The sequence below is a fragment of the Cebidichthys violaceus genome, unplaced genomic scaffold, assembly GCF_023349555.1.
Source record: "Cebidichthys violaceus isolate CVI_PGR_0920_01 unplaced genomic scaffold, fCebVio1.0.p SCAF_2, whole genome shotgun sequence".
In the NCBI taxonomy this organism is placed as follows: Eukaryota; Metazoa; Chordata; class Actinopteri; order Perciformes; family Stichaeidae; genus Cebidichthys; species Cebidichthys violaceus.
The window spans coordinates 4,583,173-4,644,120 of record NW_027176372.1 but is presented as its reverse complement, the minus strand read 5'-3'; the positions used below and the strand labels follow the sequence as shown (position 1 = coordinate 4,644,120).

General features: G+C 42.7%; 8 protein-coding genes and 1 pseudogene across 10 annotated transcripts in view; 5 read left to right on the top strand and 4 right to left on the bottom strand.

The window, feature by feature from the left end:
- Window positions 1–755: 755 nt before the first annotated feature.
- LOC137875150 (uncharacterized) lies at window positions 756–10,976 on the top strand. 3 transcript variants are annotated; one of them, XM_068714147.1, is made up of 8 exons: window positions 756–1,016; window positions 4,247–4,355; window positions 6,912–7,118; window positions 7,895–8,060; window positions 8,216–8,686; window positions 8,881–8,948; window positions 9,437–9,480; window positions 10,730–10,976. In XM_068714147.1, the coding sequence occupies exons 3-8, from the start codon at window positions 6,915–6,917 to the stop codon at window positions 10,779–10,781; spliced, it is 1,005 nt and encodes a 334-aa protein (XP_068570248.1). In that variant the 5' UTR covers window positions 756–1,016; window positions 4,247–4,355; window positions 6,912–6,914; the 3' UTR covers window positions 10,782–10,976. The 3 variants fall into 3 exon arrangements, with proteins under 3 accessions (XP_068570248.1, XP_068570246.1, XP_068570247.1); XM_068714145.1 differs by having other exon boundaries at window positions 4,217–4,355; XM_068714146.1 differs by lacking the exon at window positions 756–1,016 and adding an exon at window positions 1,030–1,091 and having other exon boundaries at window positions 4,217–4,355.
- A 2,300-nt stretch (window positions 10,977–13,276) lies between these two features.
- Window positions 13,277–18,354, top strand: LOC137875806 (histidine--tRNA ligase, cytoplasmic-like; annotated as a pseudogene).
- Window positions 18,355–18,362: 8 nt separating this feature from the next.
- Window positions 18,363–19,237, top strand: LOC137875837 (MICOS complex subunit Mic60-like). The gene has a single exon (XM_068715344.1). The coding sequence runs from the start codon at window positions 18,378–18,380 to the stop codon at window positions 18,903–18,905; it is 528 nt and encodes a 175-aa protein (XP_068571445.1). The 5' UTR covers window positions 18,363–18,377; the 3' UTR covers window positions 18,906–19,237.
- A 2,799-nt stretch (window positions 19,238–22,036) lies between these two features.
- LOC137875805 (histidine--tRNA ligase, cytoplasmic-like) lies at window positions 22,037–23,141 on the top strand. Its single transcript, XM_068715313.1, has 4 exons — window positions 22,037–22,172; window positions 22,497–22,595; window positions 22,746–22,839; window positions 23,092–23,141. Exons 1-4 carry the CDS (start codon window positions 22,095–22,097, stop codon window positions 23,139–23,141), a joined length of 321 nt encoding a protein of 106 aa, XP_068571414.1. The 5' UTR covers window positions 22,037–22,094.
- Window positions 23,142–23,721: 580 nt separating this feature from the next.
- On the bottom strand, window positions 23,722–32,760 carry rnf103 (ring finger protein 103). Its single transcript, XM_068714144.1, has 7 exons — window positions 32,045–32,760; window positions 30,616–30,764; window positions 28,729–28,844; window positions 28,147–28,569; window positions 27,831–27,963; window positions 27,584–27,670; window positions 23,722–26,115 (listed from the first exon to the last, which is right to left on the bottom strand). The coding sequence occupies exons 1-7, from the start codon at window positions 32,268–32,270 to the stop codon at window positions 25,183–25,185; spliced, it is 2,067 nt and encodes a 688-aa protein (XP_068570245.1). The 5' UTR covers window positions 32,271–32,760; the 3' UTR covers window positions 23,722–25,182.
- A 2,174-nt stretch (window positions 32,761–34,934) lies between these two features.
- abhd18 (abhydrolase domain containing 18) lies at window positions 34,935–44,591 on the bottom strand. Its single transcript, XM_068714143.1, has 14 exons — window positions 44,497–44,591; window positions 42,690–42,798; window positions 42,395–42,479; window positions 42,191–42,291; window positions 41,427–41,502; window positions 40,930–41,014; window positions 40,381–40,408; window positions 39,076–39,214; window positions 38,858–38,947; window positions 37,811–37,912; window positions 37,144–37,379; window positions 36,789–36,925; window positions 35,949–36,111; window positions 34,935–35,132 (listed from the first exon to the last, which is right to left on the bottom strand). Exons 2-14 carry the CDS (start codon window positions 42,779–42,781, stop codon window positions 35,075–35,077), a joined length of 1,392 nt encoding a protein of 463 aa, XP_068570244.1. The 5' UTR covers window positions 42,782–42,798; window positions 44,497–44,591; the 3' UTR covers window positions 34,935–35,074.
- A 1,176-nt stretch (window positions 44,592–45,767) lies between these two features.
- Window positions 45,768–48,872, bottom strand: igbp1 (immunoglobulin (CD79A) binding protein 1). Its single transcript, XM_068714140.1, has 3 exons — window positions 48,390–48,872; window positions 46,918–47,250; window positions 45,768–46,375 (listed from the first exon to the last, which is right to left on the bottom strand). Exons 1-3 carry the CDS (start codon window positions 48,849–48,851, stop codon window positions 46,103–46,105), a joined length of 1,068 nt encoding a protein of 355 aa, XP_068570241.1. The 5' UTR covers window positions 48,852–48,872; the 3' UTR covers window positions 45,768–46,102.
- A 251-nt stretch (window positions 48,873–49,123) lies between these two features.
- LOC137875147 (magnesium transporter protein 1-like) lies at window positions 49,124–56,617 on the bottom strand. Its single transcript, XM_068714141.1, has 10 exons — window positions 56,485–56,617; window positions 54,631–54,800; window positions 54,435–54,552; window positions 53,861–54,001; window positions 53,576–53,716; window positions 52,912–53,001; window positions 52,673–52,736; window positions 52,351–52,425; window positions 51,740–51,830; window positions 49,124–51,642 (listed from the first exon to the last, which is right to left on the bottom strand). The coding sequence occupies exons 1-10, from the start codon at window positions 56,563–56,565 to the stop codon at window positions 51,627–51,629; spliced, it is 987 nt and encodes a 328-aa protein (XP_068570242.1). The 5' UTR covers window positions 56,566–56,617; the 3' UTR covers window positions 49,124–51,626.
- Window positions 56,618–59,179: 2,562 nt separating this feature from the next.
- fbxo38 (F-box protein 38) overlaps window positions 59,180–60,948 on the top strand; it is an 18,409-nt gene continuing 16,640 nt past the window's right edge. The window contains 2 exon segments of the mRNA XM_068714137.1: window positions 59,180–59,288; window positions 60,734–60,948. The exon segment at window positions 60,734–60,948 is cut by the window's right edge and continues 10 nt beyond it. Coding sequence (XP_068570238.1) covers window positions 60,825–60,948 — 124 coding nt within the window. The 5' untranslated portion in view covers window positions 59,180–59,288; window positions 60,734–60,824.

The window sequence follows — 60,948 nt, the reverse complement described above, 5'->3', positions numbered from 1 at the left end:
TCCGGTTTACACTTTGGTCTCAACCTACAAATACAAGTTTACAAATAAACAAGAGAAATATAAAAAAAAACATAAAACAAGGACAACAAAAAAAGTAGAACAGATGTAAGTATAAACATTGAATGTTTGACAATGATACAAATAATATATATATATATATATATATATATATATATATATATATATATATACACCGTATATATACCGTGTATACACCGTATATATACCGTATATATATATATATATACGGTATATATACGGTGTATATATGAACATAAACCTATACAACGATAGGTATGATAACAGTCTTCACTTTTCAAGTGAAGACAAACGGTATCCACCTTTGGTTCCACTGCTTCAAAGCTGAGATCAAATGAGTCAAATCTTTTCTTAATTGCTGCAGTACATTTGTTCATTTCATTTATTTGATTAAAGTAATTAATTATGTAATAAATTAATGATTAATTGAATAATTAAATCAAAGTGATTAATTCATTAATTGATTATTTAATACATTTTAAGAATATAAAAACAAACGAGCAGATTTTTTTTTTTATAAATTCAGATTTTGTTTCTGGCCACAGCATTCTGAAATATTATCTTAACTTTCATCACCGACTTTAAACAGTTAGGAACAGGATCCAGGATAATCTGTGGAATATACCTCTGAGGGTGTCCTCGCATTTACCACAGCGTTTACCTCGGTCAGTCCTCCTAGCTTCTGATTGGTTAGTTCTGTCACATGTCGCGTAGAAACAGGGAAGTGTTGTTGTTGTGAACTTGTGAAGCAGTCTAGTCGCTGGTATCCGCGTCCATCCAGCTCTTGTTTACCAATAGGAGTGACCCAACCGCCACAGAAATAGCCCTCCCGGTACTTTGGATGGCAGCGTGCTGTTATGTTGGGGATTTGGTGACTTTTAGTCCCTGTAACTGTGGATATCGCCATTTTTGTGCACCCCGACTGTTGTTGTCCGTTTGAGAGCAGCTGATGAACTGAACGCTCCCAGTAGTTGGAGGTATGAAGGATTTCTGCAGCTTTCCCCCTTATTCATGATTTTTGTGACATTTGAACCAGACTGCAGTCTGAGGAGGTCAGTGGGCTTTCACAGCAGCTCGTGCTACCTGCAGTGTTTAACAGTAGAGAGCTACAGTGTCCAGCCAGCTGTGTCCAAGTAATCACGTCAGCCAGCTGGGGGAGGGGGGGGGCAGCATGCAGGAATTATTTGGGGGGGGGGGACCAGCATGCAGGAATTACTTTGCACCAAATGATGGTGTTAATGTTTTTTGTTATGAAAAGGAAAACACTAAATCCAGGTGCCTATTCAAATTCTAACAAAAATAATGGCGAAGTTTAAATATGAATTGAATAAAGTAGTAACTTAATTGTCATAATATTTCAAGAAAATAATCTCCCTGCCCTGTAGTCTGCTTTATGTTATTGCTCTGCTGATACCACTGGATGTCCCTACCTCACTGTAAAATGTAACGGAGGAACTTTTTTTGGGAATATTGCTGAATCTATGTAAAAGGGGCTTTTGACTGATCCAAAGTCAGCGTCCCTTCCAGACAGCCAAAAGAAGCCTTTTCACCTCACTTTGATGTGGGATGAAAATATTTCCTCCATAGGTAGTTTGTGGGCCTAATATTGCCGGGATAAGTGGCAAAAAAAGAAGAGTGCTAGTGGTGCAACGGATCATAACACTCACAGATGGGATCAGCACAAAGGAAAAAAAGGGAGCAAATATCACTTTTAGAGTTTTCTTTTGCCGCTGATTCTAATTACCGATCATTGATGATCCATCTTGTTTTATTATAGCAGCTGGTCTACAAGGCTCCAGACTATTTATTTTTGTATTGGTGGATAAAGATCATCAGTAAAATTGAATTCCACACATTGATGGTTAAGGTAAATTAAATCAACCGAGGTCCGTTACACCACTAGTGCTGGCGTAGCCGGCCGAGAGGTGGGGAGGACCGGTGGCTGAGTGGAGGATATAGTTGAGTTGCTGATAAGCAGGTGGTTAGACGAAGCAGGCAAGACCAAGGAGTGAGGAGAACAAGATTAATCCAAAGTCAAAGAATATACAAAAAAATCTTCAAAATGAACAAAGTAATAATGTTTGATTTTCAGTATGGGTGAAGTCGGAGATGTCCTGAACTCAAATACATAAGTCATGGTCTGGAATCATGTGGAAATAGAGCCATGTTAGGGTCAAATGTGGGACTGGATTGAGCCTACTTTACAGGTTCAGATTCTTAACACAAAATATGAATCAACTAATACACTATGATTAATAATTAATAAGTAGTATACAGCCGAATTGTTTAGTATATATTGTAATTAAGATTAGCGTCACCTTTACCAGCTGCAACATTAAAGTGATGAACACATTAATAGAGATGGGAAATCCAGAAGAGCGTCATTTCTTAGAGTGTTGTGAGAATGCACTGCTGGAGTTACACATCCCCAGTGGTCGTACACAAGTATCACTATCTCACTACCATCTTTGCTAACACCTTGAAGTCTGAGACAAACACACAAGCTGTCATTAAGGAAGGACACCAACGTCAATACTCAAAACTGAATTCATGTGGTGTCGAAAAAAAATCCATCCTCCATCGAGAGTATTCCATGTTCCCCCTTCATTTGCCGGAGACAAAGTCCTGAAACCTGCTCAGCAACTGTGCTCCTGGACATTCATGTCACGTGACCGATGTGACGTTAGCGATGTGCTCCCACGCCTCACCGGAGAACTACAGCCTCTGAGTCTTTCCAAAAGGTCCCAGCTGACACCCTTGAGCACGTTGCTTCGACTTGTGAGGAAGAGCTCGTCACTTGTCTTTGATAGTTATTCGTTCCAGACCAGCGCGCCGCGGCGGCCTCAAGATGTTTGTTTGAACCTTCATCTGTTAAGCATGATATTCCAGATCCAGCCTGAACTAGTGAAACCCTGCTCAGCATCCAGACAACAGGAAGCAGCCGGCATCACCCTCAGACAGATTCAACAGAACACTCATTAGTCAGACAAACAAGACACCAGTTCAGCAGCCTGTGAATGGGATGACGGCCTTAACCAAGTTGCTTTGGCTTACAGCACAAGCCTTCACTCTGCAACAGGTTTCAGCATGGAACAGGGGCGAGGCCCACAACCAGCAGAAGCACAAGTGTGACTAAAGTGTCAAGTGTCCCTATGAATCCGGAGACCTTGTCTACATCAAAACAAAAACTCAGTGCCTCAGATCAGATGTACGACATTCATTTCCTCCTAGATCAGTCCGTAGGTTCTCAGATTGTCCATCACAAGCGTCCTTTGTTGGATGGTGGACATAAGACCCCTGGTTGTGACTCAGCTGTGCCCCCAACCCCCTCGTTTCCCTGCATTGTCAGGAGCTTTGCCCAAAAGGCTGTGCCGTTCACACAAATTCCAGCGTTGTGACAATCTGCAGCAGGGTTGTGCGGCGGTGTGGGAGTGTCACTATTAGGGCGACCTAATTGACCAATTGAATGATGAAATACATAATACATGCATAACGTGTGTGGCAAGAATAGGACAAAGCGTGCATTCCCCCACAGAAGAAGCTGAAAACCTCGCCCACGATCCTCTGAAGCGTGGAAGCATTCTGGACTAGACGCCCAACAATGAGGTTCTCTGTCAGCTCTGCAAAGTAGAAATGGCTGATCACAGCAGCACGACTGCCTTGCAGGTACGCTTGCTGCTGCGGAAGCATCCCGAGCTCTTTGTCAAGACATCAGCGGCAGACAGCAAGCGTGTCCCGTTCGCTTTCCGATCGTCTTCATGTTCATTTCTGAAACGTTATTATGGTGACATAACGTTACACCGCGCGTTACGGTGTTATTCCTCTGCTTCATGTTCAGACCGTTGTTACAATCTGATGATCTGTTATTTCCCTCACCTCACACTGATGCAAAAATACATTTGATTATCTTAACTGCATTCATGGAAAGAGAATGATTAAATGAATGTGTCACAGTGTTCTGATCAGGTATTTAAGAAATAGGGGTTAATATCTTGTGTATGTGTTTTTAAAAGAAGATGATTGAATAGAATATTGAAATATTAATCAGACAAGAATTTGATATATATTTTGGGTAAATTAATGGTCATATAAAATCAGTATTTTTTTAGAATTATAGATAAATTAGGCATTTAATTAATCGACTAATTGATCCGTTGTCCGTTTGTCATTTTGTTAGGTTTTACCCTCCCCCTCATTCATTCCTCAGCAGATAGAAGAAAAGACGAAGCGCTGGAGCTCGAGCGGGAAACACTCCGCCGTATTGTGCAGAGAGGATCCATGTAGTCAGCTGTTCCACCAACTCCTGGGCAGTTGCAGTAAGTGCTAATGTTTAGTTTTTTACCCTTCATAGTTGTTTTTTTTACTTTCGTGTACCAGAGTAGTTTTTGGTCCCACACACACACACACACACACACACACACACACACACACACACAAAACATGTCAAGTTCTTCAGTGTGAGTGAAGGAGACACAAAGCTCACAATTTGTATCTACTGCAAGTCTAAAATAAGCTGTGAAGGAACAACCTTAAAACATTTGGATCTACTAACTAATCAGACACTTGTTGTAATTCATTCCCTTCATGCTGCTCAGAGTCAGCAGCCAGTCTCTCTCCAGCACAGTCCTGGTGTAAGGCCAAGATCCTCCTTGTGGCACTGGCACCGCAGTGGCTACTCTGTGGCACTTCAGCGGCAAGCGTCGGTCAGGTGCCACAACTGTGGCAAGGGAGCGACACTCGTTCGGCACCCGTCAATAAGCTGCCGAGCTGAGCCACATTTCCTGAGAGCACCCATTGTTGTTACGATAGGTCAGCTGCCATAAATCAGTTTTATCATCATAGTAGATTCTAATTAACTGGAGAAAAAACTTGTTTTCTAACACGTAGATCATAAACCCCTGAATATAAACAGCACCCATTGAAATCGGATGGGAAATGTAACTCAGTAACGGTCCGAATGAGTCAATCTATGTAGCTGGCTTATAACGGTATGCCTGTGAGCAACCAGGTTCAACTTTTACTTTATTTAAATACTTCCACCATCAACGTCATGATTTAGACCGTTTGGAAATAAAAATACAATCTTTACTATCTTTATTATTAGGCCTTAATAGTCAAAGATTACCAGCTGCAATAATCAATAACTAATATGTTTTTCACTCTTTTTTGTTTGTTTTTCACTTTTTCGTGACATCCAAGCATCTACAGAATGACCCTGACAAATGGTTATGCCTAAATTTTCGAATCATTAAAAAAAAAAAAAAAAGTAATATTTTCACTCTTCCTCTGCTTATATGTAGGTGTCATTATGTGCCACAAGCTACCAGTGCCAACAGTTGTCACAGGAGTGTCGCCAGTAGTCAGAGCAGTGCCACTAGGCGTCAGAGGATTGTTGCTCCCCTGGTCCGTGTACGTTTTGATCGTCTGTTTTATGGATTATTTGTTTTTTTCTTTTGAAGAGCGACGCAAAGTAAGACAGGTAGTCCGGAAGTAAACAAATGTAAAAATAAAAGTGAAGGCAATAGAATGACCGTATGCAAGTCAACTGTTAGTCTATGGTGCAAGCACACACCAATGTAAAAATAGATAAATATAAATAAATAAACGGGGCCGATGGGAGTATGCTAGCAACAATAGTTGGACTACATGCGATTTAATATTAATTTATCCATTAATTATTATCCAACAATAATCTTCTACTACTTTTCGATTAATCTGTTTATTGTTTGATGCAATACAGTTCGTAATATAGTTTAATCAAAATCCTATCGTTACAACAATGAGTGTTGTCAGGAAATGTGGCTCCACCCGCTCAGCTCGGCAGCTTATTAACGAGCGCCGAACGAACGAGCGCCGAGCGACTGCCGAACGAGCGCCGAACGAGTGCCGAACGAACGAGCGCCGAACGAGCGCCGAACGACTGCAGAACGAGCGCCGAACGAACGAGCGCCGAACGACTGCCACAGTTGTGGCACCTGACTGACGCTTGCCGCTGAAGTGCCACTGAGGTGCCAGTGCCACAAGGAGGATCTCGCTGTCTCTCCAGTCCTGCTTATCACTGAGCTAACGGTAACGGTAACGGTTGCATTGACTTGCATTATGATGCGTTCAATCTCTACTCTGTAGTACTGAGTATTGGGCCAACGTAAATTATAACGCTGTCATGATGTGTACGTCGAGAAATGAATGCATAGACATTTAGGGAGTGACCTGTTTATCTTTCTGACACTAACAGCTGATAATTATATTAGTAAAACTGTTAACGCCAAGATTTTCTTTTAATCAAAGCAAATGTTTTGAATAAAAAAAAAAAAGTAATTCCTAATTTGACTTGTGTGTTTTATAACCAATATGGCAAATGGGTAGTGTGTGACTGTTTACACTGACTTTGGGATGGTTGGAATATTGTTTTGGGGCAGTGGTAAAAACAAGTGAGTAGCCTGGCTGTCAGTACAGTTTCAGTTACAGAAAGAAAAACTTAAAAAAAAAAACTGGAAATCTGAATTGACAAGATTAACATATTGATGTGATGCTTTCATCAGTGACTTTACAACTGTTACAATAATCTGCAGAATCTCCCTCTGACAGTTTCCTCACATTTACCGCCGTCAAAGTCCTCCTAGCTTCTGATTGGTTAGTTTAGTCACATGTGAGTTAGGAACAAGGAAGTGTTGTGAAGCAGTGTGGAGCACCCCGAAAGAAAGTTGTCCTTCTCCATCCTGCTGTTTGTTCAACCACCACACATCAGTAGCAATAAGTTAATAACTACTATAATACTCCTAAGGAGTGAATATTAGAATAAGAATGATATATGTTTTCCTCATATTCCCACCTGTAATGCTTACAACATTTCCGTGTGTTTATATCTGCAGAAGATGACCAAACCCAAAACCAAGGCTTGCCTCCACTGTCATGGCATGAATGCAGCGAACCGCAAAACATGCCAGTCATGTTTTGCCAGCCTGTCTATAAAAGAGAGGATTAAGTTGAAGGAGGAGAGTTTGCGCTCTGGTGACTGGGGGGGGAAAGTGAAGGAGCACCGCAACGCAGGCAGAGTGGTGGATTCAGCCCGTATATCTGTAAGGACGTCAGGTTGCATGCCTGGTTTATCTATTAAGGGTCCGCGGGCCCCCAGCATTATGGGTGGGCCCCAGGGGGCCAGGCCTGCAAAAAAGAGCGTGTTAATGAAACTCCCCCCTTGGGTCTTTGTCTAGTGTGATGTACCCCTGGCCTTTGTCATTGTTCTTTTTGATTACTGAAGTGGGTAAATAACATTGGCTTTCCATCATATTGTCATGTGTGGAGGTGGAGCTAAACCTACTACACATGCATCAGCTATGCTGGTATAGCAGTTCTTGTTGTTGGCATCAGGCCTTGTGCTTTCATCGATAACGTCACATCTGGATGATTGTATGCTGTAAGAGGAATATAACGGACAATTCACAGAGCTCTAGGACGGATCCAGGGGGAATGAATCTGATGATCGGATGTCCAGAAAGACCTCGAGTCGTCATTTTGAAAAACATCTGGACCCTGCAGATCCTTTTTATTTCTCGTCTATGGCGTATGAACAATGTTTTCCTTTCCATCATTTTTCTCATTTTGTCAAATTGAGTTTCGCCAAAGGATTTAATGTTTTGTTAACGTTCCAATTTTGAAAAACCAAATCGCTCATGGCAAAGTAGCGGATGTTGCGATTGCGTTATGCTCCCTGAGGATGTCGGGAACCTTTGCTGGAAGGCTAAGCTAGTTCTTCTTTCCCATATTGTGGGAGAGTGAGCGAACAGCGTGATTAATAAAAAATGACGACATACTTTCTTATTAAGCCAAGTCTTTTAATGTCTATTTTATCTAGGTGAAGAAACTGCATGAGCTGGACTTCAAGCCTCTGCTGTTCATGGGGAGAGAGAGGAGAGGGGGCTGCTCAGCTGAGGTCATCACGGGCATCGGCCCCATACCAGAGGGACCTGTGAGGGAGGTCATTAAAAGAATGACCGCCCTTTACGAGTACTTCCTCAGAAGTGAGAACACAGCGTTGTGTAACTTTGCCTTCACATTTAGTTTACAAAGCCTTTTTTTTGTAACTCCAATAGATTGCTGTTGAAATATGACACACCAAATGAAGTGTCTTTGTGGGGCTGTCGGGTGTAAAGAACATGAACTCTTCGTCTCTCAGATTACAGTGAGCTACTTGCAACGACTACAGCTCCATCTGATGAAGCAGCCTCCGCCCCCCCGGCCTCCTCCCAGGAGGAGACCCTCCCTGTCTTAAACATGGTCCCTGTGGAACTCCCCCCTCCTACTGCTCCCTCTCTCTCCCCTTCTCCTCCTACAACCCTTTCTCTCACTTTACCTCCTCTTCCCACTTTCTGTCTCTCTTCCCCTCCTACGACTCCTTCTCTTTCTTCTCTTCCTACAAACCCCTCTCTACCTTCACCTCCTCTCCCCCCCCACTCTCTCTCTTCACCTCCTGCAACTCCATCCCTCTCCACTCCTACAAACCTCTCTCTCTCCTCACCTCCTCCAGCAACACGCCCCCTCTCTTTCCCATCCCCCTCTACCCCTCCCACCACCTCTCCTCCTGCCGAAGGCCCGATGAGAACGAAAAAGGAATTGCTGGGAAAAAGAAAAAGAAACAAACACACAGGTTGTCTTTTTTTGTTTAATGACACAATCCCCATTATCATCACTCATCTTCTAATTCAAAGTGAACAGAGCTCAAGGCTAGCCCACAAAGCATGGAATTAGACTGAACAGTCACATGCTTATGCATTTTATTTATAACAAATATTTGAAGCAAATCATCTAGTTTATTTATTCTGTTGATGTGCTTATTTTCAGGCTGCAAAAAGCACACCTGGCAGAAGCTGTTCTTTTTTGAGAAGATAATAGAGAGGAGGTCAAACCAGGTAAGATCAGATGCGTTTGATTTATTTTGTTTTAGTGGGACCTTTGAGGTCTGCGTGAAAGAAAGATGTCTGGTAAATGTTTGCTCCGTATTGTGAAGGACAACTTTGATGGTCCATGATTAACTCCTTGCTGGCTTCCTTCAGTCCTTTGGAGATGGTCCTTCAATATGACACCTCCTTTGTGAGCCTGTCGAGTACTGAGAGACCTCAAAGTATGTAGGTTCATCTCATCGACATCGTCAACGTTGGGGTGAACACCAAGACTCCGGTGTCTTCACTTCCTGTCGTTTCGCTAAAGGGCCACCTCAAGTCCTTATTTTTGGCTGTTTAAAGGAAAACACAAAACGGAAGCAAAGAGGGGCAACTGCAATACTGACTGATGGCCTAAATGGACATTTTTCTGTCTTGATTCATCGTGGGGACAAAGTGTGCAGCACTCAGCCCTTTGAATGAACTGTTGTGAATTGTGTCCTTACTTTGCTCTACAGGGAATAGAGGAGGTCAGAGTGCACTGGAAGTCTTGTTCAGCTTGGTGAGAGACTCTACTTTACCTTTACTACTCGGTCCAACCTACAGTATGAGAAATATGATCAACAGCAATCGTCATCCCAAGCGACCTGTGAAAAGCCTTGAGCTCCGTGGTGGAAGAAGTTTAACCAAAGGGTTACTAGCGTTAGCTACACGACTCCTGTCACCGTGACCCTGCACTTCAAGGGAAAGTAGGAAGGTCCATGTTTCCTATTTAGCTGCAGAATGTCATAGATTAATATAGGATAGATTAAACACGCACTGCCTTTGTAGACAGAACCTACTGTGGTGTAGGTTAGAGTCATTTTGCATGCTACGTCATTCACTATAAACAAGAAAGCAGCAAACAATGGAGGAGCTTGGAGCCATAATCCTGTTCTTCATGATGAGAATGGAAGAAACGGAATAATGAAAAAAAATATAAAATGGTGGTTTTAGCTGGCTAGATAACCGTAGTGATGTTTATGGATATGACTACACGTTTGTGATGATGAAGAGCGCTGCTAGCTCCGCCTGTGCTATGAGAACTATATGTGCAGGTACTGTATACACACGGGTCCGACAGTCAGGAGGGACAGTTGTTTCGTGCCAACAACACGATCAAAATGATATTCAAACCATTTATCTCAGCTTTACCATAACGATGTTGAGGTGCCATCGTTTTGATTGCCTAAAATGATTAATCAATTAACAAAATTGTATCCAGAACCTATTGAACCAAATGTGGAGTCATCACCACTGTCACCATGAGATTACTGCTCTATTATGAAATCAGTCATCAGGTAACAGAAGCACAGGAAGAAAATGTGTCTATCCACGCCTTCAATTGGAGGGACTAACTATTCCACTCAAGCACTCAACTCACTATTCAGTCTTTCCAGTGCAGAGGGCGGAGCTAAGTCAAATGATTTTGTAGCAAGCAGACTCATCATTTGAGAATAGTACAACATGCCATGAAAGCCTCTACATTAAAGGATTTATGGTTTCCTCCTGCATGCCAATATGGAAACACTTTGATGAGCTTACTTTCATAAAACATGATGACATCTTGAATGTCAATCACATGACAACAGTAAAGGCAAAGAAAGACTTCAGACAGTATGTGAAAGGGGAAAACCAATCAAATTGCAGAGCATTATAATTCACGTTCTTTTGGCCGTGAGAGATCATCAGCTGGGCCGCGGGATCTTTTAAATGTCATAAATGTTGAAAATGTATTTACTAATCATTGCCATGTGTGCTCTTTTTCACAGTGGCAAAGAATGGGAGGACACCTGGGAGCCTGCTGTTAATTTTTCGGTCTAGCTGTCACTCTAGTTATCGTTTAAAAATTCCCATGTTCAAAGACTTGTTTGTATGTAATTGTAATAGATTTGATTCACTCTTAATGATGTGTTGTAGCTTCATACTCTTTGTGCTCCGTGTCTAACTTTGTCCTTTTTTGTTGTATTTTTATACATTTTGTGATACAATTCATAAATTCATATAATTATTTATTTCTTTATTTGTATGTATGAATTATTTTTGCTTTATCATGTAGATATTCATTTATGTATGATGGGGGGGGGGGGGGGGGGGGGTTCATTAACCTCTCTGGATACTGTAAGATATAAGTATGTTTTTATGTAATGTAAAATGTTATAGAGGACATGTTGAGCTCATTTTCACGTTCATACTTGTATTTGGGTCTAGTCTGTCTGAGTATACCTCCCTCAGATGAGGGTGGTAAGTTCTAGTGAGCCTCCTTGTGACGGGAAAGGGAGCTAAATCTGAATGTTTTGTTTAATCGCATGTTTTGTGATCAGGACCAGTGATTCTCAACTGGTGGGTACCCGTTTTCAGCGGGTCGCGGGCCTGGATTAAAAAGCAGCGGAGTTATTCACACTCCTTAACAGTATTTGGCGTTAATGCCTTGTAATGCTAATACACACCCGCCATTTCACAGTATAGAAGAACAGCCACAAAGTTTGTTTTCATGCTAATTGACCGAAACGCAAGTACGACACTGACTACATGAGACATGGATTTGCTTACATTGAGGACAAAAGAGGACAAAATCCTCAGTGTGTTTTGTGCAGCGAGGTTCTGGCACGTCAAAACTGAAGCAGCGTTTGGAAACAAAACAGCCTTCTCTCAAAGATAAACCTGTTGAGTACTTTCGAAGATGACTTCAAGACCTGAGGACATCACAAAAGTGTCTTACTGACCTGCAGCCATGGACATGGACGTGTTGGACCAATCCACAGCGGATCAACTGAAAACTACCTCTGTCAAATGACACTAAGTAGGTGAATGAAGACATGTCGGATAACATCAAACAGATCACAGCTTCATATAAGGCAAGTGGCCATTTTGCATTACAAATGGACGAACAGACATGACAAACAAATCAGTTTTACTGGTTTAGGTGAAACATGTGGGACGAGGACTGACAGGAACAATGTCTCTGCACTAGAGAGCTCCCTACTACTACGACTGCAGAGGACATGTTCAGCTCAGGTTCAAACTGCACCATCTTTTCATTAAATACATTTGAGAAGTTGAACATTTGGGTCGTGGCTTGTCATTAACCCTCCTGTTATGTTCCGGGTCAAATTGACCCGTTTCAAAGTTTGAAAATCTAGAAAAAATATTTTTCTGTATGAAACTTCATCTGCTTGCCTTAATGAGTGTAATCAACGTTTAAAAAAATGAATAAAAAATATCATGCATTTGCAACTACCCTCTGCAGGTTTCTATAACAGAGATGATGTTCGGGTCAATTTGACCCGGCAGTGAAAATGGAGGCTATAAGGGGTCAGAAGTGTCAAGTTTAGACCATTTCTTTCTTTGAAAACGTGATACAAAGTATTTCTTACTCCCTCCCACCATGTTTCACCCCATTTCTCACACGCACACACACTCTTTCGCACTACCCCACCTGTGCGAGAAATACAGATACTATTTTGACGGGAACCTTTTATAAACTCCACCCACACACGCAGGGGAGGGTTGCTTGGGAGTTCTACCAACATTACACTCTGCAGATGCATACAACACAGCAGCTTACTGTAGGACAACATGAGCAACAGAAACAAAGGGATGACAGCCCTGGAGGCTCTGGAGCACATCCTTGATCACGACAGTGAAATAGAGGAGGATGTGTCTGAAGATGAAGACCATCTTGAGGTCAATTCAGATTATAATGGTACTGATTATGAACCATCAGATGAGGAAATGAGGAAACACAATCACACTCACACACACACCTCGTTCATTGTGCTCATCTCTTGTTCATTTTTGTAAATTTCAGTTTCTTAACATTATAAATGAACATAAATCAAGTTTACTTTCAATACAAATCCTTATGACTCATTTGTCTTGATTTTCAGTGAGCGGGTCAATATGACCCTGAACAGCAGAGGTGTCTCATCTCTATTTATCTACATCACCCCATGAAAAAAAGAAAGTTTCAAAAATTACAAAAAATTTTGAAATAAATACATGTTATGGTAGACTAATGTAATTTATATCTAGGTTTTTCCAAAGTACCATAAAAAAATGTTTGAACATGTATTTTTCATGAAAACGAGTGGGTTATCCTAATTGAACTATGATCTATGGAGGGGTGAATAACTCCATTCCACTAAATACTGATTGAATTGTTAGTAAGGGAGTTGGTGATGAGATACAAACTATATTTATTAGGATTTTTTGGTTTCTGACCACTTTTGGATGATTAAACATGTACCGGGTCAAATTGACCCGCGAACATTATGGCTGTACCTAAAAAACAAACATAACAGGAGGGTTAAGGGGTGATGGTGGGTCCCGCAGCCAGACCAGTTGAGAACCACTGGAGTAGAGGGAAAAGAGCAGCGGGGAGAGCAAACATCCGGAGGTAAAGGTGCTGCAGGATGTAGCGCAGTCTGTTTCCTGCAGGCCACTCCACCCATGTTGGCTAAAAACGTGTTTTTTGAGGTTTTCAGTGTAACTCCTCTCTGCTACTTTGATCTCCTTTGTCAGTGTATTCCTGGACTGGTTGTACAGGATTCTGTACAACAAGCCTGACTGCAAATATTCCTAGTTCAGTTTCTGTGAACAAGTTATTTTATACATACTTCCTAAATAGAAATTTAATATCTCCCTCCTGCATGCAAGCTCCAGACAAACTAGAAATGACTGACCTTTCTTGTAAAAGGAACGATCACAGATCTCAGTAGCTTGATTTTAAACAATCAATTATGGAAACAATTGTTATGATTTTTAAAGGATCATTCAGACACATTCAAATGAAGAGACGTTCAAGCTCTACACACCTGTAGAGCTGAGCGACACATATTACACACATATTATAGATTATTGCCCATTTAGTAAGCAGGCCTGTGCTGGCCTGTCTGACATCAAGCTGCTCTTCAGCTACCTGCAGCTCTTCCAGGTCACAGACAAGGTGAGACATGCTGTTATTCATGCGTCCCATACTATTTCTTGCATAATAATGTCATCATACCATCTACTTTCTTCTCTCTGATCTGGTATCTTTACTCTCTCCTCTTACTTCATCGTCTCAGGTGGTATTTGACCTCAGTCTGGCTCGGGGTCTGGACTACTACACAGGAATCATTTATGAGGCGGTGCTGACTCAGGCGGGTGTGGCCCCGGTGTCCACTGAAGCCCAAAATGGGGCCCCTGCAGAGGGGTCGATACGACGGTCGATACGACGGCCTAGTGGGCATGTTTGACCCCAAGGGTAGGAAAGTGCCGTGCGTGGGCGTCAGCATCGGCATCGAGAGGATCTTCTCCATCATGGAGCAGAAGGCTGAGGTAAATGTGTCCGCTGTGATACGTTGCATAGAAGTCACTAAAGCCTCTTTGAGGAACACCGCAGGGACCGGGGTCAAAAAGAAAAGAGACATTTTGTCCCCCAAAAAGGACCTGGTCAGGAGAGAGTACTTTCTCAAAGTACAAGAATGGACTGAAGGAACCCTTTTAGTTCCTAGGTGTTTTCTTTTTTTTAAGTCACACCTGTTTGGATTGTTCCTCAGGTTGAGGTGTTGTTTGTGTTGATGTCCAGACTGTAACAGTGTTGTGTTGTTCAGGCCTCAGCAGAGAAGGTCCGCACCACAGAGGTTCAGGTCATGGTGGCGTCGGCTCAGAAGAACCTGCTGGAGGAAAGACTCCAACTTGTCACTGAGCTCTGGAATGCTGGCATTAAGGTGTGTGTGTGTGTGTGTGTGTGTGTGTGTGTGTGTGTGTGTGTGTGTGTGTGTGTGTGTGTGTGTGTGTGTGTGTGTCTCAGTCATAGTTTCATTGATTTGGTTTTGATCTGTGAGCCCCACTCTGTTCTAAGATACAATGCTGTCATTTAGAACTGACTAGTAAGACTTTTAATTCTGAAAAGTACCGTCAACTGACTCCTGTGTGTGTGTGTCTGCATGTATCCAGGCAGAGGTGATGTACAAGAAGAACCCCAAACTGCTGAGTCAGCTGCAGCACTGCGAGGAGTCTGGGATCCCCCTGGTGGCCATACTGGGAGAACAGGAGCTGAAGGATGGAGTGGTGAAGCTCCGCGTCGTGGCCTCCAGAGAGGAGGTACGAGTCCTACAGAACACACCGAAAAGTCATTTTAATTGATTTTATTTACATTAAGATGGATGATATGACAGCTTCCCCAAATTAAGTCAAAACATCTCGATCGCCAGTATAGGTCATAACCCCGCCTCCTCTATGTTGGCGTATGGGACATGTCATTTTAGGTAGTTCTTATCACTTGTGTGAGTTAAGAGGTTAAGGTGGCACTTTGGTGGTAGCCCCTGCCATCAGTGTATGAATATGTGTGAATGATGACATGTACTGTGAAAGTACAGTCCATTTACCAAAAATGAAATATGATATGAATAATAAAAATATCAGTAAATTAGAATAACAACAATTGCATTACAGTCATTTAGCAGACGCTTTTATCCAAAGCGACTTACAATTCAGTATCTATCTACACACCGTATAGATTGATACGCTGCTCTCCACTTAGCCACGGTCACCCCAATAGTCAAATACTACTCCTATGACTACTTCTAACAATGATAATACTCATAACATTAGTAAAATAGACCAACAAAATAATAATACTAAAATAATAATAATAACGGTATCAATAATATAATACAAATAACAATACAATGAGAATATAAACATAATAAGAATAAAAAACAACATTATAAATAATAACAATAAAAACAATACGATTATTTGAAATATAATAAGAATAAAAATGGTATCAAAATAATCATAGTGAATATAATCATAATAATAAAAACAATGTCAATAATCTATAAAAAGCTGTCATCAGCTGTCAATCAAAGAAGAAGTCCAAAGCGTTGTTTGTTTTTAAATGCAGGTCCTTCAATCCAACATTAATGTCAGCGACATGGAGCAGGGGGAGTCACAGTCACAGGGAAGACGATGCTCAATCGGGTAGTTCCCACAGGCATCTGGATGGCTGGACAGTTTAGTAAGCAGCCCAGGTGGTTCCATATAAATGATACTACTTGTAAAATGTAATAAAATAATAATAACAACAATCATAAGTAGGAAAAGAAACAATGCTAGGACCACTAAATCATAATTATAAGAAAAATAATTAACATAATATATATATATATATATATATATATATATATATATATATATATATATATATATATATATATATATATATATATATATACACAGTTGCGGTCAAAAGTTTACATACACTTGTAAAGAACATAATGTCATGGCTCTCTTGAGTTTCCAGTTATTTCTACAACTCTGATTTTTCTCTGATAGAGTGATTGGAACAGATACTTCTTTGTCACAAAAAACATTCATGAAGTTTGGTTCTTTCATGACTTTATTATGGGTTAACAGAAAAAGTGATCAAATCTGCTGGGTCAAAAATATACATACAGCAGTGCTAATATTTGGTTACATGTCCCTTGGCCATTTTCACTTCAATTAGGCTCTTTTGGTAGCCATCCACAAGCTTCTGGCAAGCTTCTCGTTGAATCTTTGACCACTCCTCTTGACAGAATTGGTGCAGTTCAGTTAAATTTGATGGCTTTCTGACATGGACTTGTTTCTTCAGCATTGTCCACATGTTCTCAATGGGATTTAAGTCAGGACTTTGGGAAGGCCATTCTAAAACCCTAATTCTAGCCTGATTTAGCCATTCCATTACCACTTTTGATGTGTGTTTGGGGTCATTGTCCTGTTGGAACACCCAACTGCGCCCAAGACCCAACCTTCGGGCTGATGATTTTAGGTTATCTTGAAGAATTTGAAGGTAATCCTCCTTCTTCATTATCCCTTTTACTCTCTGTAAAGCACCAGTTCCATTGGCAGCAAAACAGCCCCACAGCATAATACTACCACCACCGTGCTTGACGGTAGGCATGGTGTTCTTGGGGTTAAAGGCCTCACCTTTTCTCCTCCAAACATATTGCTGGGCATTGTGGCCAAACAGCTCGATTTTTGTTTCGTCTGACCACAGAACTTTCCTCCAGAAGGTCTTATCTTTGTCCATGTGATCAGCAGCAAACTTCAGTCGAGCCTTAAGGTGCCGCTTTTGGAGCAAGGGCTTCCTTCTTGCACGGCAGCCTCTCAGTCCATGGAGATGCAAAACACGCTTGACTGTGGACACTGACACCTGTGTTCCAGCAGCTTCTAATTCTTGGCAGATCTGCTTTTTGGTGGTTCTCGGTTGACTCTTCACCCTCCTGACCAATTTTCTCTCAGCAGCAGGTGATAGCTTGCGTTTTCTTCCTGATCGTGGCAGTGACAAAACAGTGCCATGCACTTTATACTTACAAACAATTGTTTGCACTGTTGCTCTTGGGACCTGCAGCTGCTTTAAAATGGCTCCAAGTGACTTTCCTGACTTGTTCAAGTCAATGATTCGCTTTTTCAGATCCATGCTGAGCTCCTTTGACTTTCCCATTGTAGCGTTTGTGGGCGTTTGTATCCAATGAGCCCTATTTAAATGGCCTCAGAGAAGTCACCAGCTGTAGTCACTCATAATCACTCACAAGAAGTTAAGAGGCCATGCTATGAAGCTCATTTCATTGACACAACTTTCTAAGTCACCAAAATTGCTAATTCATGTTGCTGTATGTATATTTTTGACCCAGCAGATTTTGTCACTTTTTCTGTTAACCCATAATAAAGTCATGAAAGAACCAAACTTCATGAATGTTTTTTGTGACAAAGAAGTATCTGTTCCAATCACTCTATCAGAGAAAAATCAGAGTTGTAGAAATAACGGGGAAACTCAAGAGAGCCATGACATTATGTTCTTTACAAGTGTATGTAAACTTTTGACCACAACTGTATATATATATATATGTATGTATATATATATATATATATATATATATATATATATATATATATATATATATATATATATATGAGAAATAATAGCAAAACAACAATAATAATATAACACTAATTACAACACAGAAACGGTGACGCACGCACGCACACACACGCGTCCTGTGGCTCAGGACTTAGTTTGAACCTTTCGACCCGAGAGGCCAGAACTGTAATCCTTTTCCTCCACACAAGAGGAACTGGATCCACTCAGACCATCCCAGTGGTGGATGGTCTGGTGGTCAGAGTGTGGAGAGAGCCTGTAATCACCACTATGTGTTGTTATTGGCCTGGGTGCAGTTACTTGTTCTAGAAATAAATAATGTGGTTTATTCATGATTTATTTAAAGATATGGACTCATGGCAGACTAGTACAACATCTGGACTCTTCATCACCAGGCTCATGTAAACACCTTCTTGTCTTTTAATTGCAGGTCATGTGGTGGCGGAGGAGGAGGCCCGTAAAGCCCACAGCTCTGGCTCTCTGTAGAGGCGCTCAACTAGTTGTTAAAAATGGCCGACGCTGACTCCCCCACCATGCCTCTAGAGGGCGCTGCTCAGGCTGTGCGAGACAGCTGCCAAGACAATGACTTTGCCTTGGCTCTGGCAACGGCCCTTCCAGAAGAATCGCTGCAGCGCGGCGTGTACAGCGAGGCCTCCCTCCGGGCCCGCTTCAACTCCCTTCGATCGCTGGCTCGCCGGGTCGCCCTCGTCGACGAAACCCACAACTCCTTGTACCAGTATTTCTTGTCCTACCTTCAAGCTGCGCTGCTGTTCGAGGCCAAACAGGAAGCGCCACCCGGCCAGCTGGGCAGCGAGGATTTAGACCCATTCAAGCTTCTGTCGTATGCTAGCTTCTGCTTAGAGCATGGGGATCTGGAGTTGGCAGCTAAACTGGTGAACCAGTTGAGAGGAGAGGCCAGGAGAGTGGTGGAGGACTGGCTGACTGAAGCCAGACTCACACTGGAGACTAGGCAGGTGGTCAGTCTGCTGTCTGCGTATGCAAATGCTGTGGGGTTAGGAACCACCCAGGCTCCGTAGGTTGCCACGCTCATGTAACCTGGCAACCCTTAAAGGAACAATCCACTGAAAGTCTTTTGAGTATCAAAGAGTTTCCACTGGCTGGTGGGAGTGTTTGATGGTCACTAGAGATGGTTAGTGGTGTATTCCTTTAAGGGAACTGAAGTTAACCAAGTGATTCATGTTCAGATGTAACATAAGTAACAGAATTGTTTTAAAGTCACTATGGAGGATATTGTGACTAATTGAATAATTGCACTTATCAATCTAGTCTTGTCAATTCAGATCCACTGGTTTGGTTCAGGTATTTATTCCCCCCCACCCAGGCCTAAGAGCCTAAGAGTCGTTAAAGAATACATCAGGCTGCATTTCTTTTCTTTTTTTGTCAACACTGCACATGTTCCAATAAATCATCAACAACTATGCTGTCTGTTAAATGTTTTGTTTCCTCCTTCACAGCTGTGTTACTGTTCCAAAGACTAAGGGAAAGATGATTGAGTCTCTTGATACAATAACACAGTCACTCATTACAAGCTGCTGTCCAAACATACACATCTTCATTCATGCTTTCATTATTTAGAAGAGTTGCCGTCTGATTCAGTGATCAGCTCAGGCAAAAGCAGAACAAGATATACAAGGTGTATACGTGAAGCGTTAAACTGTTGTAATGTGAGACACTGCAGTGTAATGGACCTGTGAAGTGTCTGTTGATCATAGTGAAACATGGACCTAAAGTTAATTAGATTTCTAATGGACTGAAAAAAACGTGTTTACTTTTGAGGCCATTGACAACCAACACACATCAGAACCTTTGTTTGAGCGGTCACAACAATACAGAAAACCTCATTGTCATTATTACCATCCTCATTTACATACAGCTGCACATGCATTTAACCCTTCCTAAGCATTTAGGAGCAGTGGGCTGCTGTAAAACGTCTAGTCAGCGACTTGGACTTTGAAGAACTCTTGATTTTCTTGACTGTCCCCGGACAAATGGGGCCAAGAGGACGCAGACGTCACGGCCCATAAAGATACTTTGAGTTGGAATGTGAAGCCTCTGCCAAGAAGGAAAAACCAAGAAAGATGAGGAGAGATGTTGGTTGATCAGTAATGTTTCCCACCTTCTCCCTGCGGTCCAGTCCTCTCAGGGTCCAGTCCTCTCAGGGGTCTAGTCCTCTCAGGGGTCTCGTCCTCTCAGGGTCCAGTCCTCTCAGGGGTCTCGTCCTCTCAGGGTCCAGTCCTCTCAGGGGTCTAGTCCTCTCAGGGTCCAGTCCTCTCAGGGGTCTAGTCCTCTCAGGGTCCAGTCCTCTCAGGGTCCAGTCCTCTCAGGGGTCTAGTCCTCTCAGGGTCCAGTCCTCTCAGGGGTCTAGTCCTCTCAGGGCAGAGATGGGTAGTATTTCTATTACTTGTATTTGAAATACGTATTTAAATTACTTTTGAGTATTTTGTAATTTGTATTTGATAGGGCCGACAAAAAATCGAACGCAATTTGTAACAAAATACTTAAGAGTGGAGTAATTTTGTATTTAAAATACTCAAAATACTTTCTCCACGAATCAAAAAACTATGGAAGCTCATTTCCGCAACTGTGAGGAAAAAATTAACATCCTGTAAGTCGTTATAATGAGATACTATCTCAAAATAATGACTTAGCATCTCATAATAATGAGATAGTATCTCCTTATGAGATAGTAAGTCGAAATAATGATAGTATCTCATTATTATGAGATGCTAAGTCAATATTTTGAGATAGTATGTCATTATAATGACTTATAGGATCTTATTTTTTTCCTCACAGTGGCGGAAATGGGCTTCCATAGTTAAACGTGCATGTATACATGCATGTGTATTATCTGTGAAACGCACAGACCTCATGTTGGAAATGTTTCTGTCCAAAACGTTACTGAGGACCAGCTTTATGTCTCCGCTGTTTTAAACTACTGGTCCTTCCACTGCTATTTAAACATTGTCCTCTGCCAAAGTGGCACCACAGAGGATGTCACAGCAGGTGGAGGAATTCTGAGGTCTTGTGTGACATAAATGCTTCTGAATGAAAGTCTGGACGCTGTTTGTCCTCCTATTTGATTGTCTTGTTTGGGTCTGAATTTCCTGCTGTCATGTCAGGGAGTGTCATTGAGAGCTGTGTTTTAACAACACCACATCACCAGTGACTCTCACACACACACACACACACACACACACACACACACACGCACGTGCGGTCTAACCTCTGGGGAGCTGATTGCTGTAAGCGAGAGTGGAAAGCTCAATAGGTCTTTTTCACAGTAGACATTAAGACTGAATACATACAGTAGTAGGCACAGCACAGGTGTTACTAATGACATATAAACCATGGCTCTGTTCTATTCAAGGGTCCCAGTAAAGCAGCTCATTCCTCATTACACTTGTGTAATGTCACAATACAAGAAGCATTAGATGCCTATAATCTTCTCCAAAAAAACTTTGATCTTTCATTTAACAAAAGACGGATGAAGACACACTGTGTGTGTGTGTGTGTGTGTGTGTGTGTGTGTGTGTGTGTGTGTGTGTGTGTGTTGGTCTGGCTTCTTTGATTGACTTGGTCTCATGTGATCTCATGTTCTGTCCTCCACGCTGTGATGATGATGATGATGATGATGATGATGATGGGTCATGCCCTGCCCCCCCCCCTAGTGCTAGGGTTGCTTACCACTTTTCTCCTGTTCTTCCTGCCTGACCCTCGATGACCTCGGCCCGCCTCACCCTTCATCGTCACCATCATCTACCTCGCTTTCCTGGTGAATCCAACCCTCTGGGACATCATTGCTCAACTCACTTCCTGGTTCTACTTCTACTGACTCTTGTGAGTGGCTGGCCCTGTACAATACCACTGGACATTGCTGTACCCATGATGCACTCCTGAACTTTTATCTGTCCAATTCCTGGACTTGTTTTTTATGTATTTTTTTGTCCGTGCGGTGCGCTGAACATGCTGGGCATGTTCTGTGTTCGTGCTGGCTCTGGTCTGATGGGCTTTCGGGCTGCGCCACGGGTCCGATCTCTGCGTTCTTTCCCTGGGATCACTGTGGCTCAGGTAGGCCTCTGGTGCTGTGTGTGTTGGTTCCTGTAATATTATGTAGCCTGTACTTTTAGTTCTTATCTTCTGGTGTGTGTGTGTGTGTGTGTGTGTGTGTGTTTCAGGACTTCGACATAGCAGGGCAGTATGACGCCATGATTCCAGACGCAGAGTGTCTGAAGATTGTCCATGAAATCCTGAGTGGGCTGGACCTCGGAGACTTCCGGATCAAGGTTGGTCGTGTCCGTTCACTGACATTTACAGATGAAACTTGTAGACGGGTCAGCAGGTGTCATCTCTGTGTCATCTTAGCTTGACCAAAACAACATTACTTCAGCGTGTCCAGAACACAGCCACCAGATGTTAAGCCAGATCTCAACAGCGTGATCATATTGCCCCTATTTTAGCGAATAAACTTCTGTTCTGTCTGGCTGAGCTTCCGATTCCTTACGGATCAACCTGTAGCCTCAGATGAGGCCGTTAGCTGTTCCCTGGTCCAGGCTGAAGTTATTATTATTATTATTATTATTATTAATTATCACATCCTCGGTGTCCAGGTCAACGACCGACGTATTCTTGATGGAATGTTCGCTGTGTGTGGTGTTCCAGATGACAAGTTCCGCACCATCTGTTCAACAGTGGATAAACTGGACAAGGTATGTGAACATGCTGAGCAGTTCCACACTCAATGATGAGAAGCCGTTACTCCCATGTAGATTGATCTACTGACATGGAGACCACACTTTGAGACTAAACAGACAAGACCGTGGTGAGTGTGATGAATTCTTTGGTTCTTCCAAACCCAGATGCCCTGGGAGGACGTGAGGAAGGAGATGGTGAACGAGAAGGGCCTGTCAGAGGAGGCGGCCGACCAGATCGGGGAGTACGTCAGTTTACAAGGTGAGACTTTACCCAAAGGCACACAAGATGTGAGACATCGGTGGCATGTTGGTCACTAGTGAGGCATTCCTCCATTCAATCACTTTTTCTTTTTGTCTTTGGTTTGACAGAGGACAGTGTAGAAATAAGGCAAATTCAATTCAAGAGTATTGGACTTCCATTCACCACGTGTACACAAACAGACCTCTGCTAGATGTGTAAATAGGCAACTGTGTGTGTGTGTGTGTGTGTGTGTGTGTGTGTGTGTGGCAGGTGGAATGGACTTAGCAGAGCGCCTCCTCCAGGACAGAATGAGATCTTAGCGTGTGTGAGTGTTAAGGTTCTAAACGTCATGACACACAGAGGACGTGCTCCCCTAGCTTGTCTGCAGGGTGCTGGCAGCAGCAGGACCGGCCCGTCCTGTTCTAATGTCAGCGTGTCTTTTCTATTATACAGCTCTAGGAGGTTTCCTCCCAGAACCTCCACTTCCAAATGTCAGAATATCTGCTCATTGTCTTTGGTAAATTGAGACAACATCGTTTAAACGGTACAGTTATTCAATAAGAGCTTTGTTTCTGTTCTTGAGACGTTTCGGGATGAAACTATGAATTGAGTTCTGCTGTGTGGTGATCCTGCCTGCAGCCCAGCTCCTGGCGTCGACACGGACGTTCATGAAGGAAAAATAAAAAGCATGCGCACTGAGCGGTCTCCTCTTCCACTCCCAGCGTCACCTTCATGACACGCACTGTGTCCACGACCCGTTACCTCACAGAGAACGCAAATATATCAGTCTATTTGCCCCGATTAAAGACGATACGACGGCACCTTTTGTAAATTCAACGACGAAAACCTGCAGCATTGTTTGAGGTCATTCATACATAATGATTAAATAACACCACTGTGTTGTTAAAGGTCCATTCATTTATTTTATTTTATTTTTCGGCAAACTCTCAACACAACAAGTGACATATGATCATCCCATGACGTTGATGTGAATCCACAGGCAGCAGACGCAGAGCGACGGGTCCACCAGCTCCTCTTTAGCTGCTAAATGCTCCGCTATGTTCACGTCTGCTGTTAGCCGTTAGCTGATGGTAGTGTACAAACTGCTGCTGAGTGATTAAGAGCTGAAAGTGAAAAGACTGGGGGAACTGTCTGTCACTACATAACACAGTCATTGACCTACTGCGAATATAAAGTATTGATTAGTGCAGCTTGAACTGGCTTGCTTTAGTGTTGCAGCTGCTGAACACGGCTTGTGGTTCTGTTGATCTGTGATAGAACTTCTTAAACCAAAAGGCTGGCGTGATGAAGGCAAATAATGCCAGCAGTGACTTGACGGCAGCAGGTCAGCGTTTGTATGTGAGCAGCCTATTGCTGCACTATTGTACACCCACACCCACACCCACACACACACCTGCATGACATCAACGTGAACACCCTGTGTGGTGTCAGGGGATTATTGGGCTTTCATATCATACTGGAGATTATAATGTCCAACTTCTGCGAGTTCAGGACAGAATGGTGGCGATCCAGACATGTTGCTGAATACCGCATCCTCACTGTGACCACCGAGCTGTGCTCTGTATCCTCACCCGTTTGGGTTCTAAATGGTACAACTAGGAGGTGTGATAGGGCAGATTTATAAAGGTACACGCTATTGATAGGGGGCGGGGCAGGAAACTTGTTTGAAGCACGTTCTCTGTGGATCATCAAAATAAATACTTGAGTTATGTAAAAATGAAGATCGTGAGGAGTTGATGGTGTCCAACGCCTTCACAAGCAGAAGGACCCGAGTGTGATATTACACACCCGGTTCCATCCATTCATTGTACCGTTGTGCTGACTGACTGATTGTTGTACTTTCTTTCCTGTGTTGACCAATGGGAGCGTTCGATAGAGAAGACTATCCGGTTCTAAACACAACACAAACACAGACAGGATGGAGCCGTTAGTGGACACGTGTATACAGCTGTGTTTGGATGCACTTGATAAGTATTAGATAAATACCAGCCAGAAAATCAAAACACCACGTGGAAGAAATCTCACTGACGGTTTCTGGGTGACAGAAGGCGAAACCAGAAAGATGTTTTTATTGCACTACCAAGTTGTCTGTGACTTCACCAATGGTTACTGTGTGAATCCATGTCCTCCCTACGCAGAAACCAGTTTCACCCGTCTGCAATAATGGCCAGCACATCACCTTCAACAGTAATGGAAGCAAGCTGATTGATGACCTACTGGCTGCGTTTTCCGCTCAACTCCTCCCCGTCCCAACTTCACTCCAATCCAGCTGTGATGACATCAGACGGTCTCCATGGACACTGAGCTCAGTGCCAACCAAAACGGGGGGAGACTTCACCTTCAGGCCTGCGGTGCATCGTCAGCAGGGCTCTGTGCGGCTCTCTGCTGCTTCTTCTTGTAGCTGGGCCAGCGGCACACCGGGCAGCAGTGTCTGCCTCCCGCCAGCCACACCACGATGCAGTGCTGGTGGAAGGCGTGGCCACAGGGCAGAGCCATCAGCAGCTCCTCGCTCACAAAGTTCTCCAGACACACCACACACTCGGAGCACTGCAGCACGCCACAGGGCCACACCGACCAATCGCAGAGGCAGCCGTCCTTCGCTGCCCCGTGGGCGGATGGTGAGCCTCTGTTTCCATGGTGACAGCAGAAGGACGGACAGCCACCGGTCGCGTCCGCGCCGTTGCACACAGACGGCTGTGTGTCGCTGTCCTGGTTGCACAAAGACCTCCTGTGTGCGCTGCTGCTGTGTGGAGGGGAATCCATCGGCTCCCTGCTCTCTGTGTCTGAATGTGAACTATCCGTCTCTTCATCCAGCCTCCCACCCGACTCCTCACCAACGGCTCTGAACCTCCAGGTCGGCAGGGCTTTAATGTAGTCCATGTTTACTAAAGGGCGAAGCCAGAGATCAGGGAAAGCCAAACGCTCTAATAAGAAGTGGGGGTCATCCTCCCAGTCGGAGTGGTCAGACGGGACCTGCTGCAGCGATGCGATCGGGTGGAGCAGGTAGGAAGTGTACCAGTCCCACAGACTGGCCAGCCACTCCAGGTTGGTGGTGCTGTCCTCTTGGCTCCTGATGCCACAGCGACGTTTCTTCTCAAAGTAGTCGACCAGCAGGCCGTGGGCCAGGTAGGTGGACAGGAAGAGAGCTGGGTGGGATGAGTAGAAGGTCCAGTCAGCTCTCACCAGGCTGGCCAATGTGGTGGTGTCAGCATACCGGAGCACCTTCAGACTGTAACCATACAGAGTTTCCAGATAGGGCAGCTGGAGGAGAGCCTAGAGGAGTGATCAATCAGTGATCAGTGATCAGTTATTATCAATTCAACAAGTAAGGGAAGTCTATGGCTATAAACAGTTAATGGCCACTTTATTAGGTCTATCTTTCGATTTCTAAAATGTAGTTATCAAACTCTTGTGACAAAGGCTTGTAATGGATGCAAGACATTTTACAGTTGACCAATAAACCTACTGCTTCCCCTCCCATTGTCTGTCAGAAAATATTGTATGTTCCTAATCTATGTGCACTCGTTTTATTTCAGCTCATTGAGAGGAGTCTTTACTGCCACGCTAGTTTCTCTCCTTTCCTCTTGTGTGCTTACTGGGGGCGGAGCTTTGAGCACACCTTGATAGCAGATGGACACATTCAAACCTCAGCAGTCTACAACTTGTTGCTCTCCCAGTATGAGCTGCTCTGTTTCAGTAAAGTAAATTCAATCGTCGTCTAGAGATGCAGTGACTTCAAAAAAAAAAAAAAAAAAAAAAAAGAGCAGAAGAGCTTTGAGCAAGGAAAAGTCTGCTAGCCGCTAGGCTAACTTACGCAGTGTAAAATACCATAGGCTGAAGCTAGTGGTGACTAGTGTTGCACTGTGATGGATTAACTATAGGATGACACCTTTTCTAAATTACTCATGCAGCAAATAGTATAGCATATGTAACGATACAGAGATATATATATAGATATAGATATATATATATATATATATACATATATACACACACACAGTTAGGTCCATAAATATTTGGACATTGACACAATTTTCATCATTTTGGCTCTGTACACCACCACAATGGATTTGAAATGAAACAATCAAGATGTGCGTTAAGTGCAGACTTTCAGCTTTAATTTGATTTAGATTTTTCAGACTAATGATGGCTTGCTTCACTGATAGTGACAGCTCTTTGGACTTCATATTGAGAGTTGACAGCAACAGATTCCAAACACAAATACCACACTTGAAATGAACTCTAGACCTTTTATCTGCTCCTTGTCAATGAAATAACGAGGGAATAACACACACCTGGCCATGGAACAGCTGAGCAGCCAATTGTCCAATTACTTTTGGTCCCTTAAAAAGGAGGGGCCACATATAAAATGTGTTGTAATTCCTACACCGTTCACCTGATTTGGATGTAAATACCCTCAAATTAAAGCTGAAAGTCTGCACTTAACACACATCTTGATTGTTTCATTTCAAATCCATTGTGGTGGTGTACAGAGCCAAAATGATGAAAATTGTGTCAATGTCCAAATATTTATGGACCTAAGTTAGGTCCATAAATATTTGGACATTGACACAATAAATATATAAATAAATATATATATATAAATATATATATATATATATATATATATATATATATATATATATATAAATATATATATATATATATATATATATATATATATAAAAATAAATAACACAAGAAGAATTAGTGGATGGCGTCCGTTGTGATGATTCCCTACCAGAACAGGAAGCCAGGACACCAGCAGTATGGAGTTGTAGGTTCCAAGTGTTCGGATCAGAACTACAAATCGTTTCACTGTTGCTCCCTGTCCAAGAAAATGAACACATTTCAATGAAACTGGACAATAAATACAGAACCAGCTCTCTCTCAATGTGGCACCTCTTAGTTCAAACCTTTACAGTGGCTGTATGTCACTACTGTACAGCACATGTGACATACATGTGAAAAGATAAACAGGAAGTGACCTGTGTGATGAAGAGGTCCATCCAGGCCAGCAAGTTGATGAGAACCAGACTGAGGACAAACAGATCATTGACCTCCGGCTGGATGGAACGCAGGAAAGTATCCATGGCAGCCAGGGACAAGAACTCCCCGGTACTAAAGACAGGAGAGGAAGGAGGGGAAGAGACAAAGAGAAGAGGAGAGAGGAAAAGAAGACAAGAGAAGCGGAGTGTAGGAGAGGTGGAGACGAGGAGAGGAAGAAGAAACAGATGGATTTAGGACATTTGTATTTGTTTGTAAAAACAATAAACTATTATCCTTCCCATGTTCAATCATCACCTGTTGCCATAGCGATAGATGCCCTCCGGCATCTTGAGAATGTAGGCGGGGCTCTGCGTCACGTCAATCTCTGACAGGATGCCGTGGTCGTCCCAGTGACGTACATCCACGAAGATGAACTCAATCCTGCCGGTGAACTTGACGGACAGCGCTGAGAAGAAGGCGGGTGGCTGGGACAGACGGGCGAACAGAAACATCTTCACCGGGTGGGCCGGGTCAGGGCGCCACTCCTCCACCAGCTGCTCAGACTGACGCAGGGTTTTGATTCGATGAGCCACGTGTGAGGTCATCCAGCGGAAGATGTGCTCCGTTTCAATGCGACGGCCGTTGTATTCTTTTAGCATGACTTTACCCTTCGATGCCGACGTCTGGGGAACGGACATGATGAGGGTGGAGCGCTGCCAGCCACGCTTGATACATGACCTGGTGGACAGCACACAGAGGCAGCATGTCAGCACCACACCAGAGACACGAGGTGTCCAACAGAACAAGGAGACATCTTAGTTCAGAGTCTAAATGAGCATTATTTGTCATGTGTGCGCCCTGATAGAAGTGACAAGTGTCGGTGCATCTGCTTCCCACCTGTAGTCATTAGAGCAGTTGAAGGTTCCAGTTCTGATCCCAAACTGAGACACCTTCTGCACCATCTTCCTCCAGTTGGACTGACTGAGCAGAGCTTCCCGGTCCTGGGCGATGACCTGCAGGCACACACACACACACACACACACACACACACACACACACACACACACACACACACACACACACACACAGGGACACGACGGATCAGACAGCCAATACTGAACAAATCTGTGGAAGTCCTAAACTATTCTTCTGATTTTTTTGTACTTTTAATGACAAAAAGTGGTTCAACATGGCGGTCTGATCCATCTTGTGTTGTCCTCTTGCTTCATCCCATTCAAAATAAACAGACCGAGCCAAGCACGGTTCAATTCACAAATCTGAAACACAGACTTGAGAAATCAAGCAATCATCAAAGGAAACAAACACGAGAGGACAAACATGTGATGTCCGTGGACACAAAGGAAAACATATAACATTGATAGTAAAGTGTTACATTAAAATGTGATAAATCACTGCAATAAACAAAGCAAGAGACGTTTTGCATCATTTTGTAGAGCAGTGAACAGCTCAGACTCAAGTAGAGATCAACTAAAATGAACTGGTGAGTTAAAGTCAAGTGCGAGTGTTGAAAACTTATCTTCATATAAGTGCTGAAAATGAAGATGTATAAGATGACGATGCACCGTACTATTAAAGAACTTTGAAGTATCAAACAGGACCCCAGCCAGGTAATTAATGGTATTAGGTGCAATTCATGCCAAAAGTGATGCAAGTTTGACATGTTGTGCAAACACTTGTGTCATCAGTGCAGCAGTACAGAGGATCTGTCGGGGGAAACTGACCGATGTGAATCTCTTCAAATCGGTTTAGCTTAAAGTGAAGCTAAACTGGAACCCTAACCTGACCAGGACCGGCTGCTCATCTCATGCTGCTTGCTTTAATATGGATGAAGAACTGGAGAAAAGCACATGTGTGGCAGTAGCTCCCATGAATTTTGCTACTTTTTTGTTTTTGTTTTAATTTGCCATTTTGTCGAGTTTATTATTAGAGCACGAATTGCATATGACAGAATTCCTTCATCAACATTGGAAGAGGAAGCGTTGGGATTAAGATGCTGCGGCCCTGGAGACGATCACCGCCCACGGCCGACCAACCAGCCGGACCTGCAGGACCGCGTTTCATATTTGTCTCGTGTAGCAAAATGTCGTCCTTGAATGTAAATAAGATACCAGAACGCCTAAGAAAGAGCATGAAAATAGAGCGCGTTTTAAAAGAATGATGTGGACGTCATCCCACAGCTGGTCCTAAACCACCTCCTCATCTTGGCAGCATCACAGAATATAACTTTGTTCCATTTGCTAAGCTGCAACCAGGTGGGCTGCATTTCCACTGACCTGCTGGTTATATTAAATGTCAATGACTTCAGAGAAATTCCATCTGTGCTGCCCTCCAGAAAAAGGAATACAGCCTGTGACTCACGACATGCACCGATAGAGGATATAATCTGTCATTTGTGTGTAAGCAGTGCAAAAGAAATTGTGACTGGCTGACTTTCTGCCACCATGTCAACCAGACCACCTCCAGATGTGGAGGTGGTCTGGCTCACAGCCTTCCCATTGCAATGCGTTTGGACATTCACACCTGCAGTAGCGTAGTAGTGCACTTCCGTAAAGCTTGGGAACTTACGAGGGACACATTTATTTTAAAAGGTTGATGAAAAACAAGATGAAGGGGCCATGTTGAACGAGACGAACGTTGACGGATTAAGAGTGCGTGATAAGAGACAATGTGATATTCCTGCTGCACGCAGCACAGTCAGTCACGTCCACTTAATCAGGCAGCAGCACCATATTGTTTTAATATAGTGTTATTAAGTGCCTTTACCTGAACCAGCCATATCCCGTCTTTAGTGTCCTCCACCAATTCATAGAAGTGCATCTCTCCACTGAAGTGTGTGGTGCTGACATCTCCCGCCTCCGTCTGCTCCCTCTCCTTCTTGATGGCTGAGTACAGCTCGCCCTGAGTCAACTCTCCTGTGGGGGAACCAGAGAGAACCACCATTTGAAAAGGACTAAGGACTTAACCTCCTGCCTCAAACAACATTCATTTCTTCTTTGATTCCAAGTACGACAAATTCTAGTGGTAGGTAATACTAATACTAATAATACTAATAATAATAATAATGATGATAATAGGTATTTTGACCTCTATATATACAATGTGTTCAACATTTGATTTCATCTCAGGTAAGTTGTCAATTTAGAAATAACATCATCATCATCATCATCATCATCATCATCAGGGACTTGAATTGACCATTTATTTAAGTATTGAATAATATCCATAATGACAGGTATCATTAAGTCCCCTAAGTACAGCAGGTAGAGATGTTAACCAGTTATTGACAACACCCGGTCCACGACCCGGTACCAGTCCATGACCCGGTACCGATCTACGCCAACTAGTCATTCATCCACCTCCACACTGCAGACATATGTGTGTGTGCCGTTTGTCATCACATTCATGCACTAAAAAGGGAAAGTGTCTGTGTTGTGCTCATCTCAAACCTCAGTCATACATCTGGATGGACCAGCAGAATGTATAACACCACTACTAGTCTGGAGCCAATCCTAGTCCAGTATGCAACACACGATGTGATGTGGAAGCTATAGAAGCCCATACATACACTGAACAGGACTTTTCAGTGAAGTAGGAGACATCTAGTGTCCAACACATTTGCATACTCACAGGTTCTGGATATCTCAATGAGGGAATTGTTTCTATGTGTCTTAGAACATGTCAGGAGAGGATATTTTAAAAGTAGACTCAGCCTGGAAACAGACCACAATGTACAGAGCACATAACCCTAGAGACACAAAGAAGACATCGGACAAACAACGCAGACCAATCAGCAGAGAGAGGGATGAAGGTGTTTGGTAAACACTAGAGGCGTGCCTATCAAGTTGTTTTGTCCCTGAACCGATCAAAGTCCTTTATCAATGATATATTGCGTCATTACTTGGTATCAGGTGGAAATGTTCTTTAACTTATGAGAACATATTTCTGCTGTACATCGCAATGTTTTCCAATCATTCTCCCCTCCCCCTTCGCTTACACGCTCCAACACAGCGTATAGAAATAGTCCTCTTCACTAGCATTCTCATGTCTTTGCCGAAATGTATTATTTTAGAGTTTGAAAATCGGATATATCAGCTGATGTATATTTTTCTCTACGTAGACACTCAGCCCCGGCCAATATAACACAAGCACAAGTACCCGTATGGATGATTGTGGCCCTGACTCAGATCGTTACCTGATTTCTCGACTAGCTCGCTGACGTCCTTCTTCTCAGCCAGTCCGGAGTATCCCAGCCCTCGACACTCCAGGATGGTCTTCAACTTCTTATAACTGAGAGTAACTGGATCCACCAGCTGAGTGGCAAACATACCGGTCTCATACCAGACTACCGCCTCAAAAATCCTCGCTAGCATAAACAACACTATGAAGTACAAGAGCAAGAAGAAGAGCTTCAACCACATCTTACAGCTGGACGAGAGCGCTGCTGACACCAAACGATGTATCTGTCATAGAGTGTGTGTGGAAACCGGACAGGCTACATAGGCTTCCAATCACCTTCCAGCGTTAACGTTACCCATTCACGACAGATAACGTTATTAGCTAGCTATAACATTTTTGTCAGACCTGCAGCGTTTGTTCGAGTGTGGCTGTGAAGGTATTCTCTGGCCGTTAGCTTCCGTCACCAGTAATTTACGTTCATGAATCCTTCTAACGGTGACAGCTAGCTAACTAGCTTAGCATCGCAGGTAGGCCTAGCTATCACCCAAAACAAACAGGCCTCGCCAAGCTCCAGTGTATGCTGCACGCGCTGCAGTTTCCCGCTGAACGTCAGTTGCGCGTGAGAAGCCGGACTGCTGCTGTGGCCCAGATATCACAACATTAGAAAATGACAGTAATGACGGATCTGCTTTTTTTGCTCCGATCAGCTGGTGTACACAGAAGAGCTGACGTCATATCCGGCTCCACCTCACACATGTAAACAAGCTACAAAATAAAGGACTTGAAACCAGTTAGATGGAAACCCTGCAAAATACGGTTATGAATCTGGGTATAATACTTATAAGAGCCCATTTCAGAATAATATATGTTAATATTACTGGAATATTTTATTTGTGCTTTTATGTCACTTTAATGTTGCAGCTGGTAAATGGAATGAATGGAAAACAAGGTTATTATTAGGTTTGTTTATGACATCTACGATAGCTTGGAAGAATATGCGGCACAGAATTTGATGAATTTACCGTTTACCAGAGCACAAATAAGACAAGGCTTTACGTAATGTACTGATGCAACTTAAATGGATCCTTCAAGTCAAGTAAGAACATGACGTAAAGCAGGCTATGTAACATAATCTATAATAAACATTCTTATTCATAAGTGACACCAAGGAGTCCTTTGAACAGTTCTGTTTGTGGAAGAACGGCCCTCAGCTTTTATGGAGCTTTCTCCAGCCATGGCCAAAACAGCTGAGGGCCAATTTTTACAGGAAAGTCCGTCGCTTGTGAGATCTTTTGGCTTTCCACGTTGAAAATTTGGCCAGGAAACTACATTCTTAGCAGCACAGTAGGGTCAGTTGAGAGGACTATATGAGGTTCTCTCATCTCCTCTTGGAACCACTGCTTGGACCGTATGTGGACCATTCAGAGCTCCTGTGGTCTGAGCTGGCTGCATCGCTCTAGTTCTTCAGTCTGCCGTTAAATGAGCCGGTTCATAAATGGCACAAAAACAAATTCATCATCATCATCATCATCAGGTGCATCTTCATTTCCAGAACTGCAGTGGTCAAAACACAAACTGCTGCTCTGCACTTTACCTGACCCCAGGTAATGTCATGTTACCAACATAGAGCCAACTTAAACAAAGTTTTTTCATCACTGTTTTTATTCATAGTAACAGTGAGACATCAGCACCACCATGAGGCCACACAGGAAAATAAATTATTCATCATCTCTTCTGTCTAGCATTCAGGGAATAAAATAGAACTCTTACAGATCTCAGGTCTCTAGTGGCTTTTCTTTAAAACACATTAGAAAAACTACTGGTATGCTATGGCCCTGATCTAATTGGTTGCGTAAAAAGAACATTGGACAAATTCGGCACGGGTAAAAAGTTTGCCTCCTGGGTGAAATTGCTCTCCACTCTCCCATGGTTTCAGTCAGAACCAACAGCGTCTACCAGCTGCTCTCAGAACATGTACTTTCTTTGGCCGTGTGTCAGGCTATGAACTTCATTTGGAAGTATTCCCTTTAAATGGAGACGCCTTTAATGACCCTCCACATAATTTCCCATTCAAAATGCTGCTGCCCATGCCCATATGTTTTGGTCGTGCCCTTCTTTGCACAATTACTGGTCCGAAATGTTGAGCACCATATCCCAAACCATCAAAACCTCAACCGCTCTCACAGCCATATGTGGAATCCCTTCCTCAATTGTCTGCCTGTTTGACGATATCTCTTGCTCCACCTCTCATTCCTCATGGATTAGGGATATTTTATTCTTTGTGTTCTCTCCTATTAACCTTGTATCTAGCCACAGCAGGCATGAGTTGAGAAAAGCTCTGATTAACTGTTCACGACCAATTTAGCAGCACACAGCAGAGAGACACAGAGTGAAGAACAGCTAGCAGTTAAAAAGCCAAATATTTGTCTCAGGAGTTGAGAACGCTTCAAGTTGGAAAAACTTCATAAGGTGATGAGTCAAGTTCCGTTTACAGGTCCTTGTGCTGCTCCCAAGTGCCCCAAAAATCAATGAATTTAGAAATAAATAAAGCCTGTCACACTGTTAATGTGAAGTAGACACAGGATAAATGTTGGGTACCAGTTAGCAGTAGCTGACCACTGAAGAGAGTGAACTGTAAACAGTGAGGCTGATATCAGATCAAATGACGAGCTGCATTGTTTCCTGTTATTCCCTTGTGTACATGTTGGTCATTTCAATACAATATTACAGGGTGTGTCTGTGTGTCCCATCCAGATTTCTCCAGGTAAAATATTGAGAACACAGTGGACCAGTGGAAACAGGAGAATGCACACTGCCACAGGGTTAAAGTCCACTTACTAAAGTGAAACTAAAGGCATGAGTGTTAGTTTAACGCCCACATACTGGTGCAAATATTCCCACAACAATTTTTGATAGTTTTAGTTTTAGTCATTTTCTAAAATTATGTGATAGAAATGATTAGGAAGCGAAGCTTTTGGTTAAGGGACAGGAACGTCCAGCCACTGATCCTGGTGCTGTTCCCGGGAGGAAAGGGCTCCAGCCATGGCTAGTGCAGGTCGGGATACTTCAGGCAGAATCTGTCGAATGTATCATATATGGCCCGTCTGGAAGGAAAACAGATAAGCAATCAATTTTCATACGATCTAAGGAGTCTGATTCCACTGCCAATCTCACAGTCCAACAGTCGCACTGAGTCCAGCCAATAATGTTTTTTCTGTTCTTACATCGATACATGAAGCAAAAGGCAATGACAAAAAAAAGACATGATTGGATGAGCAGTGGACTCTAGGCAGGACCTGACCAATCAGATCTTACTATGTAAATTCATGGTCGGGGACACCCCTAGTGCGTACAGACACCCTCTTGCAGAGAGCACATCAATTAATGAATTCATAATGTTAATTATCTACAGCTGGTGCAACCTGCCACCTGGGACGTTTGTCTTCTAAATGTGTAAAAGTGGGCGGTCAGGCCTGCTGCCTGTGTGTTGAAATGTTTACTTGTGATAATCCGAGATGTATTATGTCGCTCTACTCTCATAAATGCATCTTTCCTCCTGCTTCTGCAAAGCGATTGGCTTCCTTTAAAATGATTTAACCCTCTGGCTTTGGAGGATATCAAGTCCTTCCCTGTCATAAGGCCAAGTGTAGAGTCCCTGGTGGTGAAGGCGAAGCAGAGTTGCAAGTCTTGTTTTTGAGTTTTGAGTCGAAAGTCATTAGATTCAGGTTCCAGGTGTGCTGACGTTTACTTACTAATAGCGGTCCTTCAACACTGGCAGTAATACTACAAGTGAGCCAAATACAAAGTGTGTCCTTAGCTAAACATTTACAGAGTTTTCTTGTCAGCACTGTTTATTAACTAGATATAGCTCACACACCTGATACCTGAGCACACTGATACCCTTTGAGGCGGGAGTTTACCTGAAGACGTTCTGTTTAAACAGGTATGCACTGATGTGTCCTCCATTCAGGTATCTCACTTCACATCCTGGCCAGATCTCTTGCAGACTGAGGACCCCTGTTCGGGGGATGTAGGCATCCTCTTTGGCCTGGACCACGACGATGAGACTGGTGTCTACAGGGACTAGGACAAAGGGAAGGACACATCTCATTTATTTCTTGCTGCTCTCCTATGAGCAAGCAAGCAGGGCTCTGCAGGCTGTTCTTAGTGGATCTGAGGCTGGAGAATCTGCCATCTTTTGATTGTTATCATGTTTAGAATCTCATATGGGTATTTATTTCCATTTGATTTTTGTACTATTTTAAATGCATTGTGATGTTATTTGACATGTCATGTCAAAACAGGTTTCATCTTTGTGACAGGCATAATGATTATGACGTCTCCAGGAACCAAATTGTGCTCGACTCTGGTTCACTTCTGACATTCCTGTAGCTGAAGCAAGTACTCCTTGGTCCATATTTTCCAGAACAAATTAGACATATACACAGTACGTCCTATCAAGGGACGCTGTACAAATCTTCATTCTGAAAGAAACCTTTGAGGAGCAGGAGGTGGTTGGGAGTCAGAGCCTCCAGGTCAGCAGGATCTGTGGATGCCGTTTTACAATCAGGAAGTGTTACCCTGAGCCTTCCACTTAGCACTGATTGTATTCATACTAGCTTGTTGCACTGATTGTATTCATATTACTTTTTTGCACTTACTTTGTTTCTGCCCTGTACTTTGGCTCTGAGTTATGCTCGGCTTCATGCTCTTAGATGCTTGTTTGGAAAAGGAGACGTACTTATGACATTAAAACTCACCAGAGAAGTTGGCCATGTGTGTGCATTCGTCCATCACTGCCTTCATGAAGCTTATAGACTCTCTATGTAACGATGGCCGACAGCATTTGTCCGAATCCGTCTTCTTCCCATGCAGTGTGTTGTTTCCATGAAGGCTGCTAAGAAATCATAGCAGTATGGTTATTAGATTTGTGATAGCACAACGATCATCATCTCAACACAATGTCATGTGAAATGTGCAAAAATTAGGACAACAGATATTTTACCAAGTAGGCTTTTAGAAGTAGTAAGTGATATTTGAAGCCTTGTCCTTAAAAAAACCCCCGCAAAAAGCATATTCAGCAGCTTTTATTCACAAAACATAATAATTGATTACCCTGGTGGAGTGCCCAAGCTCATCCCAGTGCTGCTCCCTGATGATAACAATTGGTCTACTCTCGTCCCGCCCCCTTCAGGGCCTGCACCAATCAACAGGCCTCGTCCAGCCTCAGCTTCCCCTCCAGCTTTGGAGTTCTGACCCACTGACGCTCTGACATCTCCAGACAGGCCCAACAGATGCTCCAAAGAGTCCACATTCTTCGTAAAGTCTGGACCCATCCTAAAGGAATCAGTCTGATGAATGTGGACAGAGACAATGGACTTATTAATGCTCATGTGTTTGGTAAGTTCTCCAACAGAATCCCCATTGCTGCTCTGCTTCTTGGAGAGCAAATTCTAACTGTTTATTATAAATTAAAAATCTCATGCATTTATTTGAAATAGTGACAAATGTCAAACGTCCAATTGTTCACATGAAACAAAGAAAAGTGAAAACAAACGATTACCTTTATTTATTTAGAAGTTTTCTAGTCGGAACTGATGCATCTTCTTGTGATTGATCAACTTACCACTCAACTTTTTGGTACATAGTGTTTCCACAATAATTCGAGCCAATTGTACCACCCTGGTTGTTATGATAAATCCAAAACACTATACAAATTCTAGATATTTGAGCTGCTTTGTGAGAGTTTGAGTAAGTAATACAAAGTAGAAGGATAACACACCCCACAGTAGTCCAACATCTTGATGATCTCTTCTTCATACACTGAGTTAATGGCATACTGCTTCTCCAGCTCTGTCCAGTTCACTGCTTTGCTCAGCACTCCCTACACACACACACACACACACACACACACACTGACTGTTGCATTTGAACAAACTTCTTTGCTTCTTTAGAGGCTAGGTTCACACTTACCAAGGCTATCTTGAAGGTGTGAGATATGAGACTGGGAGCTTTTCGAGCCTCTCAGCGTGGCAACGCCCGAGGCTCATAGCTAACGGTGCTAACAGCGCTAGCAGTACAAACTACTGCAAACGTGCTGACAGAGCTAACCTGAGGGGAACTGGACAGTGGGTGCCACGCCTCCCCAACAACACTGTTGACAGGGACGACATTATCAGCTCTAACCACCTTATATGAGAGCAGAGCAGCGGCCGTGAGCTAACCAGTGGGGCACGCTCACATGCTCACTCTTTATCTTTACTTTGATAGTAGTTTGCTGCTATATTAATACTTTGACTGTCATATATTACTCCTCTCATACAATACTCATACACCTGTACATTCGGTCTCTATAATTGTCTCCTGGCCATGAAGAGGTTCCTTCCTTAAGTGATTTCAATGCAAGTGTGCAAAAATGCCAATATGTATGTAAGACATAAGCTCTATGAGCCAGTCTGAGAGAGAGAGAGAGAGAGAGAGGCAGTACAGATGAACTGACCATGAATGATGACCCTCATCCCTGAAGTATTTTGGTTAATGCGTGTATTTAATGTAGATGAACCGAAGACTAGCTACTAATTGGGTACCGGTCCAGTCGCACCAGAATGACATCATTGTACAAATTATAGCCAATCTGTAGTGTAATATGGATATCATTAGAGCTGATAATATTAGGCTCATTATCATTGTTTTTAGACTGAATTTCCTTGTTTGTACGGGTTGATTGCACACTGTCACCGCTATCAACCGGTAAGGTGAGGAAAACACGACATGATGTCATCTTTAGTGCTGCTCTAAAACGTATTGATCTAGGTGGACAGAGCGTTACCGTGGTGAAGACACTAGAGGCGGTGGACCAGGACAAACAGGGAACCAGAGGGATGGGCTTCGGCCAGTTGGTCACTGCCAGGGACGCCATCTGGACACAAAGACATGCAAGACTTCATGAAAAATACTAGGTATTATATTGTATACACGTGTATTTGTATGCAGGCTTGATGTGAAATATTTCCTTTCAGACGTGCTTTAATAGAGAAAGTGACTCACATATCCTCCCATGGAGATCCCGGTCATTCCTAGTGGCCAGTAACCTTCTCTCTCCAGCCACCGGAGAAGCACTGTTGACTCCAGGATCAAAGCCCCTCCCATCACAAACAGGTCGGACACATTCTTTAGACTGGAGCGCCTGGAATACTCACAAATAAGGTCCCTGCTTACTTTACACTGAATTCATCCCAGCTGTAAAGGACAAGTCCAATGAAAATCCATCTTAGTATCCAACCTACATTCCCATTCTCATGTATCCTTTACATCTCTGCAGCTTGAAGCACCAGCATAGATCCATATAGATACAGTACTCAGCCCGACCTGCCACTAGTACAAGTAAGGAGCCTACAGCATCACAGATTGAGATGTGTGCTCCTCCATCTTTAGGCTGTACTGTATTACTTCAAACACACTGCTGCTGCTGTCTGTACTGACAGTACACATGATGTGAATCCTCCAGAACCTGACAAACTGAGGACTGTTCACATTTTGTCTCTATGTGGTAGGGCTGCGCAAATATGGTAGAAATGATCAATATTCAGATCACTATTATTCATTGATTTTAGGGACATTATTGTAATTTATTATTCATATTTTACTGCGCTATATTCCTGCTAATCAACAAATCGTTGCATCAAAATAAGGTTCTTCTTCACCTGAATTTAGTGCATGGTCATTTTGCCCATCAATTATACAGTGTATTACTCTTTTAGTCTAAACTGTATCCACAACACTCAGGAACGTTTTTCACTGACTGCAAAATTTGCGCACAGCCAAAAGTGACAGCTGCCCCAACAAAACATCTGGATCGCCCCCTGCTGGCCAGCTGCTAGTTTAGGAAGTGCTTCATATGATATGCAGCGGAGTTTTCTGTGAGCGAAGCACAGCTGTTAAACGTCAGCATCCCAGACAATCATTTAATTGTGGGAGGCCAAAATCATGATTGGGATTAATATATCATATCATATCATATATATATATATATATACATATATATATATATATATATATATACATATATATGTATATGTATATATATACATATATATATATATATGTATATATATATATATATATATATATATATATATATATATATATATATATATATATATATATATAATGATATTAAATAATCATTTTGCAGCTCTAGCCATCAAATGCAAACTGAAGGTCCTTTGTCTCATTCTGCTTCTCATGTTCCCTTTGATCTACTTCAGTGTGAAATTAAAAACCCAGCCAATTGGCAAAACGCTTATCAACCAACCAACCAAGAGACTAATGTGTGAATGGGAGGTAACTTACAGTTGGTCTTTGGGTTTACGATAGCCATGTAAAAGGTCAGTCAAGGAATAAACAATGTTCACAGACGGCATACTTCAGATGAATATATGAGAAGATGTAAACATATGACCAGAGGATGGAATTCTGATGTTTGTCTGAACAGATTTCTGAATTCTTTCCTGTAGCCAGTCCCCATATGTGTGCCTGAATCAGACAATAACATATCATCTTTTACATGGTTTGTTTTCATCATCACACACCTGTATTGTCTTCATCATTTTTGAGTTTCCAAAGCATTAGCCTACTAGGTAATCAAGTTATTGGGTAAACACTGAATACACACACTTAAAGGAGTACTACTGTACGGTGTCTGTGAAGACGGTAGTATAATCTCTCCTGTGGCTCTGTAGGAGCTTTGTCAGGTCTGAGAAATAACCCTGATGATGTCATGGTGAGTGGAATTTAACAGAAAGCCTGTGCAAACAGGAGGGAGTTTCATTAAAGTGAGTTGTTGGTGTTCTGGTGAAGTCTGGTGGCATCAACAGGTGTAAAGAGACAATAGAAGGATATAATAAGGGTTCTCCAGAAGCAGTGAAGCCATTCCTGCCTCTTTGATCATGGGCCTGGCCATCAGGGTCCGCCGACGCCAGAAAAACTACACACACACACACACACACACACACACACACACACACACACACATCATCATCATTAATGCTTACGGGTCAGACAGTACAGAGTTCACAACACATCATCTGTCCAGGGTTCTACCGATGCAGCTCTGAACGGTTTCCCATCGCAAACAAAGACGATGGTCGCTTAGCGAACATGCACCCAAAACCAAGCTTGTCGTTAAAACACTTTCTTGGTTCCTCAGTGCCGCTGTGAAGAAAGCTTCACTTGTATTTTACAGTGAGTATTACATGTTAATATCAAAGTCATTATTCATATAAAAACAGGTGAATCGAGAAGGACATCAACAAGAGAAACAAGGCGTCCGTATGGTGTCCATCATCCTCCTCTAGGTGGACTTTGTACACGGTGAGGTTTAAGGTTCAGAGTCTTACATGGTCTCCGGTCCCCGCCAAGTGGATGCATACTGGTCTGTTCTTCTGCCACCTCTTGGGAACTATGAACTGGAACCTGAAACAACACACACACACACACACACACACACACACACACACACACACACACACACACACACACACACACACACACACACACACACACACACACACACACACACACACACACACACACACACACACACACACAGTGAAGACTCGCACAGCATACACATTTAAACACCTCTTGGCATCGATAGTTTTCCGTATGTTCTATAAGCTGCTTAGAGCCAGTATTAGGAGGTGAAACCTTCCCCTCTTCTACTTGATATTGCTGTGAAAACATCTCATTCAAACAACTGTAGTAATTCTAATTTCTCGCCTAAAACTACATTTCACAAGATTGCTTTTGAACACATCATGATAACGTTAACGTTAGCTCAGTTATAAGCAGGACTGTGCAGGAGAGAGACTCTGAGCAGCATGATGGAAATGAATTACAACAAGTGTCTGATTAGTTAGTCGTTCCAAATGTTTTAAGGTTGTTCCTCCACGGCTTATTTTATTTGTGACTCGCACTTAAGATCTTCCACACCGTCGACATGTTGTGTGTGTGTGGCTGTTACGGTCTGTGCCGCTGTAAAACTCGGAAACATAATGACTAATCGGCAGAAAAGACGGTCTCTTTAAATGTAGCTTCAGGAGTCCTGCACATACACGACTGCATTAGCCTCAGTAGCAGAGGACGACATCATGCTCTGTACCTGGCTTTGACAGCCTCTGCTGGCAGGATTCCAGGAACCAAGTGCTCCAGAGGAGAGATGAAGAACCCATCATGGATGTGACAGTCAATGTGCTCCTCTGTCTGCACACAAAGGGACACACACACACACACACACACACATATATCTGTGAGAATACAATACTAGTTATACTAGTGAGCACTGAAGAGAGAACACATGGAGTACCTTGTTTATGTGAACTGGATAGTCTTCAGGCACCAGAGACCTGCACCTCTCTCTGTCTCCGATGATCTTACGGAACTCAAAGATTCTGTAAAACACCAAGAAGGGAGAACAGAACAGAACCGTTTTACCATTATTATATTATATCATACTAGACCAGGGACATGCTGGTGGGACTACATCTCCCAGCTGCCCAAGGAGCACTTGGAGATCCTCCAGGAAGAGTTGCATGTGATGACAAGCCCCTGTGCTCTCCTGATATTTCAAGCTGTATTGTGTTCTTGTTTTCTTCCGTTACCTCTTGAGGTCTTCAGGCTTCCCCCATCCCCCAATGAAGAGTTTGCTGAGGAGCAGCCTTCTGTAAAATACATCCAGTCGGCTCACACCCATGGACCAGCACCTGGCATCTACAGAGAGAGACAGACAGAGTGTGTTATCTCGCATAACGTACAGCACGGGCGGAGTAAGAAGTCAGACTCCTGTATGTCCTTGTGTGCACAAAATCTGAACCAAACAAGTGGCTTGCAAACAACACTGAGGTACTTTTGTCAAGGTTGGTGGGCTCAACCAGAGCTAAAAGGAAAAACTAGAGGACCTATCAGGTGGCCACAAACCCCAATCCAATCTCTAGTTTCCTTTATTTCAACTGAGTTTGAGAAGATGAACTTTTGCATTTATTGAAATATATATATATATATATATGTATGTGTGTGTGTGTGTGTGTGTGTGTGTGTGTGTGTGTGTGTGTGTGTGTAATGCATAGTCATTATAATACTAAAATATTTTCTGAGATGCATAACATCTATTTTGCCTATATCTGAAGCAAGGTAGGAAGTTTTTGTATAGGATGTTAGAGCAGTATAATACAGCTGTTGTACTCCTGTATTGTCTTTCACTTTTCCCAGACAACGTCTGAATGTTACCACAAATATACTACAACTTCAAAAAGCTGTCAGTCAGAGACATCAAGCACCCCAGAGGAAAGACAGCCAGTATAAGAGCTAGGCTGTTCCACTACCCAGCATGCTCCTGGCTGATGTCCGGTCGCCAGGAAGTGGAATGGATGAAATAGGACTCGGGTTGCCCCAGCAACGAGGGATCAGAGACTGTAGAGCCCGCATCCTGGAGGGACCCGGCTCCATCGTAGCGTCCCGGATCGGCGTGTTATGTTTGCATCAATGACACTTGGTGCTCAAACGTAGTCAACGTTGATGGACAAGGTTTCCCTGATGTCAATGTTTCATGTTACCAGTGTTCTTGTTGCTGTGGTGTATGTGTTCCTCCTGAATCTAAACGATGCACTACGGGAATGTACTGCTGTTCTGTTTTCCTGGTGCAGCATAGAGGGACAATAACTGCCTTTCCTATAAATTAACCTTAAACAACAATCCCAACATACTTTATAACCTACCACATAGCCTGTAAATAGTAATAGACTCTTCATTTGAATTATCTTCATTGTATTTAGACAGCTACAAAACACAGCTGTAACATTGAAGTGTATAAGGGCTCAATGATGTCTCACAAGTTGTTGAATCCATTTATGAGTTGATACCATTTGTTCGAAGATTCGGGGCTAAATGTGACCATTTTTACCTCTCCAAAACATGGGCGTTCATTGGCTCTGTCCCGTCAGTGAAGGGTGTTATTGATGTGGTAGCATTGAAATGCGATAACTAACGTTATATAGTGAATGATGTACCGCTAACGCTAGCGAGCTAAGTTCACTGAAGAATGGTCTGTGGCAGTTAATATGAGTACAGTAAGTTACATAATAGACCAATGTCAATGATTAACTACACTTCCGTTATTCAAAATGACAAAGCATACCCTTTACATTACAACAGTCCCCAGCGTTCGGTTATGCCTCTTTATTGGTGGTGTGTAGGAAAAGGAATACCAATAACATGATGACACACATCACCCTTGAGACGGGCAGTGAAACTAGTATTCGCCCTCCGTCCGAAGTTGAACTTAGCTAAGAGAGCTAACGTAACTAGCCTTCATCACTCGTGATTCCAGACCAAACAGCGACAGACAGGCGGGTCTGAGTGGGACCGACAGACAGACAGTTGACAGAAACAGTCACGTTAACGTTACACTACCTCAGACTGTACACGGCCGTGTGTTCTGGACTTCTTCGCACTGCTAGCTAACAGCTACCGTCCTCAGAGGGCGAATGACATGCAACTGACCACGTGTCAAGCTACTCGTATGCACCCACAAATAGTGTGTAGGAACTTCCGGTTACAATATTACTCTAACCCGTTCCAAACATGTAACGGACCGAGGTTACGTGCACATTAGCAATATTTTCATATTACTAATGAAAATATGTATTTAGGAATAAGAAAATATTTTCATATATTTTATATATATATATGAAAATATTGTCATATTACTAATGTGTATTACATATTACGTTTCTGGTAAATAGAAACGTGGCTGAAATGAACAGAGCTTTAATGAGCATATGCAAATGGAGCAGCCGGGTTTGACTAGTTTATTGTTCCTTTTAGAATAACTTGTAGCTAATGGCTAATAGCGTCATATGTAATAATATGCAAACGTCAAACTTGTGAGCTTCCAGTTTGTGTTTGTCCCTTTTCTGTCAGAACATGTCCAAAAACAGCTCCTTGAAGACATGCTCTCCAGCTCTATGTAGAAGAACGTGACCCACAGCCCACATCCACACCTCTGGGATGAACTGGGCAGACTGAACCTTATCTCATGGCTCAATGTACATACATTTAAAAAAAAAAAGGGCCCAAAATGTAAAATGCCATGCAATCTTTTGCCTGTCCTCTGTGTTACAGAGAACCAGAGTCCCTTTAGAAATCCTCTCATTTTACAGCAGCAGGATCCGACAGTCTGCCCCCTCTCAGTCCTGGTTCTGGTTCTCTCGTGCCTCCCTTCCCTCCAGTGGGTCCAGCAATACGCCCTGGGCCTCCAGCAGTGTAGAGTACGTGTTGCCACCCAGAGAGGAGAAGCTCTGCTCCTGGAGGAGAAGCAGTTAAAAGATCCCTACAATAGATGATCTTTTAGGATCCCTATTGATCTTCAGGTCATTGATTACTCTAACAAAAGGAAAGTTTCTGAGAACCTCATGTGAATACATTACTACAGATGGAAACAAACCGACCAATTGTTTAAAAACAAACCTTTCTAGCAATTGTAAAACTATTAATTAATGACTTATCTTTGGTAACTAAAATGTATCCAGTCAAATGAACTTTGGGGCGACTAGCTAACTCCACCCACCATAAAATAAGTTGTTGTGCATGTTATACGTGTTACCGTTAGCTAGTAGCTAGTTAGAAAAGCAATAGAAACAGATTCTTACCAGTTTCTGTACACTGATTTTTCTCACTACATGGTTTGTTCAGTCTCTTTATTTCCCAATGACAGTATTAGGGGAAAACACACTACAAAGCAGAAACACTGGCGTCATGGCTGGCCTCCATATGGAAGATTTCTATTAAGACTCACTGAAAAGCATGACACCACAAAGGACTGTTGAACCCAACCTTGTAAAAGACTAACGGTGAAATGAGTAAATCAGCTGTAATGTCACTTTAACTAAACAGGTTTGTTTGGCAATGCTGTGGTGTGTTTCTTGGTTTGGTGACCTTCTCATACAACAGTCTTAAAAGATCAGCAATGTGAAGAACGTTCGTCCACTTCCTGGACTGATCAGAATAGAAACGAGGACTAGCCCATGTTTTGGCGGTTTCCGTAACCTCTGCGATGAGTGTCTTTCCAGTCGTCCCAGTTTCTGGCTTTCAGCAGAGACTCCTCGTCATCGTCGTCAGCCTTCTTCTCTTTATCTTCCTCTTCCCTCTCCTTTGCGTCGGTGTCCTCCTCCACAGCCACCCTCCTGGGAATGCCCTGGTCGGGCATAGCTCCTCGTTTCTTGTGCTGTTCATACCAGTCGTCTACTGTCATGGTGGGGAGGCTGGGGTAACCAGCCCCGAACACTTGAGCCTGTGGATGAAACCAACACATTCTGTCACACGTTGTTGCTCAGCAGGTTAAGGAAACTACAACCAGTGCTGCTTGGTATGTGGATTGGTACATGCCACGCCTGACAGAAGTTTACTGTTTTGATGGAACCCTATCCACAGAGTTCCTGCCGGAGTGCTCTGTGCTCTTTAATCGTCATGTCAGCTCCCTCACCTGCTTCACCTTCCAGTTTTATGCTTTCTGTGATTTGTGTTCAACTGCTTCTGTGATGCTGAGGAGTTATTACCACTTCTCCTCGGTTTTACTCTACCCTACTCAGTTTCTTTGAATGTGCACTGAGGGAGATGTTAGCTGCTCTTTGCTGACAGTCAGTGATTCTTCTTTTAGATCAACGGCTGCAGAGATAAAGTGATTTATCAACATTAAGTCAATATCGGCTTACATTGATCAGTGTTTCTCTACTCTATGGGCTACTTCTGCAATCACCGGCAGCTCTTCTTGCTGGTTTTGTTGACCGTGGCTGGTCCAGTACCAGCTGGCCTGTCTCCCACCCAAAGAGTTACCTGAACGGCATCCTTGGTGAGAATGAAGGGTTTCATGGGAGGCCTGGCTGGCTGAACTGGCTGCTTGGCGGCACCCTGCTTCAGCCCATCCATATTCTTGAGTATCTCCACCTCCTGGTCAATGCTCTCTATTTCCTCCAGACACACAGTGACCCATCTCCGGACATTCAGATTGTAGAAATCTCTGCTGACTTCGTCGTCGGCCTGTCCGCTGTCCACAGCTTTCCGTACATCCGACAGTCTGGCTTCCAGCTCCTTCCTCTGGCGGTACCGCTCGATCTTAGCTTGTCTCTGTGCTGCCATGGAAACCAGGTCTGAAGGGCAGGGTTTAGGCTGAAACAAGAAGCACGCATCACAACTCAGAGTATCCCCACATTCATTAGCAATCTATGCTGCTAGTGACACTTTAGCAGACTCATGTATTGGTGGGGTTAGGTGTAAAGCTACTGTTGATATGAACGCAACACTTCCTGCGTGACCTTAACAATAAAAGTGTTTTGACATGAAGGCAGTGACAAAGGTGAACAACAGCATAGTCAGCACATATTCTCAAAGATCACTTGAAGGGGTTAAGCGATGGTAAGCAGGTTAAGGATGTGGGTATTATGGGGAGGGTGGCTCCTGCTCAACTCCATACATTTATTTTTAATCTCATAATAAATATATATGGATTATTTTTCATTATTCAGCCTCTAGATTTCACCTCTGTGCCTATTACTCTACTCATTATTTAATATTTCTAGAATGCACAAGTGACTTGTATGTAAAATATAACTGCTCAATAAAAGTGACTGACTTGATACTGTTCAGTATCTGTTGTGTCCCACTATGGAGACAAATGAGGGGCCAAATGTTTTGTCAATTTCAAAAAGACACGTTAAATGACATTTTAAGATTTAAACTGAAAGCTGAAATATTGATCTGGAAAAAAAATAATAAGACAACACAGACAAACTAAGATTCAGAGAATCAGCTAACATTAGCTAACTTGCTTCAGGAATTAGTTAAAGGTTACCTGAACACTTATGACAACCAGTAGATCTCAGACTTATCTGATAATGGAGTTAAAAATACAGATGAAGTTGTGTTTAAAAAAGGAACTTCCTTTAGAGAATGCTCCGGAGCGACTACAAGACTACCAATGATGGAGGCTGGTTGGTGATCGCAGACTGCTTAGAAAATATTTACAAGACGACACACTCGATAGACTTCAGTTTGGTTTCAGATGCAGAACACTGCTAGAAACATTCTGTACATGCTCTTTCTCCGGCCCGCGTTGAAGGACATTAAACTGAACAAACAGGTCGCATGCTGGGTGTGTTTCAGGGGTCTTGAAAGACTATGCATGACTACATTGAGGATATTGCACATGGACAACGACAGTCGTCTCAGAGAAGTAGGTCTTAATTGTGGTGGTGGAATGGCAATGTTCCCGAACGTTTGCACGCACTTCACCTGTCTGAGCCACTTACCGTGGCTGTAGACGATCCGTTCTCTGATGCCTCATCAGGACTCGTGTTTTCATTGGTCACGTGTGGCAGTTGAAAGTGTGATATGTCATACTCTTTACACCTCTTCAAGAAATCCATGAAGTACGCCCGGGCTGTCTGGACTATCTCGAGTCGCTTGTCTCGGCTGGTCTGCTTCATGGTCAGGGCTCCACACAGAGCGGGCAGCAGCAGGTACTTCAGGTCGGCCGTGGCGATCTCCTCGAGTTCTTCATTGCGGCTGAACAGTTCGAGCAGGGCCACCATTCTGGACGCTTCTTCCAGCATACCGATACCGCGTTTAACTCGGACCTGGATACTGGTAGAGGCGAGGGGTTCGTTTGTACCGTCTACCTCCTCAAATATCTTCCACCCACGTTCAAGCAGGTCAGAGAGTTTAGAAGGCTCCGCGGCTGAAACATCGTTGGTGTTTTCATATTCCGCCATCTTGTCATAGTTTCCGGGTTCCGTCTTCTTTGTCTATTTATTGCGTAGAAGTGGCTCAAGGAACTTTACTGCCCACTACAGGACAAACACGAAAACAACACTCGAAGGTCCAACCGTTTTAAACTCATAACATGTTCAATATACGGTAGGGTAGGCTATGTAAATACTCAAATTGACCACAATTATATAGGAGTTTACATTTGAGGTTTCTGCACTGTGTGTGTTACGTCTCGCCAAAAATGGCAAGAAAGAGGAAGAGATCCCCACTAAGAGAAAGTTAAGGCACTTTAATATTATCTCGTGGGACAACCTCAGAGAGCAACCACGGACATTTAAAGCACTTGGTATTACACAACAGAAAAAGACGTATACTTCTGATTAGTATCGAATGAATGAAACAAACCTTAAGGGACAACAATCTTTAACAACAGGAAGTGTGAATAGTGAACTTTCCATCTGCTCCAATTCCATTTTATCATAACATTCACTGCAGACCTACTACATGTGAAAAGAAAAAAAAAAGGTTCATACTACAAAGTGCATGTCAAAAATGAATTAATGTTAAGTGATCCAAAAACAACTTAAAAAGGGCCAGTGTGGAGCATTTTGGGGGGTCTATTAGCAGAAATTGACCATAATATTCATAACTATGTTTCCATTAGTGTATACCCATCTGAAACTAAAGATTGTTGTGCTTTCGTTAGCTGAAAATGAGTCCTTCATATCTCCAAAGCGAGCAGGTTCTCTTCAGAGAGACCACCACGTTTCTACAGCAGCCCAGAAGGGACAAACCACACACTGGCTCTTTCATGCGTGGGAAAGTGCGCAACGTGAGCCGCAGAGTGTAAAGCCGCGCCGTTGCTCCTAAAGCAGTGTTATTACGGTAAAGATGGCCTGTGAGCGAGGAGAACAACTAACTTTTTCAAAATTCTTCATTCATCAGTTTTTTTGTACAGTGCAGTCATTTAGCAGAGGCTTTCATCCAAAGCGACTTACAATTCAGTAGCTATACACCGTAGGCACAGCTACGGGAGCGATTTTGGGGTTAAGTGTCTTGCTCAAGGACACATTGACATGAGACTAGCGGAGCTGGAGCCGGGGATCGAACCGACGAATTTATTTCATCACTTGTGCATCCACCGCGGAGTAGCCATTCATTGGAATCCTGCATTGTGTCACTCTGGCCCGTCCTACACTGACCCTCACTGAGCCAAGTAGTGATGAATAACTTAACTGGCTCCAGTTCAGACTGCCCTAAGATTTATTAAAATAATTTGACAGTGAATCATGTTCTCCATGTACGTACACAGACGGATACAGTATTTTGACAAAGTAATGCAAAGGTGGTGGAGCCATCACAAACCCCCCAAAAAATGAATGTAAATATCCCCCTAACGTTAGATTTCTTTCTCAAAAGGAGAACTAGTAGATGAACACCTCCACTGGTACTTCATGTTTCTGAATTCATGTTTAATCACATTACCACACAGCTCATTCTAGACCACACTGCAGAGACAGTCGAGAGCAATGGGTACTGATCAGCTCATTCTTGCCCCAGGACTCACTCAACAGTTGCTTTTTCTCATGACTCAGAATATTCAAGCCAATCTACCCCCTCAAATGTAGTGAGAGCACTGTACAGGACATCACGCCTGCATGTCAGCGCTGGAGTAGGCTACTGTTCCCAAGTTTGTATGTACTCATTGACTCCAAGCTGCTTTGATTTATTTTACTGCTTCCAAGTGGAAAATAGAACTCTATAGATCCTATATATTTTGTTTGTTTACCTCACAGGTATCAAGCTCCAGTGATGCAACCAGCCAATCACTGCAGAGTAAGGCACAAAAACACTGAACACTTAGAAAGGGCCCTAGAAACAATTAGAGAATTTGGGACAATTAATGGGAACATTATATAATCACAGGTAAGCTTACAATTCAACATAAATGGAGAATAAAGTTTCCAGTAATAAATACATGTTTAATTGTGTCAATCAGCAGTTGCTTCTAAACTCCACAGAACTCCATCTCTTTTACTTATAGGGGACCTATTTAGATTGGTTGATTCTTAAATACTTCAATAAATGAGTGGACACTGATTTTGTGTGTGTGTGTGTGTATATATATATATATATATATATATATATATATATATATATAAATAAATTATATATATATATATATAAATAAATTATATATATATATATTTATATATTTTATTTTATTTTATTTATTTTTCCCCCTATATTTAGTGCCATAACATGTAGTTCTTTCCAGAAAACTTCGATTGGACATTACAAGACCCGTATAAGATGTTACCAAAATGAAGCCCTGGATAACTGAAATAACTGCTCCCACTCCGCCACACCATGAATAGCATATCCTGGTTCAACTTCAGCCACTCACAAACAAACAGAACAGAGCCCGTGGCCCATCTCACTCACAAAGATACAGACTGAAATGTGTGTCCAGCAGCAGCTGGACTAGAAAACCATCCCAAAGTTCTAAAGTAGAAAACACCTTTTGGCAATTGAATTGCTTGCTGAGTCTTTGTAAAGGAAGGCACAGTGTGTGTGTGTGTGTGTGTGTGTGTGTGTGTGTGTGTGTGTGTGTGTGTGCGCGCGCGCGCGCGCTGACACCCACGTTTGGCTCAACAGATTAGAAGACGAAGCAAAGAGAAATGTGGCGTTGCCGTGGGCAGCACCCTGCTGGCTGACAGCGCTTTGGGGAGCTTCCTGTTCATACTTGTTGTGAAGTTGGAGGATGCTGGTCAGCATTAACTCATCAGGAAGCTGCAGCAGAGACGAGAGACGAGAGACAAGAGGACGTTAAGTCAACGGGAAACCAGCCATTAGCTCGGCCAATGGTAGCGGGTCTCTCTGGCCCTACCTGTATGGGTATCCATGGTACTTTGCTCTGAAAACGGACAGCAGCCAGCTGAAGAACAGCATCACCAGACCAATACCTGCTACACACATAACTGACACACACACACACACACACACACACACACACACACACACACACACACACACACACACACACACACACACACACACACACACACAGTCAGTTTTGCTACATATATAGTACATTCCTGCGCTTGTGTTGATGAATGGACATGCATGTTTGTTTATTCATACTCAGCAAGGTCCTCAGCAAATTATTATATCTACTTTTCTTTTCAACATTAGTGATAAACTGTCAGAAGTCACTACAAAAGACAAACATATACTGGCCTACTTCCATTAAGTCAAATGTTATCATTAATGGCTAGGTTTACCAAAACCTCCTAAAAGTACCATGAGCTACAGAAATACTACTTCCCTGTACTTGCCCCACATGGAGACTGGAAGGCTGGTTTAATACTAACAACATATTCTCATCCATCTCTGTGAATTCAGGGTTTATTTTGACCAAACCAGAGTTGTGTGTGTTTTAAGATGAGTTCAGAAGGACATGAAGCCTGTCTTCTTAGAGTAGTGTGTATGTGTACGTACTCTTCCTCTTTCCAATGTCAATGTCAGAGGTAGCAGCCTCACACAGCAGCACCATTCCCATGGTAACGGCAGCATCTGATCGTAGGGTCAAGGTTTAGACAACGAACGCATGTGATGCCTAACAATCACTCAGTCTACTCAAACCACTGCAACCAAACGAGGCGCCACTTTAAACCCCGGCATATGGTGGTGTGTGTTGAAGTCAAACAGATGGTGTTGTAAAAATAACAACAGAACAAAGCCAGAGGAGTGAGAACAATGCAACCGGATCAGAGCCGACACTCTGGGTTAGCTTGTAGAAGTGTAAGAGTTTAAAGGATACTGAAGAGGAGGACGATGTGCGTCTCAGCCACAAACTGGGCCTGACTGCTGCCGTGGATGTAGCTCTGAACACACACACACACACACACACACACACACACACACACACACACACACACACACACACACACACACACACACACACACACACACACACGGTTAAATACCATTCTGGTAGTTCACATATCACCATGTGAATGCGGATATAATGTGAATAGTGTTTGATAGTTTCTGTCTTACCACTTGACCGGTGCTGGGGTTCTTGTGTGCATAAGGTGGTCCTCTGATGTGGTTCCACATCTGGCCTGAAGTCATGATCAGGACAAAGCACTGAAACAAGACAGACAATCATCAGGGTATATTCATTCACGAGAGACTTTACTATGTTACTAAAGTGATCTTTCCATCCAGAAACGTGACATTCTGTTGTCAGGCCACTCATCTTTTTGATTTCGACTTCAGGCTTCGTACTCGCTACTATTACCCTTCTTAAACCAGGTACTTATAAAGGTCAGTATGTGAAGTGGGCTGATACTCACCCGTACACAGCACCGGCACTTCTACATGTTACTCTTTGGTGTACCGGGACTTTTTTTTTTTTTTTTTTTTTACAAGATGCTGGTACCCTCCTCTGCCCTCACCACATTATGTTCGCTAAGTGATTCATAACGACTTAAAAAGAATCAATAAATACAGCGCAGAACCGCATACGGTGCCAGTGGGTCGGATTCCAAGCAAAATCAGATGAAATCAAACAGGTTCCCCAGAAACTCTTCAGCTCAGACTCCATTGGGGCCGCCAGCCTTAAAAGCTTGGTGGACAGTAACCTCCATGTATTCATCTGTGTGTGTGTGTGTGTGTGTGTGTGTGTGTGTGTGTGTGTGTGTGTGTGTGTTGTTATTACCAGTGCAGAGAAGGCCCAGACATTCTTATTAAAGAGAAACTCCAAATTGTGTCTTCTCAAATACGCCAGCCCTCCGATCACAGCCAGGAGGAAGCCCAGCAGGAGAGGCCCTGCGTAGTTGGGAGGACGAATGACGCGGATCTGGAAAACAGACAAACACGACGATAGTCGTCAGAGGACCCCATCATCCTAGCGTTGATTGCGATCGTTACGTTCAGAGACGAGGTTATTGGATTATTTAAAATCACAGCAAACACAATGATGGGTCACATGTTCTGCAATTACCTGCACATCGGTCCTGTCTGCCACCCACCTGGCCAGCTGCTCAGCCGCAAAGCCTCTGACCTGCAGCTCATAGGTGTCCGTCTTACGGGGTTTCCCTTTGGCTGGGAAGTGGAGGAAGGTCGGAGCAGAATTCATACTAAGCTGCAACACAAACACAGAACACTCCGTCAACACGCTGGACCCATAGACATGCAGTTTGAGATGTTACAGTGATTGGAGACCGTGGCCAGTTGGGGGTTTGGGGCCTTGCTCAAGGGCACATCCTGCAGTGCCAAGGAGGAGAACTGGCACTTCCTGTCCACACTTTGTTTCCGAAGCCAAGTCCCCACAGACTGAGCTCTCCAACCATGTGCCACTGAGGACTGAAGGTCTGCAGTCCAACCAGACACTAAAGCAGCTCACTTTGCTGACTAGCTCTCCTAATGAGAGAGAAATCAGCCGGTCCAATGCCTGGTAAGACCAGCCCTCAATGACACACGCTTCTTTTGTTTTGGTGTTAATGAATGGATGACAAAAACTGTTACAAAACTAAAAAAGCATAACTTCCGTCTTGGTGAACAAGAAAATGTCTCACCATCTGAAAGACGTCTGATCCTTCATCGAAGTCGACAGCCGCAAAGAAGACTTTGTTAGTGAAGGCAGAGGAATAACGCCAGGAGTTAGCCAGCACCTGGAACTCCTCATCAGCTTGTCTGAAATGAAAAAGATGCATTTCAATTCACGGATAAGAATTAAAACAACAGCAAACGCCTATTGCTCGTGCTACTTACTTGCAGACCCCACACTGTCTCTGTGGCTGCAGTGCGGTGAACATGATGACCACCGAGTAGTTCCTGGGAGGAGCCTTCACAAAGCGACGAAACTTATCTCCATTCATCCGGATCACTGAACGCTTGGAGGCCCACTCCATCATCTGAGTCACCTTCTCTGACATAAGAGTCTACACAGGACACAGACACAAAGACAGCCACTGGTGATGAATGCACAGGCAGGAGAAAGGCTAGCAGCCATCGTGATCCTAACACCCTCAGACGGTACTTTGGATCAGGGTGCACATTACATCCCTCGGTAACATTTGGAAGCAAGCTGGATTGCAGATTCAAAATCACAGCAACAATCATTGATAAACATAAGAACAATGCAGCAATACAAATATATATATATATATATATATATATATATATATATATATATATATACGCATAGAGCTCCTTTGTGGTTTTCTTGTTATTCACATCAATGTGAGCAGACTCTTTTAACAATATGATAGAGAACACCGTTTGCACATCTTCACAGGTTATTTTGTGGAAAATAAATTTCATTTTCATTTAGTATACCTATGTTTCTTCCATTTCTGTCCCAGTCTCAGAGCCGGGCTGTGACAGTGCATACGACAATAAAAAGCTGAAAGAGTTAACTCACCACGTCTTTACCTTGCATGTTCAAAAATTCAGCCTCTGGAGTAAAAACCTCTGTTTAGTTTGAAAACATATGCTTGATGGCATTAGATTGAAATAAGTTATTAAGGACATGTGCATGGGGAGCAATAATCATGTCAGGCAACATGTGTATAAAATACTGCCAGGCCTGATCTTCTTTTCAACAAGACGTCTTGTAAAGTGGACACAATGACACGTGTGCAAGCGGTTATGTGTTACACTGAGATAAAGAAAGTTTGATCGGTCTCAATCATGTAAATGGACTTATAGTTGTTTAGCGCTTTTCTAGTCCTATGACCACTCAAAGTGCTTTAACGCGACATGTGCCGCCAGTCCATCAGGAGTATATAACCATTCATACACCCTCTGAAGGACGACCCGTTCTACCACTGATCCACAGTCGCATGTCCACATCATGTGACGATCCTCACGATTTAGAGAATATAAATGATTGCTGGTGAGAGTAATGATGTTTCAGTCTTATTCCTGATGCAGACTGGCCTGATTTTCTATTGGAGGCTTTTCACTTCCTGAATATTCAAATGTTGGGGTAAGGTACTCTGTTACGTCGTTTGCTGGAGAATATCGTTGCTGCTGTAACAAACAAATTTCCCCCGGGAGATGAATAAAGTATCTATAGATACTATATAAAGTATCTATAGATAGATAGATACTTTATTCATCCATCATTGGACAATTCACATTGTTATATTCTATGCAGTGGAGGACGAACTTTTATCAATCTGACTTACATTTATATATAATAAAAACAGACTTAAATGAAGCTATCTTATTGAGAAAAAGAATCAGCAGATATTAGTGTAGATCTGGCAGGGAGTAACATTGTAGGCAGTAGACAGGAAGTACTAGTCGGAGCAGTCTGGACTTCCTGCACGGCTCCTGTCTTGCTGCCGTGTTCAACGTTAGTTAGCTTTAAAAAGTGCTCCACTCTCTGGATTCAGACGTGTGGTGTAACACGTCTACAACCACTGAGGATTCAGCGTCGAGAAAAATTAAATTAGTTGTAAACTAATGATGTAACGTTACTCAACGTTAGTGCCACACGTCAACGTTAGCTCATCTCTGGTTGCTGTTAGCTTAGCTTTAACACGATAGACAACTTTGGAAATATTTTACCCAAAGTGTGTCCACTTTCTCCGCGTTCTGATATTGAAGGCACGTTACCTCTTTTTTCTTCTGTGCGCCAGCAGGGTCATGGTAGAAAATAAAGAGGAGAAACAGCGAGATGAAAAGTTTTCCAAACATTCTGCAACACTGTCCACACACCGCTGCCGACCACACACACACCTTCTGTCAACCTCCTATTGGTCACCTCTCAGCCAATCACAGTCGATTGTGATTCAGTTTTGCTTCTGTTTTTTTTTTTTTTTTAACTTTATTGAGAAAACGCAATACACCGATTACATTGACTATACCACGTGTTCCAGTTCTTCGTTATAAAAGTTGTAATAAATTTCATAGGATAAGAAAAAAAACAAATCTTTTGGACGCAGCTAAATTATTAAGTGAGTACATTTGAAATGTCTAAACAATCTAATAGTTTTGGCCAATTTAAAATGTTTGAAAATTAAAATTGGTATCTTTTAAAATATAAAAGAAGGGTAGTCTTTCAAATAATATTTCATTGGTTGTAGTTTTACAAAGATATTAATCAAGTTACTTATGTAAGTTCATCAGCAGGAAAACTGGGATTGTTACAAATTTGTAATACATGAATATTTGTTCTTGTTTCTTTTTTTAAAGTTCTGTAGGCCTATATCAAACAAAAAAGGAGGCTTACTGTAGCATAAAAACTATTCACTAACACACATTATCTTCCCCTTCACAATAACAATCAGTTCATCTGTTGTTTAGAGTCGAGAAGAAATTATAGATATTAGCTTTAGCAGGGTGCCTTAGCTATGCTAACAATCTTAAATACAAACTCCTCAATCAGTCTTCTTCTTCTTTGAGATTTTGCACCAGTTTACATCCTTCTGGATCAATTGGTCCAGTTGCTCTCATAAAACCAACCAACTATTTCCTTTCTCCATGTCTGCACACTCTAGGCTATCCGTTCTACACCGGCCAGTAGGCTACTCACCCTGCTAGCAGTATTTGTGTGATCATCACTTGTCTCTCTTCTGTATATTTTCTGCATATTACTCCATGCTCCACTGTCTCTTTATCATGACACAGTTCTCAATGACCTGTTGGATGTTTTCTTCTTGATGGAAAGCATACTGTCTAGTGTAATGGTAATTTTGTACGTAGTATATATTTCTACTCAGTATATTGTATTCATGCATAAGTCATTTTGCTCTGGACTTTGTTGAACTTCACCGTGTCTCTGTTGTGCAGAAGAAGGATTCTCCCTCTCTGTTCACATAGATAACTAACTGTGTTGTATGACAATGTTCCTGCCAAGGCCTTTGGGCTGCTGGTTTTGGTTGCTGGCCGTTTGTTTTCACTTGTTGTTCCATCAGTCTGAGACCAAAAGTCTGAGACCGAAACGTCTGTAACATCGGCCATCGGCCCCCACCTTTGCTCATTCTGTATAAAGAAAGCTTGTTCACTTTGTTCTTGGTTCTTCCTCGCTGAGACTGTACGCATTCTGTTGTGATGATTGAACCTTCTCTGCGCAGAGAATAAATACTTAAAAGACAACCTGGTTTTTGGTATTATGTATTTCAGCATGAAAAGACTCACGCAAAGCGGGTATAGGAATATTTTCCACCACACTAGGTTGCTGTGTTCAATTAGTATTTTAGATTTTCTTTACATCAGCAACTTTTAGAGTGTCAGAACTCATTCAGTGTTTAGAGTTATGGTTTGATGAATAGGACATATGGAAATGTTATATAAAGAGCAAAGAAAAAAACAATGTAAGACAAAGTTGTTGTGGCATTGGCTACAGGTTTTGTTATTTCTTCTTAAAAATAAAACTTACATCAAAATGCAACTTGTGAACCATTTCAGTCGAGATGTATTCAGGCAGTTAAGAAGTCCATTGTTTAGGCAAGATTTGTGTTAAAGTGGATTTTAATTTGTCTTTTCGTGGTGCATCACCTGACACCTTTATCATTAATCCTGACTTGTACGTATAACAAGTGCCTGGGTGGTATCTAGTGTATAAAATACAGAAATAACAATAAAATAATAAAACGAATGAAATAGCTCTTATAAACGTTTTAAACCTCATTGGGAATAAGCAGTTATTACTGGGGAGCTGATAAGCATAACCATTAGATATTCCCATATACCGGGCCCTGCAAAGGTCCACAATTGATTATGTATAGTATGGCTGTGTAACAGATAACACATTTTCATACACTGAATAATAATGTAGAAAAAGAAAGTTATAGGTTTATGACAATGTATACAAATGCCTCTTATAATCCTGATAATGGATAGGCCTAAATGTGAATTTCATGTTCCTATACACCATTGACTGACAGATATTATTGCACTCATTTCTGGTTTTCAGTTGGTAGAACAAGTACAGCCACATTTAGTTGTCATTTGCTCTGCTGCAGCTGTTAGGGGATGATGGCATCAACACCAACGGTTAGAGAAGGTCCCGTGGTAGAAATACACATAATGCTCTTAAGACTACATCAGATGGATGTACAGGAACGGTCTGGCTGGGTCCCAGCTCATATGGGTGTTAACAGAAATAAACATGTAGATGCAAAAGGCTCTAAAATGACATCTAAATGAAGATTTAAAACTTAAGGGAACATTTGTCATGAATCCAGACACTCCGATACAGTAGGTGGCGGCACGCACATTTTACGTTGGTTTACGGTCCGCCAACACCGCTAATTAGCACAACGAAGAAGAAGAAGAACAGAAGAAGAAGAAGAAGAAGAAGAAGAAGAAGAAGAAGAAGAAGAAGAAGAACTGATAGAGCGCAACTCTAGCAAATCTGCTGTAGTCACAGGATGGCTGAAGAGCAACAACACAGCGGCTTTGATCCAAAAATGCCGGTAGGTTAGCACCATTGCTAAAGGCCTTGTTAGAGGCGATACAGTTTTAGTCAGTGTGCTTGCTGTATTGTTTAGTTGTGTGGTTTTGTCTCTGTATACAATGTTCGCTGCAGCTATGCTAACAAGTAAGCTAGCTTTGACAAAGACCAGGTTAAACTTTACAGCATGATAACGTAGAACGTGTGTGACAGGTGTGGACTAATGGGACTTCTTCTGTCTTAAAGTAGTTCTCACAATCAAGTAAACGTGTAACGTTCTCTTGATTGTGAACAGATGTACTGCTGTTCGTCAGTTGGCTAACAACCACATATAATGTTGTTTATGTTTTTTATGGTTTTGCTGAAAGCTTCCAAGCGGAAGTGCCATGCATTTACTATACAGTGTTACAGTAGCACCGTCGGTGGGGAGCCGGTTTCCCTTTAGATCTCACCGACACACAGTAGCCTTGAATCGAAGCATCTATAAAGTTACGTGAGTCACCGCCTAAAGGCTTAGAACTTCCACCAAGTAGCTCGTGCTAGCATGGTAACGAAGCTCTCGTTGACGTGCAGCTGCTGAAACCTTCGACAGATACGCCTGCTGACGTTACGTGCATTCACGAAGCCCGAGGAGACCAATGTGTTTGTAATGTATCTTTACTAACTGACGAGGAATCATTAGGAATGTGTAACATAGACTCAGCACTGATGCAACCTTTGCTTAGTATGAACACACACGAACACACACACACACACACACACACACACACACACACACACACACACACACACACACACACACACACACACACTGTCGTCCGGAAGATCCCTTCGTGTTTAATGTTGTTATGACACAAACTGTTTCACTGGAAATATGCCTCGATATAAAGTACACAAAGTTCAGTGTCAGGCAACTGACGAGGGGTTTCTTAATGCATTTGCTTTGGCATTTATTGATATTCTGTTTGCAAATGAATTTAGTGATCCAGGTTATGATGAGTGCCAAACTTATTTAGTGTTAACTGTTTGAGGGTAAGTAGAAATGATGTATGTAATACATATATCTCATTTAGAAATGTAAATACATGATCAAATCTAAAAGTTGAGAGTAGTCTGGCATTACATCTGAGCTGGTCGTGTTATTTGTCCCACTATAGAAGTGAATGTTGTGGTGATGTGGTTCAAATCAGGCTGATCAGCTGCAGCGTCCTCCAGTCACTAACAGATATGATATGGGGTGTGTCGGTCTGATGAAGGATGTTCACGTTTATCCACGCTTATGCCTTTTTCCCGGCAGAAATAGAAGAATTGAGACATCTTTCATGATGTGCAGACCAGATCAATTTCCAGGTCACCTGAGGAGCGATGGACGCATGATCAAATAAGGCCAATGCCAAGCGCCCCCTGTCTCTGTATCCTCTTCCCTTTCTCCAATTAACTTGTCTTCCTCTGTGATGTTGTGTCCAGAATTAAGGTTCATGCTCGGGAAATAGAGCCTCCTGCAGGAGGGAGGAAGAGAGTGTGTGTGTATATAAGCCTGGGCAGTGACGCACAAGTGATGGGTCCGAGGAAGAAGGCCTCTAAACTCCAGCCTGTAGTGGGCAGCTGTGGAGGGGAGCTGGTCCTGAGACCTAGTGAGCCCAAAGACTACATCAATGAGCTGTCCCATGAAGTCCTCTGTC

Bases quoted from the DNA above. Each gene is read 5' to 3' on its own strand.
- LOC137875805 (XM_068715313.1), top strand. From the start codon at position 22,095: ATGATTCCAGACGCAGAGTGTCTGAAGATTGTCCATGAAATCCTGAGT. The intron at 22,596-22,745 runs GTATGTGAACAT...TTCCAAACCCAG, and splicing joins CAGTGGATAAACTGGACAAG to ATGCCCTGGGAGGACGTGAG. The intron at 22,840-23,091 runs GTGAGACTTTAC...TGTGTGTGGCAG, and splicing joins GGAGTACGTCAGTTTACAAG to GTGGAATGGACTTAGCAGAG.
- abhd18 (XM_068714143.1), bottom strand. From the start codon at position 42,781: ATGGGTGTGAGCCGACTGGATGTATTTTACAGAAGGCTGCTCCTCAGC. The intron at 42,292-42,394 runs GTACTCCATGTG...CTTTGTGTGCAG, and splicing joins ATCCAGTTCACATAAACAAG to ACAGAGGAGCACATTGACTG. The intron at 37,380-37,810 runs GTGTGTTATCCT...CACATTCATCAG, and splicing joins AGATGTTGGACTACTGTGGG to ACTGATTCCTTTAGGATGGG.
- LOC137875837 (XM_068715344.1), top strand. From the start codon at position 18,378: ATGGCCGACGCTGACTCCCCCACCATGCCTCTAGAGGGCGCTGCTCAG.
- LOC137875147 (XM_068714141.1), bottom strand. From the start codon at position 56,565: ATGTTTGGAAAACTTTTCATCTCGCTGTTTCTCCTCTTTATTTTCTAC. The intron at 52,737-52,911 runs GTAAGACAGAAA...GTGTGTGTTCAG, and splicing joins ACCCCAGCACCGGTCAAGTG to AGCTACATCCACGGCAGCAG. The intron at 52,426-52,672 runs GTATCCTTTAAA...CCCTACGATCAG, and splicing joins GCACATCGTCCTCCTCTTCA to ATGCTGCCGTTACCATGGGA.
- igbp1 (XM_068714140.1), bottom strand. From the start codon at position 48,851: ATGGCGGAATATGAAAACACCAACGATGTTTCAGCCGCGGAGCCTTCT. The intron at 47,251-48,389 runs GTAAGTGGCTCA...TTCTTGTTTCAG, and splicing joins ACGGATCGTCTACAGCCACG to CCTAAACCCTGCCCTTCAGA. The intron at 46,376-46,917 runs GTAACTCTTTGG...TTTCATCCACAG, and splicing joins TCACCAAGGATGCCGTTCAG to GCTCAAGTGTTCGGGGCTGG.
- rnf103 (XM_068714144.1), bottom strand. From the start codon at position 32,270: ATGTGGTTGAAGCTCTTCTTCTTGCTCTTGTACTTCATAGTGTTGTTT. The intron at 27,964-28,146 runs GTGATGATTGAA...TCCTGTCTTTAG, and splicing joins ATCTATCGCTATGGCAACAG to TACCGGGGAGTTCTTGTCCC. The intron at 26,116-27,583 runs GTAGGGAATCAT...TCACTCCTCTAG, and splicing joins TGTCCTGGCTTCCTGTTCTG to GCTCTCCTCCAGCTGCCCTA.
- LOC137875150 (XM_068714147.1), top strand. From the start codon at position 6,915: ATGACCAAACCCAAAACCAAGGCTTGCCTCCACTGTCATGGCATGAAT. The intron at 8,687-8,880 runs GTTGTCTTTTTT...GCTTATTTTCAG, and splicing joins AAAAAGAAACAAACACACAG to GCTGCAAAAAGCACACCTGG. The intron at 9,481-10,729 runs GTGAGAGACTCT...TCTTTTTCACAG, and splicing joins TGGAAGTCTTGTTCAGCTTG to TGGCAAAGAATGGGAGGACA.